The sequence below is a fragment of the Lolium perenne genome, chromosome 5, assembly GCF_019359855.2.
Source record: "Lolium perenne isolate Kyuss_39 chromosome 5, Kyuss_2.0, whole genome shotgun sequence".
In the NCBI taxonomy this organism is placed as follows: Eukaryota; Viridiplantae; Streptophyta; class Magnoliopsida; order Poales; family Poaceae; genus Lolium; species Lolium perenne.
In genome coordinates, this window is record NC_067248.2 from 51,034,702 (window position 1) to 51,104,535 (window position 69,834).

The 69,834-nt window shown below is 46.5% G+C and overlaps 1 protein-coding gene and 3 long non-coding RNA genes across 7 annotated transcripts; all 4 read left to right on the top strand.

Moving 5' to 3' along the window:
- The first annotated feature begins 35,864 nt into the window (after positions 1 to 35,864).
- On the top strand, positions 35,865 to 39,683 carry LOC127299160 (HMG1/2-like protein). Of its 4 annotated transcripts, none has more exons than XM_051329077.2 (8): positions 35,867 to 36,075; positions 36,173 to 36,229; positions 36,320 to 36,451; positions 36,547 to 36,604; positions 36,707 to 36,751; positions 36,831 to 36,902; positions 37,139 to 37,224; positions 39,290 to 39,683. In XM_051329077.2, the coding sequence occupies exons 1-7, from the start codon at positions 36,014 to 36,016 to the stop codon at positions 37,190 to 37,192; spliced, it is 480 nt and encodes a 159-aa protein (XP_051185037.1). In that variant the 5' UTR covers positions 35,867 to 36,013; the 3' UTR covers positions 37,193 to 37,224; positions 39,290 to 39,683. The 4 variants fall into 4 exon arrangements, with proteins under 4 accessions (XP_051185039.1, XP_051185037.1, XP_051185038.1 ...); XM_051329078.2 differs by having other exon boundaries at positions 39,293 to 39,683; XM_051329076.2 differs by having other exon boundaries at positions 35,868 to 36,075; positions 39,361 to 39,683.
- Positions 39,684 to 48,678: 8,995 nt separating this feature from the next.
- LOC127303328 (uncharacterized) lies at positions 48,679 to 52,925 on the top strand. Its single transcript, XR_011744783.1, has 3 exons — positions 48,679 to 49,298; positions 52,449 to 52,593; positions 52,674 to 52,925. It is a non-coding gene; the product is annotated as an uncharacterized lncRNA (long non-coding RNA).
- A 27-nt stretch (positions 52,926 to 52,952) lies between these two features.
- On the top strand, positions 52,953 to 53,637 carry LOC139831250 (uncharacterized). The gene is made up of 3 exons (XR_011745933.1): positions 52,953 to 53,013; positions 53,096 to 53,521; positions 53,599 to 53,637. It is a non-coding gene; the product is annotated as an uncharacterized lncRNA (long non-coding RNA).
- Positions 53,638 to 54,191: 554 nt separating this feature from the next.
- LOC139831251 (uncharacterized) lies at positions 54,192 to 54,939 on the top strand. The gene is made up of 3 exons (XR_011745934.1): positions 54,192 to 54,258; positions 54,323 to 54,746; positions 54,835 to 54,939. It is a non-coding gene; the product is annotated as an uncharacterized lncRNA (long non-coding RNA).
- Positions 54,940 to 69,834: the final 14,895 nt, after the last annotated feature.

The following is a 69,834-nucleotide window of genomic DNA, read 5'->3' on the forward strand; positions in this document are numbered from 1 at the left end:
TTATGCATTTTCCGGAACTAACCTATTGACGAGATGCCGAAGTGCCAGTTCCTGTTTTCTGCTGTTTTTGGTTTCAGAAATCCTAGTAAGGAAATATTCTCGGAATTGGATGAAATCAACGCCCAGCATCTTATAATTGCACGAAGATTCCAGAACACCGGAGAGGCACCAGAGGGGAGCCCTGGAGGGCCCACACGTGTGGGCGGCGCGGCCCAGGGGGGGCGCGCCCCCCTATTGTGTGGCGGCTCCGTAACCCTTCCGACTCCGCCTCTTCGCCTATAAGAAGCTCCCTGACCTAAATCTTCGATACGAAAAAGCCACGGTACGAGAAACCTTCCAGAGCCGCCGCCATCGCGAAGCCAAGATTCGGGGGACAGAAGTCTCTGTTCCGGCACGCCGCCGGGACGGGGAAGTGCCCCCGGAAGGCTTCTCCATCGACACCACCGCCATCTTCATCAACGCTGCTGTCTCCCATGAGGAGGGAGTAGTTCTCCATCGAGGCTAAGGGTTGTACCGGTAGCTATGTGGTTAATCTCTCTCCTATGTACTTCAATACAATGATCTCATGAGCTGCCTTACATGATTGAGATTCATATGAGTTTTGTATCACTATTCATCTATGTGTTACTCTGGTGATGTTATTAAAGTACTCTATTCCTCCTTCATGATGTAATGACAGTGTGTGCATCATGTAGCACTTGGCGTAGGTTATGATTGTAATCTCTTGTAGATTATGGAGTTAACTATTACTATGATAGTATTGATGTGATCTATTCCTCCTTCATAGTGTGTGGTGACAGTGTGCATGCTATGTTAGTACTTGGTATAATTGCAATGATCTATCATGCACTCTAAGGTTATTTAAATATGAACATCAAATGTTGTGGAGCTTGTTAACTCCGGCATTGAGGTGCTCTTGTAGCCCTACACAATTAATGGTGTTTGTCATCCAACAAGAGAGTGTAGAGTGGTTTTATTATGTGATCAATGTTGAGAGTGTCCACTAGTGAAAGTATGATCCCTAGGCCTTGTTTCCAAACATCGAAACTCCGTTTATTTACTGTTCTGTTGCATGTTTACTCGCTGCCATATTTTATTCAGATTGCTATTACCACTCATATACATCCATACTACTTGTATTTCACTATCTCTTCGCCGAACTAGTGCACCTATACATCTGACAAGTGTATTAGGTGTGTTGGGGACACAAGAGACTTCTTGTATCGTGATTGCAGGGTTGCTTGAGAGGGATATCTTTGACCTCTTCCTCCCTGAGTTCGATAAACCTTGGGTGATCCACTTAAGGGAAACTTGCTGCTGTTCTACAAACCTCTGCTCTTGGAGGCCCAACACTGTCTACAAGAATAGAAGCACCCGTAGACATCAAGCACTTTTCTGGCCCCGTTGCCGGGGAGGAAAGGTAAAAAGCACTCATACTCCGGTCCCAGGTAATTGAGTACTTTTCTGTTGCCGTTGTGTGTGTGCTCGAAGCTATTTCCTTTAGATCCTGCAATTGCATCTTTTTGTTTCTTGTTAAACACTAGTAAGGCATAATGGAAAACATCTGTGAGCTTTTTAAACTATTTCCTGAGTCAAGACATGAATGGTTTAATGCGAAAATTAAAAAACCTATGGAACCTTATTTGCATGCTAGTAGTAATATTAGTATGAACGCTTTGAAAACCATTGTTGATAATGATATAAAAAATTCTAAGCTTGGGGAGGTCGGTTTTGATGAAAATGATCTCTTTAGCCCTCCGGGTATTGAGAAGAAAGTTTATGTTGATTATGATATGCCTCCCATATATGATGATTATAATGATAGTGGTCTTTTGGTGCCGCCTACTATGGAGAGTAAATTTTATTATGATTATACTATGCCTCCTACACTTGATGAGAATAATAATGACAGCTACTTTGTTGAATTTGCTCCCACTACAACTAATAAAATTGATTATGCTTATGTTGGGAGTAGTAATAATTTTATGCATGAGACTCATGATAAGAATGTTTCATTTGATAGTTATATTGTTGAGTTTGTTCATGATGCTACTGAAAATCATTATGAGAGAGGAAAATATGGTTGTAGAAGTTTTCATGTTACTAAAACACCTCTCTATATGCTGAAAATCTTGAAGTTGCGCTTGTCTAGTTTTCCTATGCTTGTTGCATTATGCCTACATGACTTGTTTATTTACAAGATTCCGTTTCATAGGAAGTGGTTTAGGCTTAAATGTGTTTTGAATTTGCTTCTTGATGCTCTCTTTTGCTTCAACTCTTATTTCTTGGGAGTGCATCATTAAAACTGTTGAGCCCATCTTAATGGCTATAAAGAAAGAACTTCTTGGGAGATAACCCATGTTTTTATTTTGTTGCTGTTTTGTTGTGTCTTGGAAGTTGTTACTACTGTAGCAACCTCTCCTTATCTTATTTATTGCATTGTTGTGCCAAGTAGAGTCTTTGATAGTAGGGTTGATACTAGATTTGGATTACTGCGCAGAAACAGATTTCTGTCTGTCACGAATTTGGGCAGGGTTCTCTGTAGGTAACTCAGAAAAATCTGCAAATTTACTTGCGTGATCCTCAGATATGTACGCAACTTTCATTCAATTTGAGCATTTTCATCTGAGCAAGTCCAGTGCCTCTAAAAAATTCGTCTTTACGGACTGTTCTGTTTTGACAGATTCTGCCTTTTATTTCGCATTGCCTCTTTTGCTGTGTTGGATGGATTTCTTTGTTCCATTGACTTCCAGTAGCTTTGGGCAATGTCCAGAAGTGTTAAGAATGATTGTGTTACCTCTGAACATGTGAATTTTTGATTATGCACTAACCCTCTAATGAGTTTGTTTCGAGTTTGTTGTGGCAGAAGTTTTCAAGGGTCGAGAGAGGAGGATGATATATGATTAAGAAGAGTGAAAAGTCTAAGCTTGGGGATGCCCCCGTGGTTCATCCCTGCATATTTCAAGAAGACTCAAGCGTCTAAGCTTGGGGATGCCCAAGGCATCCCCTTCTTCATCAACTTATCAGGTTTCTTCTATTGAAACTATATTTTTATTCGGTCACATCTTATGTACTTTACTTGGAGCGTCTATGTGCTTTTATTTTCATTTTGTTATGTTCATTCTCTGAATAAATTCATGCTTGTGTGGGAGAGAGACACGCTCCGCTCTTTCATATGAACACTGGTGTTCTTAGCTTTATCTTTAATGTTCATGGCGGAGTTGAAACTGCTTCGTTAATTGCTATTTGGTTGGAAACAGAAAATGCTTCATGTGGTAATTGGTATAATGTCTTGAATAATTTGATACTTGGCAATTGCTGTGCTCATATAGATCATGTTTAAGCTCTTGCATCATGTACTTTGCACCTATTAATGAAGAACTACATAGAGCTTGTTAAAATTTGGTTTGCATGATTGGTCTCTCTGAGTCTAGATATTTTCTGGTTAAGGTGTTTGAACAACAAGGAAGACGATGTAAAGTCTTATAATGCTTACAATATGTTCATATGTGAGTCTTGCTGCACCATTTTATACTTGAGTTTGCTTCAAACAACCTTGCTAGCCTAGCCTTGTATTGAGAGGAATTCTTCTTGTGCATCCAAATCCTTGAGCCAAAAACTATGCCATTTGTGTCCACCATACCTACCTACTACATGGTATTTCTCTGCCATTCCAAGTAAATACTTCATGTGCTACCTTTAAATAATTCAAAAGCTATTATCTCTTATTTGTGTCAATGTTTTATAGCTCATGAGGAAGTATGTGGTGTTTATGTTTCAACCTTGTCATTTACTTCTGATAGACTTTCACCAATGGACTAGTGGCATATCCGCTTATCCAATAATTTTGCAAAAAGAGCTGGCAATGGGGTTCCCAGCCCCAATTAATTAACTTGCATTAATAATTCTCTTCACATGCTTTGCACTGATCTATCAGTAAGCAACTTAATTTTGCAAATAGACACTCCTCCATGGTATGTGAATGTTGGAAGGCACCCGAGGATTCGGTTAGCCATGGCTTGTGTAAGCAAAAGGTTGGGAGGAGTGTCATAATGAAACTAAAATACATGTGTAAACAAAAGAGAAGAGGGATGATCTACCTTGCTGGTAGAGATAACGTCCTTCATGGGAGCCGCTCTTGAAAGTCTGGTTGATAAGGTACTTAGAGTACCCATTACCATTCGTTGACAACAACAAACACCTCTCAAAACTTTACTTTTATGCTCTCTATATGATTTCAAAACTTAAAAAGCTCTAGCACATGATTTAATCCCTGCTTCCCTCTGCAAAGGGCCTTTCTTTTACTTTATGTTGAGTCAGTTTACCTACTTCTTTCTATCTCAGAAGCAAACACTTGTGTAAACTGTGTGCATTGATTCTTACATGTTTACCTATTGCACTTGTTATATTACTTTATGTTGACAACTATCCATGAGATATACATGTTACAAGTTGAAAGCAATTGCTGAAACTTAATCATCCTTTGTGTTGCTTCAATGCCTTTTACTTATTGATGCTTGTCTTGAAAGTACTATTCATGAAAAATCTTTGTTATATGGTTCAGTTGTTTAATCATCATCTTTACCATTGCTTTGAATTGCTGCATTCATCTCATATGCTTTACAATAGTATGATCAAGATCATGTTGGTAGCATGTCACTTAAGAAATTATTCTTGTTATCGTTTACCTACTCGAGGGCGAGTAGGAACTAAGCTTGGGGATGCTTGATACGTCTCCAACGTATCTATAATTTCTTATTTTCCATGCTAGTTTTATGACAATACCTACATGTTTTATTCATACTTTATGTCATATTTATGCATTTTCCGGAACTAACCTATTGATGAGATGCCGAAGTGCCAGTTCCTGTTTTCTGCTGTTTTTGGTTTCAGAAATCCTAGTAAGGAAATATTCTCGGAATTGGACGAAATCAACGCCCAGCATCTTATAATTGCACGAAGCTTCCAGAACACCGGAGAGGCACCAGAGGGGAACCCTGGAGGGCCCACACGTGTGGGCGGCGCGGCCCGGGGGGGCGCGCCCCCCTATTGTGTGGCGGCTCCGTAACCCTTTCGACTCCGCCTCTTCGCCTATAAGAAGCTCCCTGACCTAAATCTTCGATACGAAAAAGCTACGGTACGAGAAACCTTCCAGAGCCGCCGCCATCGCGAAGCCAAGATTCGGGGGACAGAAGTCTCTGTTCCGGCACGCCGCCGGGACGGGGAAGTGCCCCCGGAAGGCTTCTCCATCGACACCACCGCCATCTTCATCAACGCTGCTGTCTCCCATGAGGAGGGAGTAGTTCTCCATCGAGGCTAAGGGCTGTACCGATAGCTATGTGGTTAATCTCTCTCCTATGTACTTCAATACAATGATCTCATGAGTTGCCTTACATGATTGAGATTCATATGAGTTTTGTATCACTATTCATCTATGTGTTACTCTGGTGATGTTATTAAAGTACTCTATTCCTCCTTCATGATGTAATGGTGACAGTGTGTGCATCATGTAGCACTTGGCGTAGGTTATGATTGTAATCTCTTGTAGATTATGGAGTTAACTATTACTATGATAGTATTGATGTGATCTATTCCTCCTTCATAGTGTGATGGTGATAGTGTGCATGCTATGTTAGTACTTGGTATAATTGCAATGATCTATCATGCACTCTAAGGTTATTTAAATATGAACATCGAATGTTGTGGAGCTTGTTAACTCCGGCATTGAGGTGCTCTTGTAGCCCTACACAATTAATGGTGTTTGTCATCCAACAAGAGAGTGTAGAGTGGTTTTATTATGTGATCAATGTTGAGAGTGTCCACTAGTGAAAGTATGATCCCTAGGCCTTGTTTCCAAACATCGAAACTCCGTTTATTTACTGTTCTGTTGCATGTTTACTCGCTGCCATATTTTATTCAGATTGCTATTACCACTCATATACATCCATACTACTTGTATTTCACTATCTCTTCGCCGAACTAGTGCACCTATACATCTGACAAGTGTATTAGGTGTGTTGGGTACACAAGAGACTTCTTGTATCGTGATTGCAGGGTTGCTTGAGAGGGATATCTTTGACCTCTTCCTCCCTGAGTTCGATAAACCTTGGGTGATCCACTTAAGGGAAACTTGCTGATGTTCTACAAACCTCTGCTCTTGGAGGCCCAACACTGTCTACAAGAATAGAAGCACCCGTAGACATCAGTGTCCTCCAAAGATGTGTGGAACCGGAAGAAGGAAAAGAAATGCTGGCAGAGATTCATCAAGGAGAGTGTGGGCACCATGCCTCATCAAGAGCGCTGGTAGCAAAGGTGTTCCGGCACGGGTTCTACTGGCCCACGGCGCTAGAAAATGTTGTGGATTTGGTGCGCAGATTTAACGGGTGCCAGCGGTACGCCAAGCAAAACCATACCCCAGCATCCGATTTAAAAACTATACCACTCGCCTAGCCGTTCGCTGTTTGGTGCCTCGACATGGTTGGCCCATTCAAAACTGCAAGGAGCAGCATGACTCACATCCTAGTAATGGTGGATAAGTTCACTAAGTGGCTTGAGGTGAAACCTATCGCAAAATGTGATGGGCACACGGAAGTAAAATTCTTGAAAGGTGTTATCTTGCGGTATGGCTACCCGCATAGCATTATCACAGACAACGGAACAAACTTTGCTCAAGGAGAGTTCAAAAGATTTTGTGAGGATAACAACATCCAGCTGGACTTGTGCTCAGTCGCACACCCGCAAGGCAATGGCCAAGTGGAAAGAACCAATGGTTTGGTGCTTTCCGGTATCAAACCAAGACTGATTGAGGCGGTTGAAAAGACACCGGGGTGTTGGCTCGATGAGCTACCATCAGTGCTGTGGAGCATAAGAACGACTCCAAACCGGTCTACCGGATACACTCCTTTCTTCATGGTTTACGGGGCAGAGGCCGTGAGACCAACCGATATCATACATGATTCACCAAGGGTTCAACTCTACACCGAAGAAGAGGTAAAAGAGGCCCGAGAAAATGATGTGGACTTGCTAGAAGAGGCAAGGGAGTTGGCTTTGGCAAGAACAGCCATATACCAGCAGAACCTCAGACGCTATCATAGCCGGAAGGTTAAACCAAGAGTGTTCCGGGAAGGAGACCTGGTGCTACGCCTAGTGCAGCTGTCAACACCCGGATTTTTAAGTCCAGATGCCTATTATGCCATACATCGCAATCCCAGGAATATTGTTGTTTGCGAGACATAATAGTTGAATATCATAGAGTCATCATTTATTACAACACATAATCGTCTTACAAAGGTAGATCACATGATCCAAAATTACAATAGTAGTTGATCTATTGATCAACGAACATCACAAATAGCGGAAGCGAAGTAGTAGTGGCTATCTAATCCACAGGCCAACGCTTGACGTCAGGAGCGGTCCTAGTTGTCGTAGACGTCCTGCTGTCCATCTTCCTCGTACTGCTGTTCACCTTCATAGTCTGGCCATTTGAATAGCCAGGGACAAAGCCATGAGTACTTTTAAAGTACTCGCAACTAATACTAGTGTAAGCACTATTAATTCTAGTAAGGGGATACTAAGCTCTAGGTTTATTTGCATAAAGCCAAGTTTATTTCATAAACATTTAGAAAAGACTCTTCATTTGCTAAACTACTCAAGTGGGAACATTAGTGTCATTCCCACAACTCTGTTGTGATTCAATCTAAAGTCACCATTCACCTTTGAAATTCAAGTCCCAAGTCATATGTCACATTTTTGAAAATGGTCTGATGACGGAACAGTATGGCCTTTCCAACCGTCCATAACCGTGGACGCGGCTATTCGAATAGTTCTACACTCTGCAGAGGTCGTACACTTGTGCCACAATATTTGCAATAATCCGTCAGGGTTAACTGGCCCTGATTTACCATACTCCGTATGCGGACTACCAACCATAACCTTTCACTTACATACTCTAGTATAGGCACCTCTCCCCATGAGCTTGGCCTCCCGGTGAAAACCGCAGTCAACCCGGGAACTGCACAGGGCTTGGGCCGGACATTCACCTCATTCACGTCATATCACATCATTTCTTTTGTTGTAGAGGCAGCCTCCAGCCTAACCCCGATGACGCTTGTTCAGAGGGAACCCATACTAAAGCACATAAATTTCTAGTTAAGCCCTTACCCATATTGGGTATTGTGGGGGTACTTTCAAATTGGAATGGTATCGCATCCGAACCCAACCATCAGTTTTCGTAAAATTTCACCAAGTCATTCACCAGTCATATTCACCTTCAAAATCTTTCAATAGAATGAATCCTCATTCCAAGGTTTTCAAAGTCATTTCATTTCACATGATCCCATCTAGAGTAATCAATTTTTAATTTTAGCACTAGCAACTAGTCCCGAGGGGTGCTAACTTCTTATAATGCTAGCTAGGCTAAGTTTGATACTCTGGTAGTATTCTAGACTTAGACCAAAGTTAACTATAAAAGTAACTTATTGAGAAAACAAGTAAAAGCTTGTAAAGTAAAAACTTGGGATAGGAGCATTAAGCATAAAATAAAAAGATAATGGTGCCTTGCTCTTGTAGAGCTTTGCACAAGGGAACCTTGCAAGAGTGTTAGCTTGCCTTGATTGGTGTATTGATCAAAGTTTTCTGGCTCTTCCTCCTGGTAGAATACCTCCTCCTCTTGATAGTCTCCGGTACTAGCGTCTAAAAATGAATACGAGGATACAATCACCAAACAATACTTAAGTACTCTTAATTAGCCTTAATGGCTCACTCAAATGATCTAGCATCACTACTTAACATTTATTCACAAATTATGCTAGGGTTTCTTTATTTAAAATCAGGAAAATAATTTCCTCTCATTGAAAATGTGGGTTAGGGTTTCTATTTAGTTTGGGAGAAATAATTTCCTCTCATTGAATTCTTAATATTTAATCTTCTCAATTAACCAGGGATGATCCCATGTTGACCAAGGTCAACACTTCACACTTAGTATTTGAGAAAAGTGATTTAAATGAGATTCATCATCTCATGTGATTTAAATAACCATGGCAATATTAAATCCTATTTTGATTTAAAGTCTATAAGTGAGCAAGTATGAACCTATGCAGTAGAAGTCATCATATTACTTCATATCACTTGAGAAAGGGTTTTAAATGAGGTGCTATACCTCATAGATTTAAATTCTAAATTTTTGGATAAGGTTTAAATGGGCTAGTATTGACTACATAGCCAATATTTTGATTCTAGCCTATGATCATGTACAGAACCCATATCATATTTTTACATAGTAAATTAGAGTTTGTTAAATGTGAATTATTGCAATTGGATTCACTTCAAAATTCATAATGGTTGATTTTTAAGATTTATTTGAAAGCAGAAAAGTATCTGTTTTGTTATTTTTACTATTCAAAAACTACACAAGGTATGAGTGTGAATCCAGTGGGGTTAGCTAGATATATTCATAAGCTTTCCAGAACATTTGGATTTGCTAAATTTGAGTTTGTAGAATTTGAACTATTCAACTTTGAAGTGGGCAGCAGTATTGGATTTGAACTAAAATGGATTAAACCAAATTTAAATTACTGGGCCACACGGGAAAACAGAATGGGCCTAAATGGATTAAACAGGGTAGCACGGCCCAGCAACACAGCCCATGTGCGCGGGCCGCCTGACGAGGTGGGGCCTGCCTGTCTGTGACTCTTAAACGCCGAAGCGGTACCTGGCAACGTGCGCCGTTGGATCAGATGGAGATCGCACGGCTGGGAGTCGTCGTTGTCGACGGGGGAGGAGAGCCTGCTGCGCCGGCGAGGTAGGGGTCGGAGGGCGATGGAGGTCGCCGGCGGTCGAGGGAGGGTGTCGAGGCGTCGTTGGCGAGGGTGAATAGGCGCCTGGCACAGTGGCGGAGCTCGGGGTGGCGTGGATCAACGGCTTCGATCTGCGGCGATTCCGGCGATTGACGTCTCAATTGGAGAGTTCTACTGCGCAATGTGGATGAGAGAGGGGTTGAGGAGGCTCAGAAGGAAGAGTGGAGCGAGTTTGGTGTGGAGGGAGAAGGCTGAGGGGGTCTCTATTTATAGTTGCGCGAGAGCTGTGAGAGGCCGTGGAGGGTCACCGGCGTCCATGGCGCTCCAGGGCGCGAAGGGGCACGGTAGGGGGCGCAGGGCGTAGGCGACGTCTAGGAGAGGCTACCGCGCGTGAAGGGACGACAGGGTAAGGACGGGAGCGTGCTGGCGACGATCAAGTGCGGGCAGTACATGCGCGGCAGGTCGGTGATCATGGCGACGTCGATAGGGCGTACGCGAGCTAGCGAGCATGTCTAGCGTGTAGCTGGGATCGTGGTGATCATGCGTGCCAAGTGGGAGAGGAAGATAAGGACGACAGCGTCCAGGCGATGCAGTGTACCGCGGCGTCCAGGGACATGCCGACGCACGCTCTGGCGCGTCCACACGCGGTGATCACGTCGTGGCCAAGGTTTGTCGTGCATGATTTGGAAAAAGAATCTTGTCCAGCATGCTCAGTATCTCCTGGGGAGTCTAGATGACATGGTGCTCGAGAGAGGGAAGGACCAGGGTAGGGTTGAGCATGGGTATGTCCATCATGGCCGGCATGATGAAGTTCTAGCTCATTGCACCTATTTTAGCAGGGCTGCAGTGCATAGGATGATGCAGAGGAGGTACAAGGGTGTTGATGATCACATTTCGAAAGGGGTTTAGCCCAAAATCCAGAGGATAAAAGCATGTGTTGAAAATCTGAAACTATGCCTGCCATGTGTTTGATGAAATGGCCGTATGAAAATTCTTTTCAAATTTCGAAATTCTTTTTGGTGCAATTCAATTATATAAATAAAGTGATGGAATGGTGGTGGTGGTGTCCAATTTGGTGAAGTTTTGTGAGATTTCAAAATGTGGTTCATCTTCTCTTTAATTCAAAGTCCTCACTTGTCCATCTTATTCTGGTCAACCTGGTCAACTTCAGCAGGGATGGTCAACATGGAAGTTGTTGACCTTGACATGGTCTTGGATGACATGGTCATAGTTGACCAAGTTTAGTTGAAGAAAAGTCAAAGGCAGGGGTGTAAAGTAGGGAAGAAATTATTTTTGGGCCATATGACCATTATCACATGTATGAAGAAATCTTGATTTCCTTGTGTTTGATTCTTGATTCATTGATGCAATTGTGTTAGTTTATCATATTGAAGTATTTTAGAAGCAAGGGAGCAAGCAATTATGGCTTTGGTGAAGGATTTGCATTTTGGCATATGGTGTATGTGAGGGAATTTTGGGGATTTTCTCACTATGTGATTTCTCTCCATTTGATTTTACTTTGGTTGACTCAAATGTGATTCTTATGGGTTTAGAAACATTTTCCAACTATTGAAACCAATTCAAATGGTCTTGTTCAAAGATTTGCAAAAATGGCCATAACACATAAGAGGTGATGTGTCAATTTTTATTAAACTTGTAAATTGTTGATCTTGCTTTACTACAACATGGGTTAGGGTCAATTTAGTGTTATATTAGGTTGAGAGATGGTTTTACATCAATTGGTCAAGGTTTAGAGTCATAGGGCAAAATTTAGTGAATTGGCTATGTGTCACATAGGCCTCTATGCATATGTTGCATTTGATTTTAGATTTGACTTGGCTTGACCTAATTGATGTGGTTGAGTGTTGCAATGGTATATGGAAGTGATCCAACCATTCACAACAAGTCCTAGGGTCAATCTTCTCAAATTCACAAATTTGCATTATACTCTCATATGCCTCTATGGCATTTTTTTCTTTTTCTTTTTATTTTCTTTGGAAACAACTTGGATTAGGTTTGATAAGTGCTAGGTAAGGTGTATGATGGTTTTCCAAACCTCTAAACAAAGTGGAAAGTTCTAGGGTAAAGATTTATAATTATAGCCATAGGCACATATGCCTTTTTCTTGTTTAATTTCCTTTTATTTTATTTTAACTAGGATGGTGAAAAGAGGGGTGAGGTTTAGGGTTTAAGATCACTTCAAATACTAATAACAAGCAATCATAGCAAATACACAAGAATTAAGCAAGATCACTAAGTATCATACTCTATTTAATAAAAGTTTTTTGTTGGTTCCAAAATTTGGAACTAGGGAAGTGCATTGTCTTTGTTTTGAAATTTTTGGGATGTTACAAACCCTTCCCCCTTAAACAAATCTCGTCCCGAGATTTTAAGAAAAGTTAGGTTCCTAAGAGAGATTGAGCATTTTGATTAACAGGAAGACATACTTGGCATGGTCTGGGGTGCTTCCTGGGCTTCAGTGGCAGTCATGTGGTAGAGGCGGCCGTTGTTGTTGTTCTGGTTCCTTCTACCGGCGAAACGATGCTGTTGCTGGGCAGGTGCAGCGGTGTTGGCGGCAATCTTGGCAAGCTTCTTGGGACACTCATTGGAGTAGTGGCCCACCACTCCACATTCATAGCAGTTGATCGTGGACTTGTCCTTCGGGGTGATGGGGATGGCCTTGCTTCCAGTCTTCGGGCCAGTGTTGGTGTTGTTGTTGTTCCCATTGTTGCTGTTGCTGTTGTTGTGGTGGTTGTTGTTGTTGTTACCTCCGGGTTTCGGGGGTCCTCCGTTGTTGTTGGCGTAGTTGGGGCGATAAGTCTGAGCAGATGGCCTGTTGTTTCTGGGGGTGAATCCTCCAGAGGAGTTGTTGCGGTACTTCTGGGTATGGTGGGGCCCATTCTGGTTCATCATTCTGCGCTTGCGGTTCTCATTGGCCTGATGCAGCTTTCCTTCCATCTGTATGGCTGAGTCCACGAGGGCTTCTAAGTCAGCGAACGGAATGTTCACTAACACAGTTTGCATCTCGTCGTGCAGTCCGTTCAGAAATCTTTCCTTTCTCTTCTCAATTGTGTCGGTCTCATCCGGGGCATACCTTGACAGAGTGAGAAACCTGTCGCGGTATTCCACCACGGACATCCTTCCTTGTTTGAGTTCGCGGAACTCGTCTCTCATCTTCTTGATCAGTCCTTGGGGCACATGGTATTTGCTAAACTTCAGCTTGAAGTCTTCCCATGTCATCATCTGTCCCGCATTCATTGCACGGGCACTTGTCCACCAGGCTCTGGCAGGTCCTGACAGGTAGTGGGTGGCAAACAGTACTTTTTCTGCGGTTTCAACTCCCGCAACTTCGAGGTTGTTCTCCATGGTCTGGAGCCAGTCATCAGCATCAAGGGGCTCTTCAGTCTTGTTGAATACCGGAGGGTTGGTGTGCTGAAAGTTCTTCAGCTTTGATCCAGGATGATCGTGATTTCCATGGCCTTGATTGTTCTGAGCTATCTGTTGCAGTGCAGCAATGTTGGCTTGGCGTTCAGCTCTCTCGGCTTCTCGGTCTGCCATCATTGTCTGCAGCAGTTGCATCATGGCATCCTGGGTGGTGTTGCGGGTTGGTGGGGCCATCTGAACATTGAGGTAGATGATAAGATAAGAGGGAAATTTCTATGGTTGGTTTTGTTAAATTTTTAAAAGTTCACAAATTGAAATTTTTAGTAGTGTTGCAGGGGTAACACCGACAACACTTTTTCATTCATACCAAGCATCACATATTACAAATCTAACACACCGTTGGTTTGAAGAACCATTCATCGTTCTACGATACAAGGGGATCCTGATACAACTCACACCTACTTAAGTGCTAGGGTGATACTACTCTTTAGGGTGGATTCTTCGTCTTCACGGGGGATGTGCTTGGCGAGAGGCGAGGGCGTTGTCCAAATCTCTGCGGGTTTTGTACTGCCTGAAGTCCTGCGGTACTTCATAGGGGTTCATCTTGGGTTGTGGTGGGGGCATGGTCATCGATCTTCCCATGGGGTCATGTCTTGGGTAGTAGATGAAGCGAGTGTTCTTGATCTTGTTCTCATTTTGTCCACACAGACGGGAAATTGCTTCTTGCATAGCTTTGTCTAGTCCTTCCTTCCAAGTGTTTCCCGTTACAGAAAACCAGATGGTTTCCCATACCGGGGCTCCAAGCTTTCTTCGTAGATCAGTAGAAACGTCCCACCGAGGTGGTTCTCCGGAGTGGTTTTTGAGGGGTATTCCGAAGAACTCGGGATACGGGTGGCCTAGGTATTCCACTAGTTGCTTCAAATCTTTTTCGAACGTTAGGTCTCCTCCGCGACCAAGCTGATAGAACTCCCATTGGTACTCCATCTGTGAGCAATGAGGATGAGCAAGTTAATGAAGTGATCACGTGTGCAAAATTTTATGTACAATTATAAAGAAAAGTAGAGCATGGATTTATTCTTTCGAAAAGATCTTAAGATAAGGGTGAGAATAAGTTTTCAGAAATATTCACTTCCTTTGTTTTGAAACTAAGTTTTTTTGGACGTCCATTCTAACTAGGGTCTCCTAAGGTCAAACAATGGCTCTGATACCAACTTGTCAACACCCGGATTTTTAAGTCCAGATGCCTATTATGCCATACATCGCAATCCCAGGAATATTGTTGTTTGCGAGACATAATAGTTGAATATCATAGAGTCATCATTTATTACAACACATAATCGTCTTACAAAGGTAGATCACATGATCCAAAATTACAATAGTAGTTGATCTATTGATCAACGAACATCACAAATAGCGGAAGCGAAGTAGTAGTGGCTATCTAATCCACAGGCCAACGCTTGACGTCAGGAGCGGTCCTAGTTGTCGTAGACGTCCTGCTGTCCATCTTCCTCGTACTGCTGTTCACCTTCATAGTCTGGCCATTTGAATAGCCAGGGACAAAGCCATGAGTACTTTTAAAGTACTCGCAACTAATACTAGTGTAAGCACTATTAATTCTAGTAAGGGGATACTAAGCTCTAGGTTTATTTGCATAAAGCCAAGTTTATTTCATAAACATTTAGAAAAGACTCTTCATTTGCTAAACTACTCAAGTGGGAACATTAGTGTCATTCCCACAACTCTGTTGTGATTCAATCTAAAGTCACCATTCACCTTTGAAATTCAAGTCCCAAGTCATATGTCACATTTTTGAAAATGGTCTGATGACGGAACAGTATGGCCTTTCCAACCGTCCATAACCGTGGACGCGGCTATTCGAATAGTTCTACACTCTGCAGAGGTCGTACACTTGTGCCACAATATTTGCAATAATCCGTCAGGGTTAACTGGCCCTGATTTACCATACTCCGTATGCGGACTACCAACCATAACCTTTCACTTACATACTCTAGTATAGGCACCTCTCCCCATGAGCTTGGCCTCCCGGTGAAAACCGCAGTCAACCCGGGAACTGCACAGGGCTTGGGCCGGACATTCACCTCATTCACGTCATATCACATCATTTCTTTTGTTGTAGAGGCAGCCTCCAGCCTAACCCCGATGACGCTTGTTCAGAGGGAACCCATACTAAAGCACATAAATTTCTAGTTAAGCCCTTACCCATATTGGGTATTGTGGGGGTACTTTCAAATTGGAATGGTATCGCATCCGAACCCAACCATCAGTTTTCGTAAAATTTCACCAAGTCATTCACCAGTCATATTCACCTTCAAAATCTTTCAATAGAATGAATCCTCATTCCAAGGTTTTCAAAGTCATTTCATTTCACATGATCCCATCTAGAGTAATCAATTTTTAATTTTAGCACTAGCAACTAGTCCCGAGGGGTGCTAACTTCTTATAATGCTAGCTAGGCTAAGTTTGATACTCTGGTAGTATTCTAGACTTAGACCAAAGTTAACTATAAAAGTAACTTATTGAGAAAACAAGTAAAAGCTTGTAAAGTAAAAACTTGGGATAGGAGCATTAAGCATAAAATAAAAAGATAATGGTGCCTTGCTCTTGTAGAGCTTTGCACAAGGGAACCTTGCAAGAGTGTTAGCTTGCCTTGATTGGTGTATTGATCAAAGTTTTCTGGCTCTTCCTCCTGGTAGAATACCTCCTCCTCTTGATAGTCTCCGGTACTAGCGTCTAAAAATGAATACGAGGATACAATCACCAAACAATACTTAAGTACTCTTAATTAGCCTTAATGGCTCACTCAAATGATCTAGCATCACTACTTAACATTTATTCACAAATTATGCTAGGGTTTCTTTATTTAAAATCAGGAAAATAATTTCCTCTCATTGAAAATGTGGGTTAGGGTTTCTATTTAGTTTGGGAGAAATAATTTCCTCTCATTGAATTCTTAATATTTAATCTTCTCAATTAACCAGGGATGATCCCATGTTGACCAAGGTCAACACTTCACACTTAGTATTTGAGAAAAGTGATTTAAATGAGATTCATCATCTCATGTGATTTAAATAACCATGGCAATATTAAATCCTATTTTGATTTAAAGTCTATAAGTGAGCAAGTATGAACCTATGCAGTAGAAGTCATCATATTACTTCATATCACTTGAGAAAGGGTTTTAAATGAGGTGCTATACCTCATAGATTTAAATTCTAAATTTTTGGATAAGGTTTAAATGGGCTAGTATTGACTACATAGCCAATATTTTGATTCTAGCCTATGATCATGTACAGAACCCATATCATATTTTTACATAGTAAATTAGAGTTTGTTAAATGTGAATTATTGCAATTGGATTCACTTCAAAATTCATAATGGTTGATTTTTAAGATTTATTTGAAAGCAGAAAAGTATCTGTTTTGTTATTTTTACTATTCAAAAACTACACAAGGTATGAGTGTGAATCCAGTGGGGTTAGCTAGATATATTCATAAGCTTTCCAGAACATTTGGATTTGCTAAATTTGAGTTTGTAGAATTTGAACTATTCAACTTTGAAGTGGGCAGCAGTATTGGATTTGAACTAAAATGGATTAAACCAAATTTAAATTACTGGGCCACGCGGGAAAACAGAATGGGCCTAAATGGATTAAACAGGGTAGCACGGCCCAGCAACACAGCCCATGTGCGCGGGCCGCCTGACGAGGTGGGGCCTGCCTGTCTGTGACTCTTAAACGCCGAAGCGGTACCTGGCAACGTGCGCCGTTGGATCAGATGGAGATCGCACGGCTGGGAGTCGTCGTTGTCGACGGGGGAGGAGAGCCTGCTGCGCCGGCGAGGTAGGGGTCGGAGGGCGATGGAGGTCGCCGGCGGTCGAGGGAGGGTGTCGAGGCGTCGTTGGCGAGGGTGAATAGGCGCCTGGCACAGTGGCGGAGCTCGGGGTGGCGTGGATCAACGGCTTCGATCTGCGGCGATTCCGGCGATTGACGTCTCAATTGGAGAGTTCTACTGCGCAATGTGGATGAGAGAGGGGTTGAGGAGGCTCAGAAGGAAGAGTGGAGCGAGTTTGGTGTGGAGGGAGAAGGCTGAGGGGGTCTCTATTTATAGTTGCGCGAGAGCTGTGAGAGGCCGTGGAGGGTCACCGGCGTCCATGGCGCTCCAGGGCGCGAAGGGGCACGGTAGGGGGCGCAGGGCGTAGGCGACGTCTAGGAGAGGCTACCGCGCGTGAAGGGACGACAGGGTAAGGACGGGAGCGTGCTGGCGACGATCAAGTGCGGGCAGTACATGCGCGGCAGGTCGGTGATCATGGCGACGTCGATAGGGCGTACGCGAGCTAGCGAGCATGTCTAGCGTGTAGCTGGGATCGTGGTGATCATGCGTGCCAAGTGGGAGAGGAAGATAAGGACGACAGCGTCCAGGCGATGCAGTGTACCGCGGCGTCCAGGGACATGCCGACGCACGCTCTGGCGCGTCCACACGCGGTGATCACGTCGTGGCCAAGGTTTGTCGTGCATGATTTGGAAAAAGAATCTTGTCCAGCATGCTCAGTATCTCCTGGGGAGTCTAGATGACATGGTGCTCGAGAGAGGGAAGGACCAGGGTAGGGTTGAGCATGGGTATGTCCATCATGGCCGGCATGATGAAGTTCTAGCTCATTGCACCTATTTTAGCAGGGCTGCAGTGCATAGGATGATGCAGAGGAGGTACAAGGGTGTTGATGATCACATTTCGAAAGGGGTTTAGCCCAAAATCCAGAGGATAAAAGCATGTGTTGAAAATCTGAAACTATGCCTGCCATGTGTTTGATGAAATGGCCGTATGAAAATTCTTTTCAAATTTCGAAATTCTTTTTGGTGCAATTCAATTATATAAATAAAGTGATGGAATGGTGGTGGTGGTGTCCAATTTGGTGAAGTTTTGTGAGATTTCAAAATGTGGTTCATCTTCTCTTTAATTCAAAGTCCTCACTTGTCCATCTTATTCTGGTCAACCTGGTCAACTTCAGCAGGGATGGTCAACATGGAAGTTGTTGACCTTGACATGGTCTTGGATGACATGGTCATAGTTGACCAAGTTTAGTTGAAGAAAAGTCAAAGGCAGGGGTGTAAAGTAGGGAAGAAATTATTTTTGGGCCATATGACCATTATCACATGTATGAAGAAATCTTGATTTCCTTGTGTTTGATTCTTGATTCATTGATGCAATTGTGTTAGTTTATCATATTGAAGTATTTTAGAAGCAAGGGAGCAAGCAATTATGGCTTTGGTGAAGGATTTGCATTTTGGCATATGGTGTATGTGAGGGAATTTTGGGGATTTTCTCACTATGTGATTTCTCTCCATTTGATTTTACTTTGGTTGACTCAAATGTGATTCTTATGGGTTTAGAAACATTTTCCAACTATTGAAACCAATTCAAATGGTCTTGTTCAAAGATTTGCAAAAATGGCCATAACACATAAGAGGTGATGTGTCAATTTTTATTAAACTTGTAAATTGTTGATCTTGCTTTACTACAACATGGGTTAGGGTCAATTTAGTGTTATATTAGGTTGAGAGATGGTTTTACATCAATTGGTCAAGGTTTAGAGTCATAGGGCAAAATTTAGTGAATTGGCTATGTGTCACATAGGCCTCTATGCATATGTTGCATTTGATTTTAGATTTGACTTGGCTTGACCTAATTGATGTGGTTGAGTGTTGCAATGGTATATGGAAGTGATCCAACCATTCACAACAAGTCCTAGGGTCAATCTTCTCAAATTCACAAATTTGCATTATACTCTCATATGCCTCTATGGCATTTTTTTCTTTTTCTTTTTATTTTCTTTGGAAACAACTTGGATTAGGTTTGATAAGTGCTAGGTAAGGTGTATGATGGTTTTCCAAACCTCTAAACAAAGTGGAAAGTTCTAGGGTAAAGATTTATAATTATAGCCATAGGCACATATGCCTTTTTCTTGTTTAATTTCCTTTTATTTTATTTTAACTAGGATGGTGAAAAGAGGGGTGAGGTTTAGGGTTTAAGATCACTTCAAATACTAATAACAAGCAATCATAGCAAATACACAAGAATTAAGCAAGATCACTAAGTATCATACTCTATTTAATAAAAGTTTTTTGTTGGTTCCAAAATTTGGAACTAGGGAAGTGCATTGTCTTTGTTTTGAAATTTTTGGGATGTTACAGCAGCGCACTGAAGGGAGCCACAAACTCTCACCTCCGTGGGAAGGACCCTTCATTGTGAGCAAGGCTCTACACAATGATGCCTACTACTTGATCGATGCACAGGAATCAAGGAAGGGAAAGGCGGACAGGTCAGGAGAAGAAACTAAACGCCCATGGAACATAGCACTACTGCGTCCTTTCTATTCCCGAAGACGTGCTGTAAGGAGTTCTTTTTTGTACCTTATTTGCTATGAATAAAAGATGTCGGGACCTCGAATGAATCTCGGGGACTACCCCTACTGAAATTGCATGCAATGTGTTTATTTTTTCAGTTTACCGGTTGCTTGTTGAACATTTTTTCTTTCCGGTTTAGTAACGTGCTAAACCTACCGGAGTCTTCGACTCTGCTACTGTCCGCAACCCGGCTTCATGGCAAGCAAGATAAATCGGTAGGAATTAAGCACGTGAACCATGAAAAGGAGGAGTGGGAACGAACAATCCGGAAAAATTAACCAACCCCGGCTGTGCCGGTTTTTTGTGAAAATTTCGAATTCTTTCTAAGTTCAAGAAAGTGCTTGCTTGGCAAAAGAACTTTGTGACTCATATGCCAAGACACCCAAAAGAGGTAGGCAGAGCCAAAGCAAAAGAACCAAGTGTGCATCGGATTGGATGCCGAAATGATTCCGGAATCTTCACAGTGCAGGATAAAAAGCAAACAATATGCACAATGCAAAGGTAGCATATAAACTTAACTTAACAAGCTACCGGTTAAAAAGACACTGGCATAGAAGTTGTAGCACAACCAAAAGAGATGCTAAGTTTTATCTTACATCTTAAACCCCGGCATTCCAGGGTAGAATTTAACGGGTTGAAGTTTTTGAGACATTCAGGGGCAACACATACAGAACAAGAGATTCAGGCAACAGGAGGCTGCGCGCCGGCCTCAGGAGCTTACGGAGGAGCATCGCCTTCTTCCGGAACAGCAGCGCCTTCTTCGGCTTCTTCATCCTCCTCATCCTCGATGTCTTCTTCGTCATCGGAAATGGCATCCTTGACGTCGGGAGGAGGAGGGATGAAAGTGCGCACATGGGCGAACTCTGCTATCCGGTAGGCGCGGTCCTGGCGCTTGGCGGTGCGGACTGGATCCGTGTTGGTGGGTGCGTTGCCGCGGAGGCTGTGGAAAGCATCCAGATCCAAGTCATCGTACCAGGAGCAGGCGATGCGCAGCGCCGCATCCGCTCCGGCACGAGCCGCCGAACACTTCCACTCACGGATCCTCCGGCCTGCGTCCTTCAGGCGGTCGGCGGTGAGCGTGACGTTGGCAGGTACCGGTTCCCCGGGCCACAACACTTCGCAGATTTGGATAGCAACATCCGGAAGGTCGGCAAGATGCCGGTCCACGGAGCGCATGTGCTGGATCCGGGCGGAGAGCGCAACCAGGTGGTCATAAGGATCCCAGGGCGCATCCGGGTTGGTCATTTCTTGCTCCGCCCTGCGTTCCGCCACCTTGTTGTGGGCATGCGCCTGGGAATCCGGAAAGAGCCCTACAAGAAAAAAGGAAGAAAAGATAAGAACATGCTACCGGGAGATATAAGCTTATAAGCGAAAGAAGGGAAAGAAGAAAGGCTTACTGAGGGCCAGCGCGTCAGTCTGTACAACCAACCGGTCGTACTCCTTTTGTTCATCGTTTAGGAGAGCGAGCCGGTCTTGCGCTGCCTTCCGCGCCACGGTCTCCTCCTCCATCTCCGCCCGCAGCACAGCAGTGGAGTTCGTGTACTCCTTCAGGGATTCATCCAGTTTGGCCTCTGCTGCGGCTTTGGCCTCCTTGAGCTCCCGCGCGTGCCGGAGCTCAGCCTGCATGGCCTGCTCCTTCACCTCGCGATGCGCAGTGATGAGCTGCTCCTTATCAATTGAAATCCGGGAGGGTCTTATTAAAAAAGAGAGGTCCGGTATGGTAAAAGATGCAAAACAAGTAAAAACAAGAAATGGTACCTTTGAGCGCGGCGAGCTGGGCGGAGAGTTCCTCAAAGGAGGCTTTCGGAAGAGCTGAAATGCAAAAAAGTTAATACGTGCTGGAAAGAAAAAAAAAGCAACCGGTAAAGAGAAGCCGGGGTGCGGAAAACTAACCTCGACACTTGCTGTGGGCCTCAGACAGCTCCCGGTGCTCCCACAGCAGCTCCTCAAAGAGCTGCTTGCGGGTGTCCAGCGTGCTCTGTTCAAGTTAAAAAGGTTTTCGGTAAAAAAGATGCCGGCAAGGAAAACAAAGTTTCGCGCTAAGAGCTGCGCTCTCAACCCGAAACTCGGGGACTGGCTATGCCGGTTTTTTGTGTTTCTAACCGAGTTTCGCGCTAAAAGCTGCGCTCTCAACCCGAAACTCGGGGACTGGCTATGCCGGTTTTTTGTGTCTCTAACAAAGTTTCGCGCTAAGAGCTGCGCTCTCAACCCGAAACTCGGGGACTGGGAAGATATATAATCTTGAGAGTCTGGAAAGAAAACCGGCAAGGATGTAAAAGAGATTGAGGTTGTGCAGCTTACCGACACGTTGGTGCTGGCATCGTGCCACGCATTGTCGAACTCCTTGGCCGCGCGCCGCAGCCGGCCAAAGTGTTGACCGGTGCTCCGAGGGCCAGAGGGATCGACCACCGGCAGCTTGTCCTTGACGAGGCCACGCGTCGCCGGCGTCAGATCCGCCTGATTCCACTTTTCAGCGTAATCAAGCAGATGGCCAAGGTCAGCTCCTCCGCGGTGGAACTCGGTGATCCGGACTATTTGGGCAGAGGCCGTTTCTCCGGCCACAACGGCGGCGCGGCCGGCGTGCAGAACTAGCGTCTGCGAACCGGAGGAAGGAGCGGTGGCCGCGGTCACCACCGCAGCAAGTTGCTAGGCGGTGAGCTTGCCGCTCTCTGGCGGTGTTGGCTTGGCGGCCGCCGGCTTGCCGGCTGAGGTTGCCGGAGGAGGAGTTGGCGCAGATTTGGTTGGCGCAGGAGCTTCAGGAGCGTCCTTTGCCGGAGCAGAGCTTGCTGGCGCGGATGAGTCTGGCACGGCCTTGGAGGGGGAGGAGTCGGTAGTCTTCTTCTTCTTTTTCTTCGGGATGGGAGGAACCTGAGGTTCCACCCTCCCGGCAGCTTCGGTATCGGTGCCTATGTTGCTGGCGCCGGTGTCTTGGGTCACAGGAGGGGAGACAATGTCCTCCTCCGCGCGGTGATCTGAAGGTGTAGGGGCCACGCGCCCCGCACTTGTGGTGCCTCCCAGGGGGGAGGCAGAAGGATTGCTGGTACCAGATGGTACCGGGCTTGACTGAGGAGGAGGCGAGGTCCTCGCGGTCCCTTCAGAGCTTTCCGGCCTCATGCCGGAGGCGCTCTTGGAGATCTTCAGGGCAGGCCTGGAAAGATAGAAAGAGAAACTCAGAAAAAGCAACCGGAAAAAGAAACTCACGAAACAAAAAGAAAATAGGAAGCGGAAGCTTACCCGGAGGAAACCGGCATCTCTCGAGACCGGTAGCGCTTCGAGGAGACCTTCTTCCCGCCGACGACTTCCTGCCAGGAGCATTTGGCGGGACGGGCATCGCTCGGGCCGGATTCAGGCGCCGACGCCTAGTTCTTCTGGCCCCGGGAGGAGAGCTTCTCCAAGAACTCAGCCCCAACTTCGGCCTGAAGTGGGGTGGCGCGCTCCACTACCTATCGGTTGGCGCTGGCTGAGGGAGCGTCTACAGAAAGATGATGCATGAGAAAGCGAAAGAGCAAAATACCTCAAGTATAGTAACCTCATCATCCGAACCGGAGCCCTTGCCAGAAAAGTTACCGGGGCGTGGAGTGTGGGTGCGGCCCATCTTATTCTTGGTCCAGACCACGTAAGGGTCCGGGTCTACTTCGTCCAAATAGCGCCTCTCGCAAGGACCTCGAGCTTCAGCGTCGATGCGAGGAAACCGATCGCGGGACTGAAAAAGAAAAAGATAGTTAGCTACACATCAAAAGTATACCGGAGGCACAATCCGGATTGCTTAGCTTCTTACTTCGGCAGTTGGGGGATTCTTGGCACATAGAGGAAGAAAGCCCCACTCCCAATCTAGAGGCATGTCCGTATTACAAATTTGTCTGGCCTTGAGCGCTATGTCCTCCTTGCTTAGGGGCAAGCCGGTGATTTTGGTGGGATCGCGGGGGCCGACCATCTGGCTCATCTTGTGAGCCCGGCGCTGAAGGGGAAGCACCCGGCGTGAGATAAACACGCGGATGATATCATCGGAGCAGATCTTTGTCTCCTTCTTGAGCTTCTCCAGGAAGCGAACAACCCGGTTGGTTTCAATGTGGTTGGTTCCCGGATTGAACCCCCAGGTTGGTCCTCGTTGGGGTTGCCGGATTGTAGGCCGGCAAGTTGATGAAATCTGAGGAACCTTTGTTCCTCACATAGAAGAAAGTCTCCTGCCAGGCCCGGAAGGAATCCAGGCCGAAGAACTTGAAGAAGGGGCTCCCCTGACGGGAACACACGATGCAGGAGCCGCATCGCACCGGAGGCTTGGGCTTGGGGATGTCTTTACCTTGGACCGAGTTGATCCGAAGGTTGAAGAAGCGAGCAAAGGCTTCTTTAGTGGGAAGGAGGCCAATGTAGGCCTCCATGAAAGAAACATAGAAAGAGAGATAGAAAATGGCGTTGCCAGGGTGATGATGGGGTTGAAGTATGTAGAAGTCAAGGAATTCACGGAAAAAGTCGGAGGCCGGAAGGCCGAAGCCCCGCTCAAAGTGAGAAACAAAAACAACGAACTCCCCGGGTTCAGGATCAGGTTCCACCTCATCGCGTGGAATCCGGCATGATACTTGTGCCGGTATCCTCCGGGAGCGGTACAGCCAGTCGATGTCCCGCTGCACCACGTCTGAGCCTTTCCAGGCTCCGCGGGTGATGCCGGATAGATCCACTCCGGAACCTTGGCCGGAGCTGCTAGCTTCTTGACCTCTTCCGGAACCGGCCGCTGGAGCGGATGACGAGGTCTCCATCCGGGCTAGTTCAGCCGAAAGCCCGTCGGAAGCTTCGCTTTGGTGGCTGCTGGAGGCTGATTCAGAAAGATAGTCTTCACTAGACATACACGTCGAAAGATGCCGGACTCTACCTAAAAACAGATTTCCCAAAATCTAGCCTTGCGCGAAGATCTACGAGTGAGAGAAAAAGCAAAAGAAAGGGAAGGGTAAATACTCTACCGGCCCAAGAATTGAGAAGCAAAGAGAAGGGGGCAAACAGACATTGAGGCTAACCTGAAGCGGCGCAAGACGCTGAGGACGGAGGTCGCCGGAGACGCGGCGAGCTCGCAGTCGATGACGGTGACCGGCGACGAAGAGGAGCGGAGGTTGCCGAAGGAAGCCCGATGCAGCGGCAGCGAAGGAGCGTCGGAGGCTCTCTGCACGGCGAAGATCCTCAGCGCAATAGGAGAAACGGCGCTGGATCGTCGGGAGCTGTGCTCTAGCGGCGACCGGCGACGACGGGAGCGCGAGAGGCAATGAGCTCTGGGCGCGTGAGAAGAAGTGAATGCGGGGAAGAGAGGAAGAAGGAACTGCCTCGCCCTTAAATAGAAAAAAAGAGTAATGGGCTGGCAACTGTTGGGCCGCGGCGTTTCGTTCCATGGGCCACCACGTGGCGCTAAGATACACGCGCAGAAAATAAAGGAACACAGGGAGGCCACATGGATCCGGAACGGCGGCGCGGATCCGGTGCGGCGCCATAAATGCAGGCGCAGAAGACGAAGGGAAGTGACCCCTGACACTGTCGCGCGCCAGGCACAGTGCGCATGTCACTGACAGGCGCTGTACCTGAGATATTCTCGACTTCACCGAGGAGAGGTTTAACGACAAAGATGCCGGAATGGCTCGCTGAGAAAAGACAGGTTCCGCAAAAAGCCGGAAGGTTTGAACTGGTTACCGGAAGGTTTAAACCGGTACCTTGAGTGATGGGAACCTAGCATGGTCCGTTGGATAGGATCCACCGGACTATACCAGCTTCGGGGACTAATGTTGGGGGGATGAACCCCGGTATGCCAAAGGCATGCCAAACTGGATGGTTTGAGTCATCAAGATACCGGTTTAATATTAGTCGGGACTGTGGAACTGAGCTTTTGGCTAAGTGAATCTATACTGGTATCCCAGGAGGGGTATACCGGAATGGGCTAAGAAGGTACCGGATTACCGGTACAAGCTACACTGTAGCACATCGACAAGACTGGTCAAAGATGCTCTCCAGAGCTAGAAGACAAAGATGAGCGAAGCACTCCAGCTTTAATCGAAGTCATGACGCCAAAGGCAGAGGATGACGTAAAAGGTGCCGGAGGATGTCACAGTTCCTGATTAAAGGCATACCGGCATCACCGGTAGCTAAAGTAGCTTTGTAAAGTAGTTTGTCTAGTCAAAGATCCTATTAGGGTTTCTTAGGGTTTCTTCCCCTGCAAGCCACCCTCTCCCCTATATAAGGAGAGGGGGCACAACCCTTCGCGGGCACGTCCAATGTGTTACGCTGTATCCAGAAACCTGTAACCTCTTATGATCAAGGAATAGAAAGATAGGAGGAGGAAATAGCTCTCGTGTTCATCTTCTTCTACCTCTGGCCAAGGCCAAGTTCTTGAGGAATCCATCCGGAAACCTCTTCATCCATACCAAAACCCTCACCCGAATCCTCTAGCGCACATCCGGCCCCAACTTAAGCCATCCCATGGCATCTGTCTGTTCACCACGACGACACCACCCCTCCAAACGTGACGTACCTTCTTGCAAAGGAAGGAAACACGAGAATAAACCCTCGTCTTCGCGTGCTATCGGTTATCTCTAAACCGAACTCCTTACTTGTGATATAACTGCCTGTGAGAGCCTTCGTGCTTGAGTTACTTGTATCATCATATAGGGTGCCTCACTTAGTTTGCATTAGGCTCACCTTTATATTCCGCAAAGCCTAATATTGCAAAGAAAGAATTAAAATTTGTAGAAACCTATTCACCCCCTCTAGGTTTTCCATCTTTGAACTTCAAAGTTGAGTGTTATACTCTAGTAGATTAAGCCAATACTTGATATTGGAGATAAGGATCATATGCCACTAGTGTTATCTTAGGAAGCCCATACCATGACCATCACCACTTGGTAATGATCATAACACCAAGAACTAAAAGTAAGAAGCTATGAATAAGTTGATCATGTATAATACATGATCAAGATTTGGGGAAATAGAAGGATAAGTTAAACCCTATGTGGTAAGTCGATATTATCCATCACATAAAATGATAGTGAAGTCCCTAGTGACGAGGGATTACCTCGCCAATGCCTACGTATTGTAGACTTGGGTTTCGGGAGAGAGAGACGATGGAGATTCCGGGAGCGAGATTAGGCACACGACGTACCCAGCTTCGGGTCCCCTCGGTGGAGGATCCCTACGTGCTGCTAGCAATCTAGTATATGAGCATAAGTATGTTTACAGGGTGCCGCCATAGGCGGAGCTATGTTGTCTATCTGTTGGCCCCCTCTCTATCGGGTGCCCTGGCTGGCTTTATATATGCAACCAGCCTAGGGTTTTACAAGAGTCCTAGTCGACTACTTCTTCGGGTTGCCTTGTTAGGCCTTCTCCATATTGGACCGAGCCAAACCAGGTATACTAATAATGGGTACCTGAAGGGTATACCCATGTCAGTAGCCCCCGAGTGTCTAGGGAAGTCGAAGACTTGCGTAGAGACTATAAGCATAATCATCTCCGACGTCGAAGAAAAACAAGGCGAGGTCGATGTCGTAGATCATGTGTAGCGTAGATGATGTCTCGAAATTTTTCTATCGGGTGCGCGGCCAGCGCTCCCGATGGGAGTAGCCCCCGAGTCTATGGGCAAGTGCTTGCACTTGGGCATAGACTCAAGTTGTACTACTCGATGAAGAACTTAACTATATTTCTAGAGGACTTGATGAAATCCATGTGCTCCCGATGGGAGTAGGCTCCGCTCGAGTCGTAGAATCGAGTTGAGTCTACAAACCTTGATTGTCATAGATGTTGTCGAAGTTATTTTTCTATCGGGTGCGCGGCCAGCGCTCCCGATGGGAGTAGCCCCCGAGGCTACAGCCAAGTGTTTGCACTTGGGTGTAGGCTCAACTTGCTTTTAATCGACACCACAATTTTTCCTCTTTCTTGTATCTTATCGGGAGGGTGAACAATACTCTCGATAAGAGTAGCCCCCGAGCCTATGGGCAGGTGCTTGCACCTGGACATAGACCAAGTTGTACTATTCGATAAAGAACTTGACTATATTTCTGGGCGCAGCCCCTCGTTTTATTGACTCCAGGCCGTTGCTATCTATGTTGTTCATGGATAATGGTAAATGGGGCTGGTTCATCTGACGGATCAGGTACCAGTTAACTGCTCTTGTGGCAATCCCGCAAGAACCTACTTCAAGATCACGTCCCTGGACATGATCTCGGGATACTGGTGTTAACTCGACATGTGCCGCTTAAGGTCTTACCATCTGTCGAGTCCCAGTCATGTTTTATCGGGTACCTAACGCGTCCGTTAGGATTTTTCTTCGTATCTGTTGATACGGAAAAAAGTAGCAAACCGACGTCAGAGACGGTGCCACGCCGCTCAGGACGGACCCGGGGTCTTACCTTCGCAGAGTTTTGCGGCATTCAGAGATTATTCGCGACTTTGGCGCTCTGAGAATATTTTGTCAAGTGCCTTGTTCAGCTGATGCAATGACCCATTTTGCGGGTTCTTCTATTTTTCTCTCGGGCTTGATGAGACAGCCGAATATATTGGGTATTCTATATTGTCGGGTACATCACCGATGCTCTTGCTCGGAACAATATGACGAGTCAATGGACCCTAAGATTTGTCCACCTTTTTTTTTGGGTTCCTCCTTGATGAAAATTTCGTCGAGTTCCTCCTTGAAGAAAATTTCTTCGGGTCCTTCTTGAGGACAATTCTTCGGGTCCTCCTTGAGGATAATTCTTCGGGTCCTCCTTGAGGATAATTCTTCGGGTCCTCCCTGAGGATAATTCTTTGGGTCCTCCCTGAGGATAATTTTTTGGGTCTTGTTCTTTCTTGAAGACAATTCCGTCGAGTTCTCCCTGTAGACAATTTCGTCGGGTTCTCTCTTATATACTTTGAAATTTGATTTCTCCTGCACAAATAAACAAACTTTTTCTATATTTTCCTTGACTCTCTTTTTCGCATGCGGTGTCAGATGCTCGGATTCGATGATATGTAAAGTAAATTTATGCCACACAGCCCCCGAGTGTCGTGTGCGGCAAAAGTAAATGATAATCAACTTTATGTAAATTAAAAGGAAACACTTAGCTTATTAGATACGACAAAGTCGATGCGCGGTGAAGTCTTCGAGTGCAGCGAAAAAGTTGAGTCGAAGTAGAAACCACCGAATTGCAAAAGTGGATGCCACAAAATTGTTGATGAAGAGATAGCCGAAACCCCGAGCACTGCTGGGGTGATGTCATGATTGTTGCTTAGACGCCGTGTCACCGTTGTTACTCGAGGCGAAGTCGTTGTCGAGCCCCCGAGTATTATCCGTGTCGCCGAAAGAAGGCCATTAAGGATGAAATACTGAAGATGAAGTCCGAGATGAAGTACTTGAGATGAATCCATATTAAAGATTACACCATCATATATTGAAGATGAATCCGCCGATATCATAGAGGATGAATCCATTGACCCGAAGAATCCAGTAATAACCATAAAAGATGAATCCGTTGATATCATAGCCATTGAGCCGGAGAAAATAGTTCCAGTAATAACCATAGAAGATGAATCCATTGACCCGGAAACGCGTAGGGTAATATTGTATAAGTGAACCAATAATAACCCAAAGAAAACCAATCCAGTAATCCGAAGAAAATAAATCCACTGAGCCGAAAAAGATAAAGCCACTGAGTCGAACAAAATAATTCCAATGAGCCGAAAAAAAGAATTTCACTGAGCCGGACAAAATAAATCCACTGAGCCGAAGGAAATATATCCAGAGCCTAAGAAAATAAATCCATTGGTGTATTTGCGGTAACGATGTAAAGGCGCAACCCCTAGTGTCGGGTGTATTCTCTGTAATATTGCAATGGCACAGCCCCGGATATTCCGGTGTGGCGAAAATAAATAATAATTAACTCTCGGAAGGGAACACTTAGCTTTTTTGTCGGGTGCGACAAGCGAGCCCCCAAGTGTAGCGACTGTGCGCGGCGAATACACGATGTCGAATGCGTGATAACGATTAAAGTGTATGAATCTCTGCACAGAAAAATAAACAAATCCGAGAAAAATACAAACATATTTGTTTGCAGTAAAAAAAACAGACAGTTTGAAAGTAATCGGAAAGACAACACCTGATTTTGTGAATTTTCTAAGTGGTTAAGTTGTGCACAACTCAAACAACCATGGTGACCAGGTTTATTTATTGACTGATCGATCGATACGCCTTGGTTTGACCCTTCTCCGCTCTTCTTCTTTTTCCAACTACACTACACCTAACTAAAGGTGTTGCTACCTGTTCTCATCTTGATCGTTTTCTACTAAATAAACATGTACGCGTCAGTCAGATTTAGTATTTCCTTCCATGCCACCACGTGACCCAGCAACTAATCAATCTACACACGTACGCTACATCTGTGCATACATAGTACTATGCATGTTCAACCAAACGCGCTTCTGATTTATATTTAATTCAAGAACTATTGATGGCTACTGATGGATAATCATGGAGTCGGTAGAATATGGTACTGTATCACGTACCTGTTGGTCACGATCGAGCCTGCCACCACGGATCCCGGAGTCGGTAAGATATAATACTGTATTACGTACCTGCCGATCGCGATGGAGCCTGCCACCACGGATTCCATCAATGGCCGCCGTTTTCTCAATGGTGACTTGTTCTTCTGGCGACGCTGCTTTCGGCCATCTGGTCCGAGCTTCTTTTTTACAGGTTTCTTCTTTGACGCGATGAAGACGAATAAGATTGCTAACAGGCTCTCGACGATTTTCCTCTCTGATCTGATCTGAATATCGCTGATGATGAACTCGACGGATCCCGCCCGGATAACGAAATCCAGTCGTCGCGATTCCCACAGACGGCGCCAATTGACGAGGGATCACCTCGCCAATGCCTACGTATTGTAGACTTGGGTTTCGGGAGAGAGCGACGATGGAGATTCCGGGAGCGAGATTAGGCACACGACGCACCCAGCTTCGGGTCCCCTCGGTGGAGGATCCCTACGTGCTGCTAGCAATCTAGTATATGAGCATAAGTATGTTTACAGGGTGCCGCCATAGGCGGAGCTATGTTGTCTATCTGTTGGCCCCCTCTCTATCGGGTGCCCTGGCTGGCTTTATATATGCAACCAGCCTAGGGTTTTACAAGAGTCCTAGTCGACTACTTCTTCGAGTTGCCTTGTTGGGCCTTCTCCATATTAGGCTGAGCCAAACCAGGTATACTAATAATGGGTACCCGAAAGGTATACCCATGTCACCTAGTAAACAACCTAGACCACATTTCTATTTCTTTATTGCTTCAGACAATTAGTATAAGGAAAACCCTAGATCATACCCATATAGAACCTGTGCTCACCTTTCAAATTTAAATTGTGTATCACTTGGTGATCATAAGTAGAACCCTAGAACCACAAGCCCTTTCAACTCATGCTTCAGCCAAAGAACACAAGAAGGACTCTAATGATAAACCCTACATATAAATCCATATAGGAGTATCCAACACTCATCTTTAGAATTAGATACAAGCCATGAGCTAAGTGGCCAACCTAATCCTGTTTCTTAAACCCATAAGATTTAGCCAAACAATCCTTGTTAGAATTTACTCAAGCTTTTGAAACTAGTAATTAAAAAAATAAATGAATTCAAACCTTAATAAGAATAATATATCTTCTCATGGAAGACATAATAAAATCCTCTAAGAATTTAAGACCACACCTTGATATCTTCCACTAATGCACTTTTGGAAAATCATTAAGAATCTCCAAGTACTTAGACGATGTTGGACACATGAAATCATGCCATGGTATCACCTTTTTAAATGAGGAACCAAATAATAGTTTTACTTTGTAAATTATTATTTGCAAAGTAATACCACATAAAACACTAACTATCATTAGGTTATTAGAAAGGCCTTTTAGAGGATAATTTTAAAACGCTCTAAAGTTGAAAAATAAAATCACATCTATATGGAATGTTCTTTTCTCATTCCAATAATACTCATTATATGTATGTGTTAATCCCCATATACAACTTCTAATCCAAAAGGGGAGGTCTTCGTCTTCGTCTTCGCCTCGCACGCCGGGATGCCACAGCGACGACGAAGCTCCACGCCCCGACCGCCGTTGTTGACCCCCACGAACGCTAACGACCGTGAGGAGACGTATAAATACCACAGGTGAAACCCTAGACCTCAATCTTCCCCTCTCTTTGCTTCATCTCTAAAAAAATCGAGACCCTAGCCTCCCGACCGATTCCTACCGCCCCCGTTTGGGAATCCCCGCATCACGCTGTGGACGCCATCATCATCTCCATGCTCAACTTGCCCAACCCGAGCAAGGATTCGAGCTGGAGCACCCGGAAGCATCCGTGCCGAACCTGCCTTTCCCGACGCCGGTCACCATCGTTGCCGACGATTCTGACCACCCCAAGCCTCGCCGACAAGCTCTACACGCTCCTGGTGAGCTTCTGCATCTCGTAGTGTCCTTGGCTCGCCCAATCATGCGATGTAGTGGGGTCGTGCCGTTCATCTGCGAGCGCCGCCGCTCGGCCTCGCCGTCGAGCTAGCTCCGGCGACCATTAGGAAGCGGCGCTGGTACCGTTAGGTTCCTCGTGACGTGCTGGTTCGAGTGGAACCAGTCGTCCGTCCGCGCGAGCCCGGGAACGGCGGCGCCGTCGCCGACATTCCGCCGGCCACCGTGTCCTCAGCCAGATATCCAATTTTGACTCGGTCAATGTCTACGTGGTAGATGATCTGGCCGCTGTCCCACTCGTGAGTGACTAAGGTTAGGTCTGTACCGGGTACCCTTAGTATTTCTATTTTATTTAAATTCCACAAAAAGTGCAGAAAATTTGCAAAAGCATATCAAATCCATTTCAATTCAGAAAAATATGAATAAGATACCAAAATGTTCTGAAAATATAATCTATCCAATAAAAATATAATGTCAATTATTTTTTAAATGAAAATTCAATTATTTAAATCCTGTTTCTTATGCTTTTTCTTTTATCCCAAATTCCAAGGGAATTCAATAATTAGAAAAATTTCTAAAATAAGTAATAAACATTTAGGAAATAAATAAAACACCAAAAGTAATTTTATTTCATCATATCAACATTAACAATGTCATTATTATACTTAAACCTCTAAAATTGTATTTACCTTATTTATCACTTTTTAAAATAAGAAAAATAAGAAAAATGATAAACCCATTAATACCTTGAACTTAAAAGTTGTTTCTTAATTTCAACTTTACTTAACAAATGATTTCTTAATAATGGTTGGACAAATAGGAAACCCTAGTTCATTATGATTAAAACTATAACCAGCATATGTTTATGTTGTACCACTCGAAGAGATGTAATACTAGTGGAACAGTGTTTCATTGGTGTTATGTCAACGACTTGCATACTACACCATGCAGTGATATGCTGGGTCACCACAGTTGTTGCTTCTAATTGAGGGCCTTTTTCTAAAAAAACACAGCTGAGACCGGTTAACAAAATACAACATGTCCTCACTAATGGGTCATCTACATGCCATGTCAGCCAATATACTGCTACCGTTCGGCACTAGTGACAGTCTTTGAGCACCCAAAACGTCTTCGGTGACCACAATTTGATATTCTGAGTGTACGGTGATGTAATCAAACCCCGTTACAAGTTTAAGTACCTACCATGTATTTTACTTGATGGCCTAGAAAATCCTAATGGAGTAAGGCCGCATCCGCCATGGGGCAACATCATCATCACACACGCGTTCATGAAATTAAATGAAATTCAAATTATGTTCGTTCATGAAAGGAAAATGATCTGGTTCCCCCGGGGATCGGCTCATCCCATCCTCCGCCTTGGGCAGCTGACGCGTGTCTTCTCTAGCTGAAAAAAGGAGGCAACTGGCAGGTCCCACTTTTCTTTTCTCTATCGTTATCTCCCTGAAGAAATCCCCGCATCGTTCTCCTCAAGATATGCAGCGCTGCGTTGACTGCTGCGCCGCCGCCTGGCTCGTCCGCCAACAAGCCCGCCTGCGAATTGCTCCTCTCGTTCGTCCCCGTGCTGCTCCTCCGCCGGCGCGCCACTCTGGAGCTGCTCCTCGACCCGTCCCCCGTGCTGTTGTCGACGCCAGGGAGAGGAGAGCTTTGCCGCCGCTGGTGCTCCGTCGGCCGGAGATGGAGACGGAGACGAGGCTCCTGAGCTCGTCCCTCGCTCGCTCTCCGTCCCGGACTCCGCGCGCCGCCGCGAGGTGTAGCCATGGCGCCGCCGCCGGCGACCTCCGATTCCACCTCTCCGGGAGCCGCACCCTAGCTCCACTTCGTCGGCCGCCGGTCAAGCTCCACAGCGCCGCCCTATTTTCCCGGGGGGCCTCCGCCGACTTCCACCGGTCGATCTCCGCCTAGCTCGCGGACGTCCTCGATGCGTGCCCGCACCCACTCACCTCTGGCCAGCTCTGGTTTTCTCCGTGTATTCCCCATGGCGCCCTCCGCCATGCGCCCATGCCCCACCTCCTCCATGCGGTGTTGCGAGCGGCAGCCGGCGGTGCTACCATGGGCGAGCCAGGTTGCTGCCGACGGCGGCCCTCGTTGCTGCCGACGGCGGACCAAGTTGCTGCCCACGGCGGCCCTCCTTGCTGCCGACGGCTTGCGACATGCATTACGTGGATTTTGCTGTCATATATAGATTTTTTTTGCTACAACCGTTCTATGGTTTTGTTATGTTAGTATATATATTTTGCTACTAAGTATTTCGGTGATGTATTGGGCGAAGTCTGTTTTGATACAATAACAATGACCTCGCCAGAAACCTTGTAAAAAAATGATGTGATGCTATTTTTTTGCTACAATTGTTTTGTTGTTTTGCTACTTTAGTATAGAATTTTGCTACGAGGTCTCGGCGACGGTTTCCGGCGAGGTCTTCATCAATATTTCCGATGATATTGGTTTTTGCTACATTAACACTTTTTTTTTGCTACAATAGCATAATTATTTTGCTACAAACTCTCCGGCGAGTCTCCGGCGAGCTCAGCCTTTTTATTTGATTTCGTGACTGAACCATTTTTTGCTATAATCTAGCAAAAGCGGGTTATTTTTTTTTTGCTGCCGGGAGGTGTTTTTTTTGCTACATTCAGTAAAAGCAGATCTGGCCGTCCAAGATGACCGATCCGACGGCTGGCGACCCGGGGGCTGGGAAATCAGATCCCCCGGGGGACGCCCAACAGTTTCCTTCATGAAATGAGATAAATTTTGGCTGTGCAAGTAATATTTTATTTGCAAAATGTAAATATTTAGAAATGTGTTTTGAGGCCCCAAAACCCATTTAGAGGCAACATATTTAAATGACTCAATATATTAATAGAAGCAATATCAACAATAATGACTTAGTATACCAACAAAGGTGATATAAACAGTAGGACGATTGTTTATAAACAGTAGTATGATATCCAATATAAACAATAACAAAAGCAAACACCATAACTAAAAACCAATCCATTATTCAATCCGATTGTCTACAAGTGATTGAAGCCCTTCAGACGGGAAGTTTCCCATCAACGGCGACGAATGATCTTTTTCATGATATTTATATCCATACTTTTACGTTTTCTAGTTGTGAGTTTAGTTTCAGTAATAGGGAAGCAAACTTTGTTGCTGATTATCGAGAGAGACAGATTCACTCCCATGTGTGTGGGTAGATGATCCGCCGATTTTTATTATTTCCCTTTTAGTTGACGATGTATCTATTATTTGATTAATAAAAGCTTGTAGCAGAGTCCTGCTGTTTCCCTAAAAAAAACCAATCCATGCTCATGAGGCAACAACCTTCTACTACCGGTCCATTTAAGAAAAAAATGGTAAGATAAAAAGTGTTTAGATTTTAGATTTTTGAAAAATGTTCAGATTTAATAAACATTAAGGATTTGAAAACCAGTCGCATTTTAAAAAATATTTAGATTTCGAAAAGGTTCATATGTGTAAAATGTTGAGGTTTTTGAAAAAAACAAATATCAAATAATCTTCAATATTTTTATTTTTTAAAAATGTCAAATTTTATAAAAAAATCAAAACTATTTTTAAAATGAAAAAGAAAAGAAATAGCAGAAAAATAAAAATGGAATTTTTTAAATCAATATAATTTTAAAAATAAAAATAAAAGAAACAACATAACAAGAAAAACTAAAAAAGAAAAAAGAATAACGAAGAAGAATAACAGAAAATAAAAGGAAAAAAACCGAAGTACCATAGGAAACCGAACCTGAAGCATCCAGAATATTCCCAAAACCAGGGGGAAATGATCCTACTGGGCCGGCCCGGTTACAGAGAGAGAGTCTAATAGGTTCGTACCCGATCTCCCCAAACCCTAGCCGAGTTGCAGCTCCCTGTTTCCTTTTCCCCGAACTCCAGTACCATCCTAAATTCGGGCGCTCGATCTCACCTGTTGTTCAGACATGAAGACTTGCAAGCAGACCGCATCGATGGGAGCCGCCGCCACGGACGAGGCCCACAGCAAGTAAGAATCCAAACCGAATCTTGTTTCTGTGATGCAAGAGACATTGCTAGTTTTGGTGCGTCTAGCCGTCGATCCATAACTTTGGATTCCTACGCAGGTCGGCAGCGAAGAGCGATGCAATCCAATCGAGGAAGGGGAAGAAGGCCAAGGGAAAGTAAGAATCCAATCGATTTGTTTGTGTGATGCAACATATAGAGGTTAATTTTGGTGCGTCGACCCATGACATTTTCGATGTTCCACGCAGATTGGCGGTGAAGAGCAATGGAGCGGAGAAGCCCAAAACCCATGACCTTTCTGATGTTACACGCGGGTTGGCGGTGATGAGCATTGTAGAGGAAATGTCAGAGGATGAATTGCTCGCCTTGTACTGCTACCGGTGAGATGATATCCTCCATGGTTATTCAGATTGTTGTTCAGTTTTTTGCTTTTCTGGACGGTGCTGATTTATTTGACCATGATTCGGTTGGTTAGGAATATCTTTTGGATGAACAACTTCCCTGGCGTCTATGACGAGCCGTCCGTACATGCTGTAAGTTCGATCCTTCAACGCCTCCTTACCTCTATCAGCAGGCATAATGATTTGTTTCCTTTTTTTGTGGATGAATTGATAATTTGTTCTCTTAAAACTCAGATTCGTAAGAAAGCCACTGAAAACTGGAAATTCTTTAGCGATTCGGTAAGACAGCTTTTAATCTTCTGTAACTTTTGCTGTGCTGATTTGTTATTGATACATAATGGATGGATCTGTGTTGCAGGAGAAGGCCCCTTATCTAGCCAAGGCACGTGTGAACAAAATACTCCTAGCTGAGGCTCACGCGTTCAAGAAGGTTGAGACAAATAGCTAGCGGTTTTACCTATTTTTAGATGATTTTACCATGCTAAGCTAAGCATTCTCTACAGATATAATGCTCTTTCAGCACATATATTATTTCCAATAACAATAGATAATCTCATCTACTTTACCTTTCATTGAAAGAATAATTAAACTGTGTTTACACATTTAATTTTCTTTATTGTTGATCAAGCTTCTCCTTGAACTTTTATGGTTTTCTTTCCCTTGCAGACACTGCGGTTGACGTACGCGTTGACGAACAAGATGGTGAATCTGAAAGTGTGAACACTCCAGATCTCTAACATGTGTTTGAATAGGTGATTTGCATTTTTCTTTTTGCTATATGTGTACCTGTTGATTAGTTACTCAATTAGCAGGTAATGCATGTTCTCTTGTTTTGTTTTTATGGCATCTGTTGTATGGATTTGATTAATTTCTGAACTAGCTAGTTATTGGATTTATACATATGGCTATGAGTTAATACGCGCCTGTTTTCTACTCTATGAGCCTCTCATATGCATGTTAATATAAAGTCAAGCTCACATGACTTTATTATCTTGAAAGTTCAGTATTTGCCTCTGATGGAGGCACCGATGGTATCATATGTTGCCAAAAATAGGAGAACATAATTTTCAGCAATATAAGTAGAACGTGTGCTGGCACATTAATTTAGTTCTATACTTGTTCATTCGGTGTTCCTATTTTTGGTTTTTTCTAGTAACAATGCTGAAATAATTCAGCGTTCAATCGGATAACCTTTTTTATAATTTCCACAATGAGTTAGATACCATAGCTCCTGCTTTCTTGTATCTGAGCCTAATTCTTACTTGAATTGATTTTCAACCTTAATCTTGGGATCATATGTAGCCAAAACCATGAGAACATGATTGTCAACAAAATAAGTTGATCTTGTGCCAGCATAAATAAACTGGTCTTGTTTGTTCAGTGTTTCTATTGTTGGTCTTGTCCAGTAATGTTGAAAAAATTCAGCTTGGGATAATTTTTTGTTGTAATTTTTACAATTTATAAGTTTGCTTGTACTGTTCAAGCCATACAAAATTGTGGGATATAACTTTGCCAGCTTTGGGTATATTTTTTTATATAATTTTCACAATTCTTTTACCATTTCCACATCGGTTTATGTTGGTGCAATACCGTTGAGCAGCCAGAAGTTCTACCTCATCTGAGCATCATGCCATGGTTTATAGGTGGCATGCTGTTGGAATCTGTTTTGTTTTGGTCTTGTAGCTGGCAAGGAAGAAGGAACTAAACTTAGTACTTCCTCCGTTCCATTTTATAAGATGTTTTGGCAAACTAATCAAGGCTGCCAAAACGTCTTATAATAGGGAACAGAGGAAGTGTAGAACAAAACAGTGCTCTTTTGCTATTGCTTCATCTCATGTTGATAATATCATCCTTTGAACACCACCACACATCACCTGTTATCTACGAAGCACGGATACGGCAACACGGATACGGCGATACGGAGACGGCGATACGGGATACAGCGATTTCAAAAAACAGCGAAACGGCGATACGGCGTGTATATATGTATAAATGCAAAAATATAATAGACCATAAATCAAAAATCATAATGAAGTAAATACAAAAGATGGGATAGAACATAGAAGTACTGCCCCATTTTCTGTCTATGGAATTGCTTGCACTAGGACCAACTGAAGATTGACCTCCTGCAGATGCCATCTCACTTCCTGGCCAGCCAAGCAATCGGGTCAAACGGGAGAGTAACAATCAAGCAGCAGTACGCAGGCCTAGCACTAGCACTAGCAGAGCAGCAAGCAAGCAGCAGCTACCAATCTCAGGTACATATGGGAGGCAGCAGCCAGCAGTACCTTGGGGAGGCAGCTACCTATCTTAGCACTAGCCTACCACCAAAAGAAGACTGGCTGCCTACCATGCCACTGCCTGCGGATGACATGTCGTCGGTATCTCACTCCAGGTATCGATAGCACCAAAAAAAGACTGGCTGCCTGCCGTGCTTCTTCACCATCAGTAGCACACCAGAAAGGAGAAAGCAAGCAGAGGTTTTGAAGTATCAGTGCTTCGTAGATTCCAGGTATCGTTGGAGTATCGTCGGAGTATCGGCATTCTTTTCTTTCTTTTTTAATGTGGGAAAATGGGATACGCCAGCGATACGTGTATCGGAGTATCGGTGGAGTATCGGAGTATCGGAGAAGTACGGTACATACGGCAAGTTTTGAAGTATCGGTGCTTCGTAGCCTGTTATAGCAGTTTCATTTGCTTTTGGCATTTATTTGTTTTAACTGCCATGTTATTAGACTGCATATGAGAAAGTCAAACTCCTTAAAAATGTAACTGAATGTTTTGGAGTTATAAACTTTTACATGTTCCATTTTCCAGCAGAATTATTCATGTGTGAGCACCGGAGTATGGAATGATGCCTGTATCAATGCAACTTTGTTTGCTTGCAGAAATCTCTTTGGATCGCACAATTACTGCAACCAACTCCACAGCCTGATTCTGTCTGGGCTGACACTTTGGAGGGTTCAGATGCAAGTGCATTTCATGCTGCCATATGGTCAATACTACTATTAAATATGTTCGTGGTCCTAGCTTTAGATGTTGAACTCTGTTTTGCATACTGTGGTGTTTGATTAGTAATGTTGAATGGCCGTTAAGTTATATTTCACTATTAGAAACCCTATGATGACATTGTGAGATTACAACTGAATATTTTGTCGTTTTGTGTGATTTTCGCCCGTGTGTTTGTAATAAAGTTGGACATTGTGGCCAACGGTTCTGCTGTGCCTGTGTACAATGTCAGATTAGTTCTTGATTACTTTCTGATGCATGGATTTGTTGCCGCTGCTAGCTAGCTCTAATTGTCTGTGTAGAATATGGTCACCTATTCATCTAGGTCACTCGCTGTACAGGAGTTGTATTTGCTTACATGGGTCTGCAAAAACACCCATCAGATGAACAAATCAGTAGCCCTAAGCAAGCTTGTTGAGCCTTATCCTAAGTCAGGTCTTCCTCTCTTATGGTTGCAACCCACGATATTCAACCCACTAACTTTGTTGTCAACAATGAAGTTAAGTATCTTGATAAGCAAGTGTGGCTGGTAGAGCTGCTCCTTGGTGACAAGCCTGGGCGTGAATATTGTTTTCATCTAAGCATAGTTGACGATTGGACTGTTTAGCATATCAACATGCACGAAAAAATCATGTCTAGATTGCTTTCAAAAGGAAACATGTAAATACACACACGTAGCGAAACACGTCCAGCGTCAATCATGTCCAAATTGCTTTTACAAGGAAACAGACCCGTCCAGCTTAAATCAAGAAAACAATCGCGTCCATCATCAAGGAAAAAATATCACGTCCAACATCAATCGTTTTACTATCATCGCTCAGAGAAAATGTTTCCAGATCGCTCAGAAAAAATAGACTTATTGATTCTGTATCAAATCCAAATGCACAATCAAGAAAATAGATACGTCCAACAATTATGGAAGTATATAAGATATCAACAATCTTGGAATGACCGCAATCAGGAGAATTTTTAAATAGATGGAAAGCAAATAACAGAACCAAATAACAAGCGCTGGATCTCTCCTTACTTGGGTAAGACCTAAAAAGCATATGATATCTATATTTATATTTATCTTGATCTTTATCTTGATCTCTCGCGAGTGTGATGGTTTGAGACGATGTGGCGATGTTCGAGACTCTAAAATACTGGGAGTACGGCGTGTTGGTCCATGTCAATCGATGACCTACCCCATATGAGGTGTTCGTCGTTGAGAAAGTGTGCTCATGGGGACATGCCGCACGTACACGATGAACCTCCATTCTTGGTCTTTCTCGACCTCTCCATCAAATGCACTTACTGAATTAACTAATATATCTTCAATCCTTCAGTTTTTATTATTTTTATTATTTTGATTTGTAGCTTATGCTTAGGTTGATAGTTGAACAGACAGTTTCCTTCAGGATGGACTATATGCCAATAGTCCTTGAGCCTAGGCTATAGGTTGATTCTTGGTAAGTTGGAGATAATGTCGTCACATATTTGTTCAGAAATTTATCTTTAAATCAATTTATTTTCATAACAAGTGATTCAATGTTGACGATATCCGTATTATAATATATTAATATAACATCTTTACTGCTAAGTTTGGATTAGTTATGGTGATCATTCATTCTACTTTTTATCACGTTCACATGATTAGAGTCATGGTTTGAGCTTTACTGATTCAGCAAAAGCATAAAAAGACGGACATAAAATGTGAGCTCATAAGCAGCGTCATCAGCCCCGTCTCCAGGATATGGGGGCCCCGGTGCGACTTACAAAATGGGGATAATTCTTTTTTTTGTTCAAACTCAATAATGAAACCATATATTCCGTACAATACTCAAACATATATCAAGTTTTCATTCTAACAGAAAAATATAGCACTAAAGTAATAAATGAACCTTATGTTCTACCGAAAAGCATCATTCTTATGGTATTTCTTGAAATAAAATCTTCAATCATATCTTTATAATTAATCTTCTCCAAGGTATCATTTTCTCGGGTGATATTGTCGCCAATCCACTGTGTCTTTCTTGTGTCATAGTAGAACACATGTAGAATTTTAGCAACTTCGATCTTGATTTGTCCTATTTAACAAATTAATAAAATAAAGAATCATGAGTTCATGACTATGTTTGTAAACCACAGATTACTGCGCGACAGCTCTACAAATCAAGGGTTTCTCAACTGAAACAGCAGCAAATTATTGAAATTCAGGTTTGTTTAACACTAAGAGCAATTGAATCTGTTCTTACTCCTTACATGTGAAATTTAGGCCATGGTAGATTGGTAGGCAGCGCGCTGTTGGTAGATTGGTAAACAACTACACATACCAGGTCGGGCTGATCGCATGGTAGACTGATGAGGTACTGAGGATCGGAAGGAGCAACCGGGCGTGGCCACTCGCATGCCCACGCCGGCGCGACGCGGAACATATCTACAAGAGCACTCCAAACATCGTGGAATCGATCTCGATCTCGATTGGAGACGCAAAAGATCGATGGTCCGTTGTTGGGCCTAGGCTGCTGAAAATGAGTAGTGGGCTGCAGAAAATCGGGGGCCTCTAGAAATCGGGAGGCCTGATCGATCGATCTTCCCGATCGTGGCCATCGACGGGGCTGCGTCATGGATTCGATTTAAATGGTAGATATTATGCCCTATGTATTTACCTCTTTAGTGAGTGGTGTGCCTTCATGACGGATACAATTTTAATGCTTACACTGGTTTCAAAAACTTTAGTATTTAGACTAGTCACAATGCATAGTATCATATAGAAGTATCATGCGTACATGTTACTATCTCCACAATGCATGATATCATATAGTAGTATCATAGTCTTCATATATTAATTATTTTGTAGAATCTCAATGCAAATATATGTACAAGATTTACTTGACATTAATTTTTCTAGTAGTATGTGCTATGATACAATATCTACCTATGATACTAGTACCCTCTCTCTCATCCTTAATTGCACTGCCACATCAGCATTTTGCATGCACGGAATGCATGATACTACCTATGATACTCCCATTGTGGGTAGTCTTAGCTCCTTCATACAGTATTGCTCATCATTTACCAGTGACGGGTCTGTAGAAACATCTATTTACATCGAGTTGAGTGATGCCTTTGACGAATAGAGACTTGATGAGGAACATGATTGGAGATGAATAGGAAACAAATTGGGCCAGCATGCGTCGACGGCAGCCATGGATACCAGGCTGGGGATGGAACGGGAGACGACACACGTGGGTGCGTGTCGACGTGGTCGGAGGAGTCGCCAACGTCCCCTGCGCTAGCCAGGATTCACGAAGCTGGACGCCGAGGCCGTGCCCACATAACGAGCTGGTCGAGGTCGCTGTTGGCCATTGCGATGGCGATGGTCTCCTCCTCGCTGATGACCGGCGGCTGGATCTCTGGATCCCAGGCCGGGCCGCCGCCATCGTCGTCGTTGCGATTGGCTCTAAGGACCTGAACGTCGTCCTCCTCGTCATCTCTGTCCTCAACCTCGTAGTCGTACTCGTCGTTCTCGTCCTCGTACAGGCCCTCGTTGTCGTACTCACCCTCACCGTCCTCGTCGTCGAGCTCGTGGGTGAAGAAGTCGACATCGCCGAGATATCCCGCTCGGTGTCGCGCGTCGAACTCCCGCACCCCGAACGAAATCCACATGTACGAGGTCATCGCGAATGTCGAATCGTCGCACAGATCCGGCGGCAAGATGGCTCGGCGGCGCAGGACCTCCTGGCGGCGCTCTCGTCCCTCACGGAGTCACGGGGCACGGGAGGGACTGGTACGCGTACCAACCCCCTCCTGGCAGGCCCGCATCCGGCCATGGGACCGACCGTTTCTCCTCCCGACGTACCGCTTCTGCCGCGCCTTCTTGCCGGAACCCGAGTCACTGGCCCCGTGGTCGTTCTTCCCCTTGCGGTACGGCCAACCCTTCCCCATGGCCTCGGTTCTATGTGTGCGTGGAAAGGTGGAGGGCTTTGGTAATGGCGTGGCGAGGAAATGGGCGCCGCCAACGGCCCTTAAAAAGGATGGGATGACCCCAACGACTTCAATGCTCTGCCATTGTAGCCGTTGCGACACCGCACACAAGCGCATGCACGCCGAAGGCGAGGCGCACCATTTATGCGGCGCAGAAAAGTTGTGACGCGCCGCCTGTCAGTTCTGCCTCGCTGAAGGCGAAGCATCAGGGTCACTGCCAGGCAGGCCATGCGAGGCGGCCGTGGAAGTGGAGGGGAAGAGGCGGGCGCAGCCGCGACTTAAGTGTCGCTGGCAACGACACACGCACGCCTTCCAACGCCATTGGCATCAATGCCGGTGTAGGAATTGAGGCGACGGGCGCAGTGGTCAGCGACGACCTTGATGGGAAACACTACCGCCGGTTAGCCTTCTGTCGTCGGGTCACTTCCAAGTGGACCCGGGCACGCGTGGTCGGACACGTGCTGTCCGCGTAACGTCCTCGCCGATGCAGGTCGCCGCGACCCATCTGCGCCTCAAATTTGGGAAACCGGTACGTAGTTAATCAGTTCCTTCTCCAGTGACCAATGTGCTTAACCCCAGCTTTAGAGCATCCCTAGCCGTTTCCCCGACAGGGCCCCCAGGACGCCTTTTTTTCATCCGGATGGACGAAAATGGCCTAGCCGCGGCCCCGGCTCCTCGATTTCATCCGGATTAGGCCTTTCATCCGTCCGGAGAGCCCAGGCCATCCCCGGATTCCCAAGGCCCGGCCGGGGACTACGTACGAAACAAAAACGCGCGAAATGTCGAGCGGGCCCACGTTGTCAGCGTCACAACTGGTAGTTCCCTCCATTAATTTTGTTTTCCCTCCAAACATTTTCCCCGCCGAAATTCGGAGCTACCGCCATTCTCCCCCACAGTTGCAGCTCCTCCTCTTCCCTTCCACCACCATGCCGCCGAAGAAGCTCGCCGCCGATGGCGCGCCGAAGGCGAGGAAGCCGCGAGCGCCCAAGACGAGGCCGCCGGGCATCTCAAACGCGGAGTGGGCAGCGGATGTGGAGCGACGGCGGAACAAAACTCGCGGCCGGGAGGATAGGGTGAAGAAGTGCAACGCGAAGAGGGTGGCGACGGCGGCGGAGGAACTGGCGAGGCTGATCTCCATCAACTTTTCCAGCCGGGCACCGCCCAATTCCCCGGGCCATGGCCTACCCAAGATATGGTCGGTTCTCCTTCCTTCTCGCCGACATCGCCGGCCACTGCCATGTTCCATGACACCTACGCCGCCGCCGGCATGTCCGGGTTTACGCCGTCACCGCCGGCGTACGACGGTGCGATGTACGAGGGCATCTCGCCTGGCCTGAGACGTGGGCCGCTCCCCTTCTCTAAGCCCGGGATGCCGCCGCCAAATGAGCCTGTGATGCACGAGATGATCACGTCGGGCTCCATGGCCGCCGCGTCGAGCCCGAGCTTCACATAAGAGGAGGCAAGGGCGACGGAAGCCATCGCGCAGCGGGGCGGCTTCAACTTCAACCTCGGCCAAGGCGATCACCCCGATGAGAACGACGATACCCAATACGACGAAGAAGAAGATGAGCAGACGTACGTCGACCAGGACGTCGACGAAGAGGAAGCGCCCGAAGCCACGGAGGCGCCGTCCAAGGGGAAGAAGAAGAGAAGGAAGAAGAACTCGCCGCCAGCCGAGCCGCGGATCAAATGGACGGTCAAAGAAGAGGAGTGCCTCGCCGAAGCTTGGAAGACGGTGTCTATGAACGGCATCACCGGCGCGAATCAGAGCTATGACACGTACTGGCAGCGGGTCAAGGTGGCGTTCGACGAGCGCAAACTCGTCGATCCATTCTTCAACAAAACGGTGATGGAATGCGGCGACAAGGCAATGGGCACCCATTGGAGGATCATTCAGACGGCGTGCAACAAGTGGCACGACATACACGAGGATATCGACAAACGTCCGGTGAGCGGCGAGGACTTTGACGCAAAGGTATACTCACTCGCCGTGGCTCCTCCATCGACCCTACATCGCCGAGGTTTAATCTAGATTCGCTGGCCAGTTTTTGCAGGTTCGGCGGGCGTTCGACATGTACGCGGACGACAACGACGGCCAGATGTTCAAGTACCTCAACGTGTTCACCCGCATCGCGGACTGCGACAAGTGGAAGGCGGTGCGCAAGAATCTCGCCAACAACAAGGGCGAGCAGTACAACCCCGACGATCCAGCACCTGCCACGTCGGCCGGCCGCCCCGAACACGGCCAGAAGAAGCTGAAAAAGCAGAAGAAGGCCGGCCAGCCAGCCGACAGGTTGCATGCGTCCTTTGACAAGTGCTGAGCCGATGCGAGGGCGCACGCCTCCGGGAGGGACGACAAGCACGACGTGCGGTGGAAGGCAATGCTCGCCAACCAGGGCGTCCGGATTGCCTTGCTCAAGGAAACAACCGCTGCGAAGAAGAGGAACACCGACCTGGTGTTCCTGATCGGCGGCAACGACGCCAACATGGACGAGGAGACGAGGGCTTGGTACAACGCCCATCGCCAAGAAATCCTCCGGCCACCGTCGGCTCCTTCGTCCTCTGCTTCGACGTCTACTCCCGCCGCTTCGACAACTGCAGACGCCAATGCTGACCCAGCCGATACCGCGCCAGACGCCGATGCTACGCCGCCCGATGGCGCGCCAGACGTTGTTGCGCAGGACGGGACCACCGATGAGCCTGCAATCGTCTAGTTTCGATCGCCGGAATGTGGCTGATCCGATCGCCGGACATTGGCGATTCTTTTGTGTAGCGGGAACACAATATTTGGAATCTATCGCCGCTGATGGGCGAAAGCCGGGGGTGCGACTGAGAAAATGTTGCCTCCCACCTTTTTACATCCAATCCGATGTTTGTTAAATCCGAATTTTCGCCCGAAGGGTAGAACGGTAGAGCATCTCCAGTCGCGTCCCCCAAACCGTTCCCCAAACCGCGCCGGATTGAGCGTTTGGGGGACGTGTTTTGTTCGTGCCGCGTTTGGGGGACGTCGCTCCCCAGCCGCGTGCCCCAAACGCCGCCCCCAAACATTTAAAATAATTTTTCTTGGCATTTTTATTTCAATTTCCACAAACTAATACATAATTGGGAATGTGGTTTACACGAAGACATAGTTTGGAACATGGTTTTTCACAAACTAATACATAGTTTGAACCATGGTGGACACAAATATAAAATATTGCAAAAAAACTAAACCTAACTAGGCCGTGCATCGAAGGTTTCCTGTGTTCGCTGCTAAGAAAGAACACTCGAGGGCACACCCAGTCACCTAAACTGGAAAATCCAGCGGGAGGATGGTGCCCTTGTTGGTTCTACCGATGAGGCGAACAGGCAGAAACCTCCGTGCACGTATTCGCTGCGAAGAAACAACACTCAGTCGTCCTCCTCGTCGGTGCTGTCGTCGTGGGAGTCCCTGTCGCCGTGGTAGTCCCGGAGGCAGCGCCTCTCGTCGAAGACCGTGACGCTCATGTCCCTGTTGCCGAAGTAGGAGAACACGAGGATGAAGCCGGCTTCGAGGCTGTGGTGGCGCGCGAACTTCTCCCAGCCGATGTTGAGGTACATCTTGCCGCGCGCGTCGTAGATCGCGTCGACGATCCACCGGCAGTAGCCGCACGAATGCTCCCGTAGATGCATCTTGCGCGGGCGTACGCCGCCGACGTACTCGGCGAAGGAGTCCGGCAGCCTCTGGATGCCGCGCGGGTCGCCCTTGAGGACGTGGACGAACTCGAACAGGACGTCCGGCTCCACGTCCATCTCCGACGATGAAGACGACGGCGAGCGTTCAGCTATGTCGCGGCCACGACCACGACCACGACCACGGCCGCGGCCGCGAGGTCGGCCTCCGCCTCTACCAGACATAGCGTCGAGTCTTGTTGAGAGATGGTGGCGGCTAGGGTTTGGGAGAGAGGCGCTAGGGTTTGTGTGTGAGAGGGACGATGAGAGACGCCCCCTTTTATAGGCCGGAGGGAGGCGGAGGAGCGGTGGCGCTCATTAACGCCGGCACGCAGAGCTAGGCGCGACGGGACGCGTCGCTGCGCCCTCTGCGGGAACTGCACCGTCGCTGCGCGCCAATAACTTCCGTCGCGAGGTAGGCGACGGTTAGGTTTAAATTAATTGTGCCGCTGACGGGTCGGCCCCGCCACTCCCCGCCTCGCTTTTCGTTGTGTCCGGCGTCCCCGGTGCGTCCCCTGTGGGACGGGGACGGGCTCGGGGCGCCGGACACCGTATAGGGGCGCGCCGGACAAAAAAGGGCTTTGGGAAACGCGGCTGGAACGTATTTTTGGTCCGGCGCGCCCCAAATCTCTTTGGGGGACGGTTTGAGGGACGCGACTGGAAATGCTCTTAGAGGGAGGGAGTGAGGGGGGATCCTTGTGTTGTGAAACGGCCGGGCCGAACCGGACGCTTTCTTGCAATCCACGAAAGGTAGCTGCAGAGACATGTACGGGAGACCTCGGCTGACATGCGGGTCCGAGCTCCGGCATCTGCACGCCCACGCCTCCTGAGTGGACGGGTTTTTTTTCTCTTCTTGCGCGAGAAGAAGAATTTCTTCGTCTTTTTTTTTCTAGGGCAAGGGAATGTGACTCGTGTTTGATTTGGGCGATTTACACAAAAATAATCCTTTTGGGTAAGAATTGCACGAAATAATCCCTCCAGTCAAACTATTTGACGCTTCTAACCCTTTTGTGTGCCTCCCTTCGCAAGGGCGCCACACCCTTCTGTGTGATGCCCTTCGCTAGGGCGCCACACATTCTATCATACGTGGCGGCTCGACTGCCAGTCGACAATGTGTGGTGCCATTCGCAAGGCCGTCACACAAAAGAGCTAGAGACGTGAAATAGTTTGACCGAGAGTTATTCCGTGCGTTTTTTCTCATAAAAGGTTATTTTTTGTGTAACTGGCCTTTGATTTGAACCCAGTGCTTGGCAGTGGGCTCCGTCGATCTGCTCCTACTTCTTTTTCGCTATGGTTCCGTTCGTCGCCACCCGCAACTGCTCCCCTGCCATGATATATGTGCTGCTATTGCAGGGTCGGGTTGGGTGCGCTAGCTGGGTTGGGCTGGACGCCGCCCGCGTGCCTCCCTCCGTCTCTAGGTCTAGGTAGGAAGGGTTTTTTTTTCCCTACTGCTTTGCTGTGCTTGGGAGACGAGTTGCGTGGCGAATTTTTTTTAAATAATACACTTTTTAATATTAATTCCAGAAATAATAGTCGTTTTTGGCAAATTTCAGAAATAATACACCGTCGGGGTCCGCTAACCCGAAATTACAAAATCGGGGTCGGCGAACCCGAAGTGGAGGGAATCTGGTGGGGATGGCCAAAGTCGGGGTCAGTGCGCCCGAAGCGATGCTGTCGGCCACGCCGGGCCGTTGTCGGTCTGTCTCCTGCGCAGGAGCAGCCGGTGTCGGGGTGCGCCATCCCGAGGCGCAAGATTCGGCGCCCCTGACCCCGAGTCGGGCTGGCCGCGCCCGAAACGGTGGCGTTTTTAATTCGGCCGACGCGCGCTCCTGCTGGCCGACGCACCTCTCTTCTTCCTCCTGCTGCTCTCTCAGTTCATCTCAGCTCTCTCTCTCGTTTGCTCTCAGACCAGCAGCGTTTTCTCTCATTTCTGAGCGATTTATCCAGCCATTTGTTGTAGTTTGACCACCAAATGCTGTAGAATCAGCTGATCTATATATGGGTTAGTTTTTGAGGCGTTTTGGTGGAGGTGGTGTTGGTGGTGGTGGAGGTGGTGGTGGTGGTGGAGCTGGTGGTGGTGGTGCTGCTGCGTGGTGGTGGAGCTGCTGCGGGGTGGAGAAGCTGAGCTGCTGACAGAGGTGTTTGGCACGCTTCAAGGGTAAACCCTAATTCCTGGTATTAGATGGTGTAATCATAATGCATGTTGCGTTCGTTAGCTTCGCACATTAGTTAGTGTAATATGTACCGGTAGATAGTATTTATTTAGGACTGCAGGTGCTAGATTTTTATTTATTTTAGAGTGTAGGTGCTAGATTTTTTTGACGAGTATGTAATTTGTATAGGTGAGCAGATATGTCAGATAGAGTAAAATTCGTTGTTTACTTCGGTCATGGCACGGTCCGAACAACTCCGATGGGAGCTGATCTGAGCGAGTTTCAGTGTGAGAATTTGCATCTGACAAACCCAAAAACATGGCGAGTTAGTCAGTTGAAGGAGTGGTTGACCGTGAATTTCGGGCTTAATCCCGAAGCATACACTGTTGGTGTGCATGCTTTGTGGAGCAGCTCCAGTACCCGATTTTCCGGCGGTTGAAGCCGATTGAGCGGACCTCTCGGTGGGTGCACCGGTTGGAAGCGTGCGGCGCAGGGGAACTCACCCCATCGCCTTAATGCTTCCCGAGGCGAAGGTGGTGAATTTCCAAGAAGGCGAGGGTGCGTTCCATCCAGGCCGCAGCGATCAAAGTTACGATGTCGGGCGGCAGCAGTTTCCAATCCGGGCAGAGTAGCCATGCAGCAGGTGGTCATGACGATACTGTTGAGCTTGAAAGCGTGGACGAAGAAGAAGAACAGATGCAGAACATGATGGACGAGGAAGACGAGGATGGAGTGGACAATGAGGTTGACTCAGATGAATCCGGTGGATCCGATACTTCAGATGATAACGAAGAGGCGGATCTGATCCCCTCTTCTTGGAACCATGATTTGTCGGAGGCAATGATAGTCGATGATCGGCACGATTCTGCCTGGGAGTACAGCATGAACACCATCTCAGTTGGTGCTAGATATGCTGACAAGAGACATCTGCAGGAAGCAATCACTCAGTGGGCAATGAACACGCAAAGGGTATTCGTAACCACCGTTTCAAGTCGAAATTCTTGTGACAGTGGTCTGCAGCGATGCTAGATGTCCATCAAGGGTGCATGGGTACTGTCCGAAGTATGACACAACATGGGTGGTGAGCGATTTCGTGCCGCACACATGTGTCCTTAAGAGTATGTTGAAGGATCACCGAAACCTTACATCCACTCTTATTGCTCGCCTGTTCTACAAGGAGATTGTAGAGAATACATCAATGGGGGTTAAAGCCATCCAGAGAAGAGTTCACCTTCAATATAAGTATGTAATTGAATATGGCAAGGCATGGAGGGCTAAACAGACGGCACTGGAGAACAGATTCGGGACCTTCTATGATGCTTATGACGGTGTCGTCCGTCTCCTGCAGACATTGAAGGACCGGAATCCGGGCACCCATGTGGACATACAATACTTTGTGATACCAGAGTTCCCTAATGTCAGGGTTACGCACAGGGTGGTGTTTTTCGCATTCAGCATATGCATCGAGGCTTTCATGCACTGTCGTCCGGTGATGTGTGTAGATGGAACTTTTCTAACTGGGAGGTACAAGGGACAGATTCTGACAGCAATTGGAGTGGATGGCAACAATCGATGTGTGCCTCTCGCATTTGCATTTGTTGAGAGTGAGAACACTACTAGCTGGTTATGGTTCTTCAGGCAGTTAAAAAAATCGATAGTGAAAGATCGCGAAAATGTGTGCGTGCTACATGACAGGCATGCAGGTATACTTGCGGCTATCAAGACTCTGGTAGAAGCCGGACCTGATGAAGAGACGCCATGGCAGGATATGCAGAGTAGGTGGTGCATGCGCCACCTGGGGGCCAATTTCTTCTCGCAGTTTAGGAGCAAGGGTCTTATGAATCTGTTCAAGAAGTTGTGCAAGCAGAATCAAGAATGCAAGTACACTTTTCTCCGCGGCAAGCTGGATGAGTTCACTAAGGACCATGTGCGGCACAGGTTAGCCGCCCGAGCTGCATTAGTAGCAGCTCATGCAGCAGCTGTGGCACAGGGTACACAGGTTCCAGTAGGCCCCGAGCCAGATCCTATTGGGCTATGTGACCTGCCTGGATTTGACCCACCCAATACTAGAAGGAGGCCTGGACGACGGATTAAAATTTTTGCAGAGTGGATAGAGCACGAGCCATTAGAAAGGTGGTCTTTGCTGCATGACACACATGGAGCTAGGTATGGTGTGATGACTACCAACCTAGCTGAGTCATACAACTTCGTGCTTAGGGGAAATAGGGCATTGCCGCTGACAGCCCTTGTGGAGGGTATTTTATATGGCACTATGAATTATTTCAAAGAGAGACGGGAGTTGGCTTTGAGGCATATGCTTGAAAATCCAAACACTCCTTACTGTGAGGCCATTATGGAATATATGGATGTCAAGATGAAGAAGGGTATGTCACACACTGTTCTGGCCATCGGTAATCAGGAAAGGAGGTTTGAGGTGCGCTTACCAACCGACAAGTTTGGTTGTGTGAATGCGGTGAGAACACATGAGGTCAGAATTGGAAATGAAGAATGGCCATCGTGTGCCTGCACATGCAACAAACCGAGGTTGCTTCACCTTCCATGCTCCCATGTGCTGGCAGCTACCAGACAACTAGGGCTGGACTCAATCTCTTTCGTCTCTCCATATTACGCGAAAGAGGCTGTGCTGCACACCTGGACCGGCGAGATGGTCGGATACAGAGTTGTGGGAAATTTTACTACGGTGATACCAAATGAAAGACGGTACATCCCTGACCCAAGATCATTGCGGACGAATATAGGTCGACGGGAGACAAGGCGCATTAGAAATGATATGGATGAAGCAGAAGCGGGTGGTCCAACTAGGCAATGTTTTCTGTGCAACCAATTTGGACACAGGGACCCCCTATGTCCCACTTTCTACCCAGCAGCTGCAGCGGCGGCGGCTAACCGTGGGCGAGGCAACCGAGGAAGGCGTGGGAGGGGAAGAAATAGAGGGAGATAGTAATATTTGTAATACTTATGAAGTATGCTTTAATTTGTAATATTTATGAACTATGCTTTAATTTGTAATATTTATGAACTATGCTACAATTTGTAATATTTATGAACTATGCTATAATTTGTAATATTTGTGAACTATGTTATAATTTGTAATATTTATGAACTATGCAGCAATTTGTGATATCTTTATGCAGATATGGCGGCTCGATCGTTGCTCGATCCACTTATTGATCAGAAACATCGTGCATCGCACTTGGAGGCTGACCCGCAGAGCATGGAGCCACTGCAGACCCGTACTCCAAAGAAGAACTGGATGATACACCCTCAATGGGAAGACAGGTACTTGTTCAATTGTTTTGTCTCAAATTTATAAGAACTACATTGGACCTGCTTTAGCTTGTGTATTATTTGTTTTGCAGGTTGAAGTGGGCAGGACTACTACCTTTCGCTCGATTAGTGGAGGCCCGAGATCACATTTCGCGCCTGAACTACGATGCTGCTTTGATCACCTGCTTAGTGGATCGATGGAGGCCCGAGACCCACACGTTCCACTTTCGCTGGGGTGAGATGGCGCCTACTCTACAGGACGTGTCTATGTTGCTGGGCCTTCCGTTGGCAGGTGAGCCCATAGGCCCATTGGAGGAAACCGTGGGCTGGATGCACAGCATGGATGCACGTTTCTGTGGTGTTCGTGCGTACGTTGGGCCTATGACTTTTGAGGCTCACGGGCCTCGCCAGGCATGGCTACACGAGTTCCAGGTCCGTAACAGTTTCGTCTTTTTTATCACAACTTATTTACCTCATAATATGTAAGTTCTAACATTGAAATATACCTTGACAGATCGAGCAGTTCGGATTCCCAGATGTACCGATGACTGCGGTTCAGATCACTCGCAGCTTGGAGGCGTACCTCATGTGGCTACTCGGGAAGACGATGTTCACGGACAATCACGGGAATACGATCAGTGCGCGGTACATCCCTATAGCTCAGGAGATAGCAGAGGCCACCGAAGCAGAGCACATCATTCAGAGGAGCTGGGGTTCTGCGGTCTTAGACGCTACGTACCGAGGTATGTGTAAGGGTTGCCAGCTAACCTCGCATGGTTCTGGCATCGTTGGTTGTCCACTCCTGTTGCAGCTCTGGTCATGGGCGAGGTTTCCCATCGGCCGTCCTGAGATTAGAGATGGATCTTGGCCGCCAGACGAGTTGTACGACGCAGAGCGCATCGACATGCCGACGTTTGGTTCTCTATGGACATCGCGGAAGGTATTCGCAATATTTACTCCTTCTTTATATTTTTATATAAGATGTAACAAGAACTTAGTTGTGTTATGTTATGCGAGAGACATTTTGGGCATAATCAGCTAAGGAATTGCTACCCAAAGATTCACAGAGTGCTTTGACCTACTACGAGAGAGTGATGTCACCTGGGAGCCATACAGTGAGGACCACCGCGACGAGGCATACCTGTGCGGTATATCGAACATGTGTACCAGAGATTGGGCCCATCTTGGATGACGAAGGCGAAGATCATCTTCGATATCTTCGTGGAGGAGATGTCGCAGCAGAGGGTCATGAGACAGTTTGGACTGCGTCAGCTGATCGAGCCACCACCTCCCACAGTTCCTCTACCACCACGCGTCCACGCGTGAGTACAATTTAAATTTATCCAAAGTTATTACATCATGTTGGACAATCATAATTTTATCCTAAGACATGTTCGTCTTCATTTTTCAGGTACAACAGAAAAGGAGCGAATAAGACTGCTGCTGGATGGTTGCAACTCCTCGCTCCATACATCACCGGTTGGGCCAATGCGCCGGCAGTTTCATGGGCCACCATGGAGGCATTTGATCTTCAGGAATTTGAGCACTACTTGCGGGCATACATGCCTAGGACACGACTTCGGCTGAGCCAGGCGTGTGACCCGATTCGAGAGGGATCCCTCGACAATGTGGGACACCTACCCTCGTCACTCCACTTCAGGCACTCGGCATCACGCAGTAAGTCAAATATATTTTTTCTACATTTGGCCAACACATAACTAATTTGAGCTCACAATTGTAGGCCGTGTTGACGGCGGAGCTGCAAGATGACGCCGCCCAGTATGCACGCTCGCTCTCCTCCGGCCCACTTCTTGGACGGTATGAGCACCACGCCTCCTTTGCACAGCGTCTTCAGGACAAACTACGTCGTATCTACGCGACTATCACATGCACGCGATCTTCGGATGTTGCCGAGTACCGAGCAGCACAGCGGCCACCTCGTCCCTCTTTGCAGGTGCATCAGCCGCGGCACGCCCCGCGCCCACGTATGGAGGTACCGCCGAGCCCGAGGCCACCATCTCCTAACCAGGCAGGAGGTTCTGGGTGGCAAAACCAGCAGCAGCAGGAGCCTACTTACGAGTATTGGCAGCGTGCCGGTTTCGGCATGGAGCAGCAATTTCCCATGCCTAACTTCGGGTGGCGTCCCCGTATGGATGAGCCAGAGGGTACGCAATTCATCACTATCCATATTAATTGTGCACCATGTGTGAATTTCCTCAAGATCGACTAACGGTTTTTTTTATCTAATCAAAGGTGAGGGACATATGTCGACGGGGTCCGGATCACGATCCTTCTGGTCCAGTGCTCACGATCAGGACGAAACACAGCAGAGCTATCAAGACTGGATTTCAAGTCAACAAAGCAAACTCCACCTCCGGATCCCACGCAAGATGCATCGGCACGAGCAGGGGTACATGCTTCCTCCCCGACATCGCCAGCCACCTGTTCGTATGTACTCGCCGTCACCTTTTCAGGCTCGACCGCCACCGAGGCGAGGTGGAGGGAGGGGCCGTGATCAGTGAGATGAGTACTATTTGTATGCACCATGTATGAGTACTATTTGTATGCACCATGTATGACTACTATTTGTATGCACCATGTATGAGTACTATTTGTATGCGCCATGTATGACTACTATTTGTGTTCAACAAACATTTCAAATTCAACAAACATTTCAAATTCAACATGAACTGATAATTAAGATACAACTTACCACTACAACATACCTCTCTTCTAACAAATTAAATGGTACAACAACGCTACAACATACTGCAAGATCCATGAGACTACTGATAACTAGAACACTAAGAACGCAACACACCCTTTCCCTTGCCCTTCGATGCTGCAGCTTTCGTGGCCTTGGTGCTAGGCTCGAAGTCGTCGTCCGAGTCGACGACCGGCGGTGCAGCACTCTTGCCCTTTGAGGACTTGGCACTCTTGCCCTTCGACGATGCAGCATTCTTCGCCTTCGTGCTAGGCTCGAAGTCGTCGTCCGAGTCGATGACTGGTGGTGCAGCACTCTTCCCCTTCGAGGACTTGGCACTCTTGCCCTTCGACGATGCAGCTTTCTTCGCCTTGCTGCTAGGCTCAAAGATATCATCGTCGTCCTCACTCTCAACCGTCCACAGCCATGGAAAGTTGAAATCTCTTTCCCTATCTCGTTCATTCTTCCAAGTTAGTGACTTCCACTTCTCATTCAACCTGATAAGCTCACACCTTATCTCCCGTGGGCTGCGAGCAGGCATCTTCTTCAATGGCCACCCATAAGAATATTTCTCAAACTCCCTACCCACCTTACGGAGCAAGGCGTCGCTACTGATGAACTCCTCAAATGTGTCTACCTTACTCTCCCTCATCACTTTGCGGGCCTCGTCTAGAAGAGGTTTGGCCATGGATTTGGTGAAAAGATGGGGGGGATTCTTATATGGGGGATCCATCTTGCTGAGAGAATACATCAAATGTAAGGAAACACTGGGGGGTTTTTATAGGCTAGAAGGGGTGACTTTCGGCGGGAAAAGGTGAGCGGGAAAAATTGGCGGGAGATTAGGGCGGGAGTAAAAGGCGGGAAAAAATTGAGCGGGAACAATTGGCGGGAGATTACGGCGGGGGTAAAAGGCGGGAAAAATTAGGCGGGAAAAATTAGGCGGGAAACAATAATACTAAAACTGAAATGAAGATACATTGCAGCTCAAATAAAAATAGGGTTTATCACTACAACGGAATTTAAGATACAACGACACTACAACGAAATTTAAGATACAACTGAAATTAAGATACATAGCCAATACGACACATCACACTACTTTCCCTGCGTCCATCGTGGCCATTTTCCAGACTTGTCGCCACGTTCTTCCGCCGCTTGCGCTTCAGCAGCTCTTTCCCTTAGTCTCTTCCTCTCCGCTGCACGAGCCTCCATGCGCACCTCTTCCTCTGCAAACCTACGTGCAGCCTCATCATCCATCCTCTTCTGATTCACCTCTCGATTACGAGCTTGTTCCGCCCTTAGTTTCTGTATCTGCCTCTCTCGCTCGGCTTTCTCATTAGCACGGACCTTTTCCCAACGCTCCTCCTCAAAGAACGTTGCCCACGCACGACGCTGTTTCTCCTCAACCTCCTCGCGTGCCCAATCCGGCTGCTCCGTGTCTATCCAGTGAAACCATTTGCATAGGGGCGGGGGAGACTACAACACAAACAGTAACATTAAATCAAATTCACATACAAAATTAAGCCAACATAAAATTATGTCGAAACATACCGGCGGCCTGGTGGACGACGAAGCTGAACTACGGGGTGGATCATGCTCATAGCTTGCACACATGAAAAATTTCATGCCGAACTTGTCGGAGAAATCCTCCACCTGCTTAACCTTAGCAACACGGCCGCACAAACAACGCTCCGCAGTCACACCCGGGGGTAAACTTGCAGCCTTCGCCTTCACCGGCCTAAACTCCGGGTCAGAGCACGGCACACTCATGATGGCTAACAGTGAGCAAACAGCACAAAGATAGAGATACAAGAACTTGTGCAATTCAGAGTAGCGCTGCCTGCTTTTATAGGCTAAAATTCGACACCAGGGCGGGAGATGGTGGCGGGAAAAACTGGCGGGATAAAATTGGCGGGAGATGGTGGCGCCAACGATTGGCAGGAAGGGTGCCGGGAAGGAGTGGCGGCAAGGGCGGGCGGGAAACTGTGTGAACGCAAAAAGGCGGGAAAAATTGGTTCTCGGGTTGAACAATCCCGATTTATTGGAATCGGGTTCACCTGGCCCGATTAGCTAAAATCGGGTTTACCTACCCCGATTATTTGAAATCGGGTTCCACTACCCCGAGTTATATTTTATTTTTCCGCCGCAGCAGAGGTATTCTAGAAATCGGGTTCCACTGCCCCGACTCTGCTAATTCGGGTTCGCCGACCCCGATTTTGTAATTTCGGGTTAGCGGACCCCGACGGTGTATTATTTCTGAAATTTGCCAAAAACGAATATTATTTCTGGAATTAATATTAAAAAGTGTATTATTTAAAAAAAATTCGCGAGTTGCGTGTGGGTTCAGGTTAAAGCTGGGATTCAAACTGGTGCTACAAGCTGGCCTGCACTTTCCTGTTCCAAGCTTCCAACATCAGATCAAATACGTACGTACTGTGTTATGTATGTGTTATACATTGCGTCGCAGCAGCATACCAACGCAATCACTGATTTTATGCTCCACTCAGGAATCACGTAACGATAAGACGGATCTACAGTACATGATTTTATGCTGTTAGTGGCAGTTAATCTCATTTCATGCATCAACTATATATAAGAGCATCTCAACCAACGGTTTAAATTTGAAATTGCAGCACAGAAAACGGGAGACGGAGGATGCCACGACAACGATGCTGGAGGCGGAGATGCTCTGCTGACTTGGCGAGCGCAACTTAATCCGCCTAGCTGCGACTCCTGCGAGGAGATGAGTCTTGGAGGGCGACATCACATGCTAACGAGAGCGTGTGGCCAGTCTTGCAGTGCAGCAGCAGGACGAGACGAGACCATGCATGCCGGCCTGGTGCATGGACCGTTCCGTGCTACAATTACAGTGCTAGGTCCGTGTCAAATCGCGCCTCGCCTGGAAAGAGTGGGTGTAATGTTGTACGTACATACTAGTACAATTGTACGTCCGTGTTAAATATCTAGGACCTCCTTTACATTTTAACAAGTTAAAAAGGGAGAGATAGTCTCATTAATAGAATGGCAGGATGGAGGGGTAAATTTTTTGTCAATGGAGGCAAAAAGAATTCTCATCCAAACGGTCATATCTAGTATTCCTATTTATATGTTGTTATTTTTCAGATTCCCTAATAAGTGGGCTCTAGATCTTATTAATACTCAAATAGCTAATTGTATGTGGAATAATGTAGATGTTAATAGGAAAATACACTTGGCCAATTGACGCCCTTCTATATGTCTGAAGAAAGAATATGGAGGTGGTATACTAAATCTCCAAGATTTAAATATATGTCTAGTTGGTTCATGGATCAAGGGATATACCCAAGGTGAGGGTAGCTTGTGGAAGAAAATAGTTGATGCTAAATATAATACTAGAAATCCTAATCTATTTTTGCTGCCAGGACTTAAACCCCTCTGTCTTCTAGAAGGGTTTGATGTGGGCTTCTAAAGCTATTAAATTTGGGTACAAATGGAAAATAGGAAATGGTAGATCTATTAGATTCTAGGAAGACACTTGGTTTGGAAATGCATATCTACACACTATTGGGATATCTATTTTGTAGTTAACCAACAAATGAAAACTGTTGCTGATCTCTGGGATGTGCAACAGTTAAGGTGTGATTTTAGGAGGACTTTTACATCACATATGATGGAAATGTGGTTTGAGTTAGTAGAAATTACCCAAACCATTACTTTTTCTGATAAGGAGGATCAACCTATTTGGAAATATGAATCAAAGGGTGTGTAATCCTCCAAGTATTTATATGATGTTCTCAACTTTAGAGGAATTCAACATGTGTTTTTACCATCAGTTCGGGACTTAAAAATCCCACCCAGAGTTCAAATTTTTCTCTACTTTTGACATGGAATAAGATTATGACTAGAGACAACCTTAGACATAGAGGTATACAGAAACCTCTTGTTTGTGAGTTGTGTAGTGAATTAGAATCTGTTAAACACATGTTCTTTGATTGCTTAGTCTCTAAAATGCTTTGGGCTGATGTGCAAGAGATATTTGGAATATAAATCAATGATTAATTTTCTCTTGCATGTAAGTGGCTCTGCAATAAGAGGTTTGACAAATTTAATGTAGTTTCATCTGATGTTATTTGGGGCACTTGGAACAACATGAACCATTTGGTGTTTAACAAGGAAAACTTGATTGTCTATGAAACATGTATGGGGGCTAATTCTGTCATATCTAAGGACTTGGCAGATCCCATTCAAAAACCTGGCGTGGGATATGATGAAAAAATTCAAAGCTGCCCTGGTGAGAAACCTGAAGAGGTTGCCGTCGCTGATGCCGGACTGAAATGCACGTCGTTTGACTAGATATCAACCTGGAAATCTTATGCGACATCTCTCCACCAGGGGCGCGCCTCCGAAGCCAACGTGCTGAAGCACCAGGAGGAGTCGGACAGCATCCATGCGGTGATCTGATGAGGATGGCCTCCTGAAGCGAGAGTTGATGCTTTTAGATGCGCGTAATCTAGGTAGTTGTGGAAAGGAAAATAGCTGGATGGTTTTCTTTGCTGTTTCCTGCTGGGTGTAAGCTCCTATGTTTGCTGATCCCCAGATAGTGATGGGCTAGATCGTTTTTCTTTTATTGTTTCGAAAATGTTGTTATGTTTCATTTTCAATGTAAATGGAGCTGGGGAGCGCTCCCTGTTAGTCTAAAAAAGGAGCAGCATGCGGGTATGGGTACGTAATAGTGGATCACTCCTCGACTCAGGTCCCCCTGCCCTCTCTTTGTTTGGTCCACGCACGGCCAATGCCAAGCCAAAACAGAAATTGAAACTGCGAAAGCAGCAGCAGCTGCTGCTGCGCTTTCTTTTCCCTTGTTCGAGGAGGAGGGCGAGGAAGAAGAGGACTACGAGGCAGAGCTAGAACCAGATCTAAGCGGCAACGGTGGCGCCGGCAGCGACACCAACTCCATGGCGACTGCAAAATTACTAAAGCTGAACTCCAACCAGGTTTTGGCACCGACTCTGAGAATGACGGCGGCGAGAAGAAAATGGACCCGGTCGATGACAACTACTTCTACCTCCTGCTGTGAATAACCGAACTGAAACCGAAAACCGAACCCAAAAAAACATAACCGCAACCTTTTTTTGATTTTTACAGTTTATGGTTACAGTTTCAGTTTGTAAAACATCAAAAGAAAGGTCCTCGGTTAAATTCGGTTTTTAACCGAAAAACCACGGTTAAACTGAAAAAAACCGAACGCCCATGTGCCCCTGGCTGTGACCCTACCCCATCCCCACCATAGGTTTAGGTTCAGTCCCATCAAGTGTCCTTACTTTTAGATGTCTTGCCATGTTAAGGTGAAGCTCAAGAACAATTAATGCAGATCCTATGAAGAATGGTACCCGCCACCATAGATCCATTCTCTCACTCGTCTCCGGTCGTGATGAATAATTGTCTTCCTTTAGTTTTGTAATGAACTATGCGATTGAACCGGTTATGATCTGCGAATGCTTTTTTGATCTGCGGATGCTTGAGTTTCATATATGGAACTGTTATTTCTACTCCGTATTACTTTTAGTTGTCTTGTCATGTTGCTCAAACTTCTTTTGCTATCTCTCGTGGACAATGCAGATCCCATCAAAAATGTTATCATGGATGTCCAAATTCTGCTACAGTTTTTTTTTCTCTCTTTTCGAATTATCCACTCTCTTCCTGACAATCGTGAGTTACGAGCATGCACCGGGAAGATAAATTTTGCGTCAAATGCTCCATGATATTCTTACCAGATTTCCCCAGAGAACTATTGATGATCAGAGGGCCAAACATTTTTTCTTAATCTTGTACTAGTAGCTTTAGCAAATGAACAGTACTAGAATGCGTTTTCTGTGACCTTAGAACAATAATCCAGAAGCTGTTAGGCCGCATTGGTGATCAGGAAAAGAAACCAATTTCTCTTTGAAAAGAGAGAAAAAACTTTGCCCCAATTTATTAATTAAGTAGAAATATTTTGACAAGAGAGTTCAAACCGAAAACCCCCCAAAAATTACTCTTCCGTCATTATTTGGCCCAAGTGTTTAGCATCCACAATAACCCATAAACGAGGTTCCCTCTTAATTTTCTCTAAGATAACTAGGGTCATCGCATGATTGTGTTGAAGACCCCTAGATTATGTTCGGTCCAAAGCTTCGAAGCAACGAGGAGAGTGAGGGAGGAGATGGCTTTGCGATTAGGGACGTGACCTCTCGTTTGCTGGAATTTTTGGGCATTTGGCCTTTGGCCCATGGCCCATTATCAAATTCTGAAACTCACATGGCTCATTCCAATAATCAGTGGCAGCACTAGTGGGGGCTGAAATTTAGTCCCACATTGCTAGTTGGAAGAGAGTCGGAGTGGTATATAAGGTGGGCTGTTCTAGTCCTAGTAAGTGAGTGAGAAGAGAGAGAGCCCTCGCGCACTCCTCCTCCTCCGCCGCCGCCTTGCCTCGTCCCGACGCGCCGCGGGTTGCGGGAATCTCACCGAGCCGAGCTTATCTTTTTGTTGTTTGGGAAATTAATTGTGTAATCAATTTTGAGTCATTAACGGACGCGTTACTCAGCCGTTTTGCCTTCCGATTTTTCTGGATCGTGGCTGTGCCGACTCGGACGTGGGCTGCGCTCCACGACCTTCCCGAACGCCGCCGCCTTCGTCTTCCTCATCCCGTCCGTCGGCGTGCACCGACTGCCAGGACAGTAGGCCTCCTGGGGAGCGTTCCGGCGCGACTACTGGCATCACGACGTCGTCATCGGACGACGAGTTCCTCCACACCGACAACTTCTTCCCGGACCTCAGCGACTTCTTCGACAACCTCAACATGGGCGACAACGACGCTGCTGTGAAGTATGTGATCTTGTCGTTTCTCGTTCAGCCTCTGTTAGAGTTTCTTCTTCTAGTTTCTGTGATAGATGCGATCGGTTTGTCTTGTTTAGATGTGATCTGTTCATCTATTTTACTAGTCTGCATGATTACTTTATTTATTGTTTACATAGTCATGATTTATTATTTACTTGTACGGATTAATTCATATGGATATTTGCTTATATATTCAACATCGTTATGGTGCGCCACCAATTCAACATTGAGCATCGTCCATTGGTTCGGTTGGATGTCGAAGTTATGCAACCATTCTTTCATATTTGCAAAGATGTACAGAGTATCTACAATGAATGACAAGGTGGTATACGGGCTCTGTCGTGTGCTTGCAAAGAGTAGATTAGCCACAATTTGGCAACCCATGCTTTTGTAGATGGTCGGCAGTCCAAATACGATTTTGAGTGTGAAGTCAAGCTTTTTTTTTGTTTTTTTTTTTTGCTTTTGTGGGGCGGGGAAGGGGGAGCTTTCCACACCAACTTTTGCAGGAAGGAGGCAATGGAAATAATGAATTGCACCTCATAAGCTGATTTGGCGGAGTATTGACTATTTGCCGTGAGTTTCCAAACAGTGTCGTCTTCCGTCTCGTCAATAAGATGCACCTCTTGAAAATTGACCCATAGGTCTGAAGAATTGGGAGAGATGAGCCATGGAGAGAGTCAATAGCATAAAACTAACACATTTGTTCGAAATGTTCGAAACTACCACTTTACGTTCGCACAACAAAAATTTACCACTTTACTGCAAGTTCTTTTTGCAATGTGCACCAATCGAACAGTAGTGATCATGAATTGACATCGAATATGATGACTAGGACCCACGTGCAAGTATGACATGGCAAAATCTGAGAAATTTCCTTAGGTGAAAATATCTAAATAAAAGAAATCAAAAGTATCTAAAAAAACATAAAAAAATGCTGGTCCCTGCCGAGGTTGCCCACGCCCGTCCCAGGCAGAGCTCACCGGCGCTGTCGTCGGTCATGGTGGAGCTCGCCCGGGCCGACCCCTGTAGGCGCTCTACCGTGCCTATCCCTGGTGAATTCCTCCGCGTCTGCCCTCCAGTAGAGCTAGCCGGTGCCGGACATGGCGGAGCTCGCCCGGGCCACCCCCTGTCGGTGCTCGCATGTGTCGTCCCCTCGTGGAGTCACCCGCGCCCTCTCTCGTGGAGCTCGCCGGCACGGCCAATGCCGGAGCTCGCCCAGGCCGATTCTTGCCGGCGCTTGACTGTGCTTGCCCCTGATGGATTCGCCAGCGTCTGCCTTCTAGCAGAGCTCGCCGGCGCCACCCATGGCGAAGCTCGCCTGGGCCGACCCCTTTTGGCCTAGCTTGTGTCGGCCTTCTTCATCGTTTCGAATGAAGTGAGGATGTCCCTCTACTCCACCGCCTTCTCCTCTTGGTTAGACCCTCTCTAGTTGTCGTCGCGTCTGACTCCTCCTCCACAGCCACCGCCTCTTGCCGTTGTTATTGATCCACGTCGAACGCCGCGTGGGCCGCCCGCTCCGCGTCAACCAAGAACTGCACGTTCATCGACGCGTCCATGCCGTCGTCATCGGTGACCTCATTCTCGTTGAACTCGTACTCGTCGGTTTTAGTGATGTCGGCCGAGGGAGGCGGAGACAGAGGTGGAGGAGCCTAGCCGCTGCCGGTGCGGCTCAACATTGCGTAGGTAGTGGCTAGACGACGAGGCATGTTTTCGTGGAGGTGGAGGGAAGGATTGCCGGCGGTTGTGGTGACGATAATGAGCGGGGGCGGCCTTTTATAGCTGGTGGCGATGTAGGAAGAGGTGGGGAGAAAAATCGCGAGAAACAGTGGAGAAGGCGCGCGAAAATGAGCGTGAATGCGGCCGGCGGCGGCGCGTGGAGGAGGCACAACACCGAAGGGACGTCTCACCTGCTCCACCTAGGAAACCGTTGTCGCCAGTAAGACAAAGCTGGATCGCTTCGCCCTCTGCGTAGCTAACAAAGTGGACCCGTCACTCGCGACACGGGTTTTCGTTATGTCCGGCGCCGTTGATGCGTCCCTTGTGTAGCGAGGATGGGTTTGAGGCGCCAGACATCTCATTGAGCTGCGCTGGACCGAAAAGGTTTTGGGGTGTACGGCTGGGGGTCAAACGTATGATGCGTCCCAAATCACTTTGAGGGATGCAGCTAGAGATGCTCTAATACGTCATAATTGTCGGAACATATTTGTATGAATTGGCTGAAGAAGTGAGAACATCCCGAGACCGAGAAGGACACAACATACCAAAATATTTAGAAGATGTTGCAGCAAACCTTTCTGATATAGAAGTGTAGCAAAGAAACACTAACTAATGTTACTAAACGGATAGAAATTTGAGAAGAAACTTGAATATTATAAACGTCGGCAGCTCAGTGGATGGTCAACACGAAAAACAAACGGATTGAAAGAGAGCTGTATAATTTGGTTGAATAAGAGGGAACATATTGGCTTCAATGCTGAAGAATTAATTGGTTGAGAAGAGATAGGAACATAAAATTCGTCCATAAAAAAGCAACGTGGAGAAAAAAGATAAGTACGATTCATCGTCTCCAAACAGAAGAAAGATCTTTTAGATGAGAAAAATAAGATATGCGTTGTTTAATATCAGGCCACTCAGAGCATCTCCACTCGCCCCACCAAGCACCCAAACAGCAATGGAAGGTGCCGGCGGTCTTTTTTTTTTTTTTTGCTTCTAGCCGGCCTCTCCAAAGTTTTTTTTTTTGGGCCGGCAGAAGTTTTAGCTGCCAGCGCTGCCAGCCCACAGGAGGGCGAGCGGGAGCGCCGGCAGAACGGGCCTCTTCAGCGGGACCTACCTCGCAGACACACAACGCGGCGTCAAAGCCTCGTCTCCTGCGCCTGCAGCTTTCCCATCAGCGTTGGCAGGTGAACAGGCTCCCGCCGCTTCAATGGCGGTGGGAGGTGTAAATACGGTGCCACGCCCCGACGCGGCTCCCCGCCTATTTGTATCCCCTCCGCCGCACAGAAACCCTAGATCTCGTCGCTTTTATCCCTCAGCTGCGCAATAAACAAAACCCTGGAACCAACGCCGCCACCAACAACAACGCTATGGCCGAGAGGTTCGAGGGAGACAGCGCAGCCGCCAATGGCTTCGGGCGTCATACCCTCCACGAGGATGAAGCCCGCGTGATGTACAATGCCACCACCAACAACGCCCGCCACCACCAACAACGCCATGCGTGTCCCCGGCGACTCGAGGCTGAGCGCGGGCGGGACTCTCATCCCCCGGAACCACACGACAATGCGCGCGAGGAGGCCATGATCGGGCACTACAACGGCGCCCTAATGCTAGAGCAGTGGGCGGAGCCGAAGTGGAACCTCGACAACGCCGTGTCGTGGGACTCATTCTTCCGCCAGTGTCGGCTCCTCGAGCTTTCCCGCTACGACGGAAACGACCCGCCGCCACCGAACAAAAAATCTATGGCGCGGTGGATCTGGTGGGGCGCACCCAGACGCATGATCTCCGTCGTCCTCGAGCAGATCGCGGGAGACAACGAGCCGCGATTGGACTACTCGTCTCTCCAACGGAGGTGCGCATCACGGAGGATGGCGTCGGGATCTTCCTTGTCTTCGTAGTCTTTGAGGTCCTCGTCGAGGGCCTCTGCGAGCAGCGCCCTATGAATCAGCGGCCCGCCGTCGTCCGTCACCCGCCGCCCCAAAAGGAAGGTCGACGACGGCTCGACTTCTGGGCTCAAGAAGCCGAAACCATTTTTAAATTGGGAGGGGGGGGACTAGGGGCATATTTGGGAAAATCTGCCCCCCATAGAAAATCTTGCGTTGCGCCCCCATATGGCCAGCAACTCGCCTTTGGCAGACGCCGTATGGGGGGGGGGGGGGGCGACTGGAGATTCTCTCAAAGTACCAGAAAAAGGTGGCTTCCCTGCAATGTTTTATCAACGACACTCGGGGAGTGGGTTTTGAAAGTTGATATTATTGCAACAATAAAGGAGTTCTTCCGAAGTGGATTATGCATGACAACGCTTTTGCTTCAGTGCAAACCCGCGGCGAAACTCGCAACTCGTCAAAATAGATGGATGGTCAGGATGAAGCGGTGCCTATTCGGGATTGGGGGCACGATCGTCCGCCGGAAAAATATTGTGGGTTCGTACCGCCCACGTAGAAACCCGTATGGCCCGAATCGCTTAGTATTATACGCGTACGCGGCCGGCACCGAACTGCCACTCCTATAAATTCCTCCCTCCACTGAGTCGTCTTCTCCAAAACCATTTCCATCCAAATCCAATCCCCAATTCGGGAAATCCTAGGGCTAGCATCCGCACGCACACGCTCGCGCTCACACTCTCTCTCGCTGCTCTCACTCTCGCTCGCGCTCGTCCATGGAGAAGGGGCTGGCGCAAAAGGGGAAGGAGGTAGCGGATGTGGAGAAGAAGTGGCCCGCACCAGATGCGGCCGGAGCTGGCGCAGATCTGAGCTCTGCTTGGGGCTGGTCAACCACTGGCTCCTCCGTGGCATCCCCGGCTAAGAAGAAGCGGTTGTATGAGACGGAAGCGTAGATCCGTCGACGTAAGAAGAAGAACAAGAAGAACTGGGAGAGGCAGCGGATGAAGGCGGCATGGCTGAAGATAAACCGTTAGGACAACGTGGAGACATTCGCGGAGGAAGATCCCGACGATAGGGCAACCGTAAATGGTGTTAGGGTTTTTCGAGTTAGGGTTTGCTTCTACTGTGTGATAGTTTTGGTGACAACCACGGCTTCAACAATTTCCTATGCTAGCAGTAGGCACTAGATGGTTTGATATCTCTCTCTCTCTCTCTCTCTCTGAACGATACAATTAAGTTGCTCACTTCGGACTCCCTCTTGATAGTATGGCTATATATTCTGTAAGACGGTTGCAGAACTAACACCAGATGGTTTGTAAGAAAAAAATGCTAGCAGTAGGCACTAGATGGTTTGATATCTCTCTCTCTGAACGATACAATTAAGTTGCTCACTTCGGACTCCCTCTTGATAGTATGGCTATATATTCTATAAGACGGTTGCAGAACTAACACCAGATGGTTTGTAAGAAAAAAACCCTATCAAGAACAAACCTTTGCGTTCCACATATTCCACTTGATCTTGATAATGATCTTGTCCACCTCGGAACGTCTTTCTTGATTTCCGTTGCTTGTTGAAGTCTTGCGAATTGCTCCCTGATATTACACTATGGGAGAGCCTCTATTTAGAAATATCTTCACATATCCTTGATCACCATAAGGATGACAAACTTCAAGCATAGGATCTCTTCGAGATGAATCATCTTGAACTTGCACATATTTTATTCTTTCTTCATTATGGTGATGTCTTGAAGATACACATTAGAGCTCACTTCATCTTTGTCTTCTTTGACACATTTTTCATAAACTCAATTTCCACTTGACCAATCTTTGGACCATTCCTTAAACATCTTGGTCATCACTTGATCTGCATTGTTTTCTTCTTCTTTTCACCTTGAAACCAATGTATGATTTAAGCATTGTCTATGGATAATTTTTGTGAGTAAAACTCAATGCAAACATTAGTCCATAGAAATTATCATTAATTACCAAAACTACACATGGGAGCTCCATGCATTTTTACAACTTTAAGCAATAAATTTTGTGGAAGATGAGTAACAAACTCAAGGATCACGTGACTAACAAAGAAACTTAATTTAGAGCAAGGTATAGACAGTAGTGCTAAGAAATAAAAATAACAAGCCCATAGTAGATAACCCAACATGTATCATGGTCATTTAACAAATCTAAAAAACCCCACCCCAAGAAGATAAGGCTGCACGCAACATGCACAATTGACAAAAAAATTTGGTCAATGCTAGCATATTATTTGTAATTTCTTTGATGTTTGACAGCAGTCTCCATTTCAACCTTAAGAGTGAAGATCTCCATGGCGATCATAAGCTACAAAAGCTTTTCCTAATCAAAATCAAGTTCCCCTAGAAAAGGCGAAATATAGGAATGAGTCGGTTGTAAATTGCAAACATCAACCGGCTTTAGAGCTGTTCGATGCAGTTAAGTAAGTAAACCTCGCGCGCCGATCAATGTAGCAAAAGCATTTCACATGTATCTAGCATCCTTTCGAAAAAAATGTATCTAGCATCGGTTTGCGATTTTTTTCTGATGGTCTATAAAAGTCGTGAAAATTGCATCGCAAAACATTCCCGAACATAACATTTTGTTTTGGGTATGTAGCATTTTCAGAACTACGACATCAGTTTGTAACATTTTCCTATAAAACTTGCGGCATGTAGCAAAATATTTGCAAAATTTCGAGTACGCCATGTAGCAAAAAGAATATACAAGGTAGCAAATCACCATTTGTTTGGAGCAAAATCTAAAAATCATGTCACGGTCTCTGACAAAAAAAACCAATACATTAACAATTTTCCTAACTCATTCAACATTAGAGGACGACGTATGTAACATTGGAGAAATCTCTCAATAGCATACATATAATAATAGTAGCACTTTGTTCATACTTCATACTTACACAACAAAATTTAGGAACCCATGTAGAAAAATACAACACCGTATGTAACATCGACGAAATCCCAAACTGCCACCATCATGAGCTTGTCGTCCTAAAGATCACCGACGACAAATCGAACCCTCTCGTCCTGGCCAAATCACTACGGGAAAATCAGGCGCTGCCGTGCAGCCTATCTTTGCCGTGAGCTGCTGCACGGCAAAGATTTCTTTGCCGTGCGCAGCAAGAAGACCGCACGGCAACGTCAAAATGCACGGCAAAGTATAGGAGCAGCGCACGGCAAAGAAACCTAGCACGGCAAAGAAAGACTTGGCGCACGGCAAAGCAGTATCTCACGGCAAAGTCTGGGAGCAGCGCACGGCAAAGATAGTAAGACGGCAAAGTCCCTGCAAGCCGCACGGCAAAGAAACAATGCACGGCAAAGGCCTGGGCACTGCCGTGTCCCGCCCCTTTGCCGTGCAGACAGACCAGTTGCACGGCAAAGGGTCCTTTGCCGTGCGCTGCTCCCTTTGCCGTGCGCCAATATACATTTTATTTGTTTTTCTAACTATTTTATTTCATCTACTACTTATATTTATTTTGTTAATTAGTTTTTCTTTTTGATGACTATTTATTACACTATGTGCAATACAAAATTAGTCTCCATGCTCATCCCCCACATATATCAGGGTTCCGGTGCTCCGACGGCCGTCCCCCTCCTTCCCCCCAAAACAGCGGGACGGCGGGTCTACCCCCGTAGATTTCTCCGCGCGAGGGTGCACAATGTACTTTTTCATTCTTTTAGGTTTGTTAGGGTTAGGTTTTAGGTCCAGTTGCAAGTTTTGGTGGCATTCCGGTGCTCCGGGGGTCATTCCCCCCCTAAAAACGGCTGTCTGTGGGCCCCGGATGGTCTACCCCCTAGATTTCTCCGCGCGAGGTTCCACCAATATACCTTTTCATAGGTTTAGGTTTGTTTAGTCCATGGACATATGGAAAACCATGTGTGGCACCCTTTGGCACAGTCTAGCCCCTGATATACCCGCGGCGGGACACTTTACCGTACACGTCCAGGAATCTGTTAAGTGTTATCGCCCGAAGGTGAGGAATGTCAGACCGGGGATCCATGCCATGCACCATTTGGTGAATTACACCTTGCATCACACTTTGAAACATAGAATAGGTCCACATGCAAG

Coding starts and splice junctions, on each gene's coding strand:
- LOC127299160 (XM_051329077.2), top strand. CDS start 36,014: ATGAAGACTTGCAAGCAGACCGCATCGATGGGAGCCGCCGCCACGGAC. Junction 36,230..36,319: donor GGGAAGAAGGCCAAGGGAAA/GTAAGAATCCAA, acceptor TGTTCCACGCAG/ATTGGCGGTGAAGAGCAATG. Junction 36,903..37,138: donor AGGCTCACGCGTTCAAGAAG/GTTGAGACAAAT, acceptor TTTCCCTTGCAG/ACACTGCGGTTGACGTACGC.